The sequence below is a fragment of the Aulonocara sp. 'chitande type north' Nkhata Bay genome, linkage group LG19 (genome assembly GCF_057382095.1).
Source record: "Aulonocara sp. 'chitande type north' Nkhata Bay isolate Kocher_YH1m ecotype deep benthic linkage group LG19, A_spYH_male_GT1.1, whole genome shotgun sequence".
In the NCBI taxonomy this organism is placed as follows: domain Eukaryota; kingdom Metazoa; phylum Chordata; class Actinopteri; order Cichliformes; family Cichlidae; genus Aulonocara; species Aulonocara sp. 'chitande type north' Nkhata Bay.
Genome location: NC_141362.1, coordinates 14,675,350 through 14,747,012, shown reverse-complemented (window position 1 = coordinate 14,747,012; position 71,663 = coordinate 14,675,350). Strand labels below are relative to the sequence as shown.

Sequence of the window (71,663 nt, the reverse complement as noted above, 5' to 3'; positions counted from 1 at the left end):
ATAGCGGCCTTAAGCTCATCCAGAGTGTTGGGTCTTGCGTCTCTCAACTTTCTCTTCACAATATCCCACAGATTCTCTATGGGGTTCAGGTCAGGAGAGTTGGCAGGCCAATTGAGCACAGTAATACCATGGTCAGTAAACCATTTACCAGTGGTTTTGGCTCTGTGAGCAGGTGCCAGGTCGTGCTGAAAAATGAAATCTTCATCTCCATAAAGCTTTTCAGCAGATGGAAACATGAAGTGCTCCAAAATCTCCTGATAGCTAGCTGCATTGACCCTGCCCTTGATAAAACACAGTGGACCAACACCAGCAGCTGACATGGCACCCCAGACCATCACTGACTGTGGGTGCTTGACACTGGACTTCAGGCATTTTGGCATTTCCCTCTCCTCAGTCTTCCTCCAGACTCTGGCACCTTGATTTCCGAATGACATGCAAAAGTTGCTTTCATCCAAAAAAAAGTACTTTGGACCACTGAGCAAGTTTTTAAAAGCCTCAGGAATCTTTTGCAGGTGTTTAGAGTTAATTCGTTGATTCAGATGATTAGGTTAATAGCTCGTTTAGAGAATCTTTTCATGATATGCTAATTTTTTGAGATAGGAATTTTGGGTTTTCATGAGCTGTATGCCAAAATCATCAATATTAAAACAATGAAAGGCTTGAACTACTTCAGTTGTGTGTAATGAATCTAAAATATATGAAAGTCTAATGTCTGTGAAGGTTCTCAGTCATCCAGGTCATCGTAGTCAAAGGAGCTTGCAAAGAAAAGCGTCTGGACTTCTTGAAGTTGCTTGAAGACGTTTCACCTCTCATCCGAGAAGCTTCTTCAGTTCTAAGGTCAAATGGTGGAGAGTCCCAGATATAAACCTAGTGGGAGTGACCCCCCACAGAGGGACAAAAGGACCCCCTGATGATCGTCTAATCGCCTGAGCCAAGGTGTGAAATTGGGCGTGGGTCCCAATCAGCCAGAGTTTCGGGTGTGTTCATTGTGAAACCTGGCCCCACCTTATCATGCGAATTCCTGAGGTCAGATGGCCCAGGATGTGAGTGGGCGTTAAGGCGTCTGGGAAGGGATCTCAAAACTGGATTATAGATGGCAGAGAGTTGGTGTCGTAAACCCCCGCCTCTGTTCAAAGATGGTCGCTCACAGTGGACATAGATGGCTTCTTTCACTCCTCTTTCAAACCATCTGTCCTCTCTGTCCAAAATGTGAACATTGGCATCCTCGAAAGAGTGTCCTTTATCCTTAAGATGCAGATGGACTGCTGAGTCTTGTCCTGTGGAGGTGGCTCTTCTGTGTTGTGCCATGCGCTTGTGAAGTGGCTGTTTGGTCTCTCCAATGTAGAGGTCTGAGCATTCCTCGCTGCACTGTACAGCATACACCATATTGTTAAGTTTGTGTTTTGGCGTTTTGTCTTTCGGGTGAACCAGTTTCTGTCTGAGTGTGTTGCTGGGTCTGAAATACACTGGGATGTCATGCTTGGAGAAAACTCTCCTGAGTTTTTCTGATACACCGGCTACATAGGGGATGACAATGTTGTTGCGTCTGTCCTTCTTATCCTCCTTCGCTGGTGTCTGGTCTTCTTTTCTGTGCCTCTTTGCTGACTTTAAGAACGCCCATTTAGGATAGCCGCACGTTTTGAGTGCTTCATTTACATGTCTGTGTTCCTTCTTTTTTCCTTCAGGCTTAGAGGGAACATGTTCTGCCCGGTGGTGTAGGGTCCTAATTACTCCAAGTTTGTGTTCCAGAGGGTGATGGAAGTCAAAAAGGAGGTACTGGTCCGTGTGTGTGGGCTTCCGGTAAACTTCGATGTTGAGTTTGCTGTTCTCTTCAATGTGCACAGTGCAGTCCAGGAAAGGCAAACAGTTGTCCTTTGTGTCTTCCCTGGTGAACTTGATATTTTTATCCACAGCGTTAATGTGCGCAGTGAAGGATTCCACTTCTTGTGTCTTGATTTTGACCCAGGTGTCGTCCACATATCTGTACCAGTGGCTGGGTACTCGTCCTTTGAAAGAGCCAAGAGCCTTCCTTTCCACTTCCTCCATGTAAAGGTTGGCTACAATAGGTGACACGGGGGAGCCCATGGCACAGCCATGTTTTTGTCTGTAAAAGCCTTCGTTGTACTTGAAATATGTAGTGGTGAGGCAGAGGTCTAACAGTGTGCAGATCTGATCGGGTGTGAAGTTGGTCCTGTCCTCCAAGGAGCTGTCTTCTTGTAGTCGTTTTCTGACAGTCTCCACGGCCTCCGTGGTGGGTATGCCATTTGACCTTAGAACTGAAGAAGCTTCTCGGATGAGAGGTGAAACGTCTTCAAGCAACTTAAAGAAGTCCAGACGCTTTTCTTTGCAAGCTCCTTTGACTATGAAAGTCTAATGTTTATCAGTACATTACAGGAAATAATGAACTTTATCACAATATGCTAATTTTTTGAGAAGGACCTGTATTTTAGAATTTCTCTTTGAGCAATGATTTCAGTTCAACTTGGAGACCACAACCACATTTACTTTCTCTAGTGTTGCCAAAGGATGACCTGATGTCTTCTCATCTTGTGAGGTGGTTGATGTTTACAAGTGTGAATTCTGGCAAATGTATTTTGTCTTTTGCTCTCCACATTTACTGTACCTGTATTCAACATCAGCCCAGATTGGTCAAATGAACCAGATTATGTATTTTCATACGTTATAACACTGGTATGATTTTTATTTTATCCCCCCCCCCCCCATTTTTTTTTAAATAAATGAAGTTGTAATTAAAAAAATTTAAAAATGTGAATTTTTTTGTCTAGTAATTCTCAGAAATCCAGAAATGTTTTCACTTATCAAAGTTATCTCAGATAAGAAAATTCCTTTACAAAAGTGAAACTATGTTTAATTACTTCTGTACAGGAATGTGAACAGACTCAAACTTTAATTACACATTGTAAGAATAAGAAGAGGATGAAAACAGACTGACTGCTACTGGGAACAAATAGATGAGCAAATAAAGATGAACACAATTATTATTTTGAGGCGGGGGGGGGTCTGTCATAACCCTGGGGCTACAGACTACAACATTTTTTATCCTCTTAAACAGAATTTTTTCTCATCTGAACAATTCTTGTTTCTTCTTGCTTGCTTCTCTTTTGACCTCCACCATGTATCACCTTCTGTCTCTTTATCTTGGTAATAACACCAATTCCAAATATTTGCTGACCAGTGTGATTCTAATTGAATGCAACTCCTGGAGCTATAACCTCTCACGATTCTATCAATCTAATCAAGTGGACTTTAATCTCATTCTCTATTTCTTTTCTTTGCGCGTTGTTATAGCCAATAAGGGCAAGGACGTGACAGCTGCATAGGAAGGCTAATTTGAGTCGCCTTTTAATGAAACGATTTAAAGTTGAGTGTGAGTGGTGCTGCTTGGACTGAATGACGGATTTCAAGTGAAATGCAATCTTTATAATGCTGCCAAATTGCACATCACAGATATTTTTTTTTCGGTGTAATGTGCCTCATTTTAATCACAGAGGACAAAAATAAAACCCATTGTGTTACAGAGGTGTACAGCATCAAATATAACTATCAGTGTAGTGTTATGTCTTAATCCAAACCTAGTGCAACATTTCTTTCACTGCACAATCAATGCGCTCCTGAAAGATGTTTCTTCACTTTCTTCTGTTCATGTTGTGAGATTTATTGTAATTTGTAATTGTAATTAAATATTTGTTGGAAATATGGGAAAAGAGATTCTTTAACAACCTGACATGCCACGTTGATGTCTAAAAATGTTTCGTTTTGAACCGGCTGGAGTCACAGGGAGCGGATTCCTCTGTGAATGAGTCACTTGATTTCTCTTTACGCCACACAGGTGCCCGTTAATGGACAGTCAAGATTTGTTGGAATGGAATGAGGGTGGCTAGATTGGATTTCCAGGGGATTCTCATTTCAGTCAACTCTAATCTGAGAGAGAGAGAGTAAGGAGGGGGAGGAGTACTGTCATTATGTGTGATGGAGCAGTCCAGGATAAAACATCCCACTGTGAAGCTTTTAAATTCTGCCACTTGGAGAAACCACTTCTGACTGTGTGTGCGCGTTTGTGTGGAAAAAGTGTGACCCCCCTGGTTTTTTAATTAAATATGTAAATTGCCCCCAAACCCCCAACCTACAAATCAGGAATTATGTAAACTGCAAACTCACAGACAAATATTAAAAAATAATCTTACAGTGTGTAAAATCTCACCACTAGAAGTCAGTAAATTGCAGATTGAGTTCTGTTTTCTTACAAGCGCATAATTTTCGCGATGGTGGCTGCTATAGCAACCATGTTTTAGTCAGTCGGAATAGATCAAAAAGAATTTAGTCGGTTGCTGCTGTTAGCCTCTGTTAGCTGCTGTTAGCCATCCATCCATCCATCCATCTTCATCCGCTTTATCCGGGGCCGGGTCGCGGGGACAGCAGCCTAAGCAAAGAGGCCCAGACCTCCCTCTCCCCAGCCACCTCCTCCAGCTTATCCGGGGGAATACCAAGGCGTTCCCAGGCCAGCCGAGAGATATAATCTCTCCAGCGTGTCCTGGGTCTGCCCCGGGGCCTCCTCCCAGTGGGACATGCCTGGAACACCTCACCCAGGAGGCGCCCAGGGGGCATCCTTGTCAGATGCCCGAACCACCTCAGCTGGCTCCTTTCGATGTGGAGCAGCAGCTGCTCTACTCTGAGCCCCTCCCGGATGGCCGAACTTCTCACCCTATCTCTAAGGGAGAGGCCAGCCACCCTTCGGAGGAAGCTCATTTCTGCCGCTTGTATCCGCGATCTCGTTCTTTCGGTCACTACCCACAGCTCGTGGCCATAGGTGAGGGTAGGGACGTAGATCGACCGGTAAATTGAGAGCTTCGCTTTTATGCTCAGCTCCCTCTTCACCACGACGGACCGGTGCAGCGTCCGCATTACTGCAGCTGCAGCCCCACTCCGTCTGTCGATCTCCGGCTCCCTTCTCCCGTCACTCGCGAACAAGACCCCGAGATACTTGAACTCCTCCACTTGGGGCAGGAACTCATCCCCGACCCGGAGTGGGCACTCACCCTTTTCCGGCTGAGAACCATGGCCTCAGATTTGGAGGTGCTGATCCTCATTCCCGCTGCTTCACACTCGGCTGCGAACCGTTCCAGTGCGAGCTGGAGGCCCTCACCCGATGAAGCCAACAGAACCACATCATCTGCAAAAATCAGAGATGAGATTCTGAGGCCACCAAAGCGAAAGCCCTCCGCCACTTGGCTGCGCCTAGAAATCCTGTCCATAAAAATTATGAACAGAACCGGAGACAAAGGGCAGCCCTGGCGGAGCCCATCACCCACCGGGAACGAGTCCGACTTATTGCCGGCAATGCGAACCAAGCTCTTGCAACGGTTGTATAGGGATCGAATGGCCCGTAGCAATGGGCCAGACACCCCATATTCCCGCAACACCTCCCACAGGACACCCCGAGGGACACGGTCGAATGCCTTCTCCAAGTCCACAAAACACATGTAGACTGGTTGGGCATACTCCCATGCACCCTCAAGTATCCTGGAGAGGATAAAGAGCTGGTCCAGTGTTCCGCGACCAGGATGAAAACCGCATTGTTCCTCCTGTATCCGAGGTTTCAACTAGCGGACGAACTCTCCTTTCCAGCACCCTGGCATAGACTTTCCCAGGGAGGCTGAGGAGTGTGATCCCCCTGTAGTTGGAACACACCCTCCGGTCCCCCTTCTTAAAGATGGGGACCACCACCCCGGTCTGCCAGTCCACAGGTACTGCCCCTGATCTCCACGCAACATTGCAGAGGCGTGTCAACCAGGACAGCCCTACAACGTCCAGAGCCTTCAGGAACTCGGGGCAGACCTCATCAACACCAGGGGCTCTGCCACCAAGGAGTTGTTTAACTGCCTCAGTGACCTCGCCCCCGGAAATTGGCGGGTCATTCCCCTCATCCCCAGACTCTGCTTCCTCCTCGGAAGACGTGTCAGTGGGATTAAGGAGGTCCTCGAAGTATTCCTTCCACCGCCTGACAATTTTCTCAGTCGACGTCAGCAGCGCTCCGCCAGCACTATACACAGTGCAGGTAGAGCACCGCTTTCCCCTCCTGAGACGTCTGACGGTTTGCCAGAATCTCTTCGAGGCAGTCCCAAAGTCTTTTTCCATGGCCTCTCTGAACTCCTCCCACACCCGAGTTTTTGCTTCAGCCACTGCCCGAGCCGCATTCCGCTTGGCCTGTCGATACCTGTCGGCTGCCTCCGGAGTCCCACAGGCTAACCAAGCCCGATAGGACTCCTTCTTCAGCTTGGTGGCTCCCTTCACCTCTGGTGTCCACCATTTGGTTCGGGGATTACCACCACGGCAGGCACCAACCACCTTGTGGCCGCAGCTCAATGCAGCAGCTTCGGCAATGGAGACGCTGAACATGGTCCATTCGGACTCAATGTCCCCAGTCTCCCTCGGAATGCTGTTGAAGCTCTGCCGGAGGTGTGCGTTGAAGATCTCGCGGACTGGGGCCTCTGCTAGACGTTCCCAGCACACCCTCACTACGCGTTTAGGTGCACCAGGTCTGTCCAGCGTCCTCCCCCGCCACCTGATCCAACTCACCACCAGGTGGTGATCAGTTGACAGCTCAGCCCCTCTCTTTACCCGAGTGTCCAGAACATATGGTCGCAGGTCTGCTGATACGATTACAAAATCGATCATCGACCTACGGCCTAGAGCGTCCTGGTGCCACGTGCACTTATGGACACTCTTATGTTCGAACAGGGTGTTCGTTATGGCCAAACTGTGATTAGCACAGAAGTCCAATAACAAAGCACCGCTCGGGTTCAGATCAGGGAGGCCGTTCCTCCCAATCACGCCCCTCCAGGTCTCGCTGTCGTTACCCACGTGAGCATTGAAGTCTCCCAGCAGGACAACAGAGTCTCCAGGTGGAGCACCCTCCAGCACCCCCTATTTGTCATAGCTGGGAAGGCATCACTTGGATGAGTGATGAAATGCATTTCCCACTGAAAATGCTGCGTCCTGAGATGTTAACCAGCTGTTATTGTTTAACCATCTCGTTGTCAGCTGAGTGGAGAAGGGATGTCTAACCTGCTGACAACAAGTAATTGTGACAATATCGGAACTATATAAGCAAGTTTATGAGTGGTTTTGTGTGTGTGTGTGCGCGTGTGTGTGTTAGAGCACCGACTTCACCGCAGGAGATGATGCTTGAGGTTAGGAAAATGCGATTAGGCAAATGGAAAATTCCATCAATTCTAAGTTTATGTGAATGCATCATTACTTGAGTAAAATATTATTTTTCTTCCTATCAAATAATCTCAAAAATGATGGAGTGTACCTTTTAAATAGCTTATCAAGGACCATGAAGTCTGGGCTGATGACACAAACAAAGAATTCAAAAGTGATTAGAGCACTTGACACTTTTTCAACAACAAGCAAACAACTATGCAGTCACTCTGTTGTGTTTACTGTTGGGAATCTGATGTTTGCGCTGATGTTACGAGTGGTTGCAAATGAGATACAGAGATGGAGAGTGATCAAAAATTCCATAGTGCCTTACTGCATCAATCTGCTGAGTGTTTGATGGTTAGATTACCCCTACTCCAGAATATAACCATGATTAAACTATCACCAGAAAGAGCCTCCTCTCATTTCAGCTTGCTCTATCGTCAGTCACTTCAAATGGTTCACACAATAGGACGGTTTCTCTCTCTTATTGTTTTGGGTATTTAAAATTTAAAGGTTTTAAAGTAGCATCACCTCAGTGGACAATAGATGCACATGAATTACACGTATATGCTAGTAATGACACATAGAAAACAATGTCATAAACATCGTTACGCTGCATTATTGTATGCTCCGTACATTAAGCATCTTCTGTGTAGTGCCTATCGATGTTAAAGGTTATTCAGTCAGCAAACACGAAATGCTCCATTTCTTTTTAATGTTTTGTATAAAGTTAAGATCTTTTACTCACTTATGTCTGAAGTGATTAGCTTTGTTCTACGAGCTTAATTGGAAAAAAGAAATTGTGCTTTCTGCGTTCACAAGCAGCACAACATCAAGATCGCAGACACCACACAAACATAAAACCAAAGCCAACAAGCAAAGAGATTAAACTGTTGCCTTTATTGCCAAATGTGGCCCTTGATCTTAGCAGATTGGATCTCAGAAGCAAAGAAACAGAAATATGGAGGTTGAGAGAGAAAAAGTGGGAGAAATCACTTTACTTTTTTTCTTTTTTTGCAGCGGTACAAAAATGAGCTCACATCTTTATAGCTGCTGGATGAACAGAGAATAAAAAATCTGAGTACAGAAGAGGAGGAAAAAGGGAAACAAGCGGAAGGCAGGGAGGGAGAGTGATTGCACAACAGAAAGCTATAAAAGTCCCATTAAGCTCTCAGCCTTGATTGGTCTACAATTAAATGTCCATTTTCTTTGCCTGCATAGACAAGGTTGGCAACTTCACTTCGGCAGTTGGTTTACTGTGTGTGTGTGGGGGGGGTAAAAGCCAGCTATTTATTGTTGAGTCTAAGTGGTGCTGCTACACAACCACACTTACCTGTCCAAGATCCAGGAGCCTGCCAAATTGATTTCAAAAATCAGTTAATTGAATAAAGACGCAAACAGTATCAGAGTCCAAAGCCGTGCCTCTGTAATCATGGTTTGTTTGTCCTGGAAGTTCACATGAGAGGGCCGTTAAACAATGTTTCTGTTTGACAGGGTGGGAAAAAAATAGGAAAGCCTTCATATAATATTACATCAAGAAAATCTGCTGTACTGGAGTGTAAATGGATGATATTTAGCCAAGCATGTACTGGAAAGCACTTGGAAAGCTGTAAGCAGTGGTTATGTTTACACCCATGCTCTGGATCGGCTTCTTTTCCATCTGCACCTTTCAACATTTCCACAGCATCAGGCACCTGCCTGCACTCCTGATCTATACATTGCGTTTTATATATTAAGTTTCCCTTTAAAAATGTGTTGCATCAATATATATTGCATTTTTTCAGTTTAAAAAAGTCAGAGGTTGAAGATTTGCATAAATGTACTCAGAGTTAGCCGTTTGTGGATCTAACTGCCTAAAGCAATTAAAATCTTTGCAGCCTTGGCTTCAAATACATTTCTCTCATGAGGCTGCACTGATACTGATCAGTATCAGTGAATCAGATCCAGTGCTATGCTCATGTACACGGACTCCTTAATCATAAAATTCATCTGCTCTACAGCAATCACATTAACCTCACCTCAAGCAATGACACAAGTCTTTTCGGTCTTTAGAGACCAGTGGCAAAAAAAACATGCGCGCTGGCTTCATTAAAAATGTAGCAGGCACTACTGCTACAGCAATGCACTCTTAAAGGAAAGAAATTTCTCCCCAAGTCCCTTTTGCTTTTTTTTTTTTTTCTGAGACGCTTTATTTCAGCATGTTTTAGTCTGTGCCTCTGTCCTGCAATATACCTGCTGGGGGGAAGGAGACACGGAAACAAGTGCAACAGGACACTCCAAAGGGGCGATTAATTCACCCAATATGTGTCAAGACCTACTCAAGTTAAGTATGTCTCCTAAAGCAGAACACCTCTCACAGCTCATCAACATCAGGGGCACTGCAGAAAATGGGACCCAGCAGTCTGATAGTCAGGAGAAGTGCACCAAAAATCCATCAGCCACAGCGAAGCCCTGGGTTTATTATGGCTTATTGGTGGTTACAAAAGTTTCCAGACTAAGAGGGGCGCAAGATCCTTCATCTATCAGCCTTTCTTTTGAATCAACTTCAACATATTTTTTTCCTTTGATATGGTGCCTGTAAACCCAACTTCTACTGGCCAACAAAAAAGCAGCTGAATAGAGGTTACTATACAAATGCAGGCCATTTACCATTTACCATACACATTATCTGGACTTCTCTTTTTTCTTGTTTGTGAAGCAAAATGATCATCATTTCTTTAGAGGAATTTAAGAATTAACTAAAGCTCAGCCAAGACTCATAAATGTATTTAGTTAAGTGGAGCTATGACAAAACATATTTCAGCTGGAACTCGAACCAGCACAAAGAAGTTCATTTTGTTTGGCTGTGCAGTTTAATTACTGAGGTTCGGGTAAAAATAAGCCACAAAAGAAATGTAAAGTGTACATTTTGCTAATTGCACAAAATGTGCATGTAATTTTACCTTTAGTACCAGATTGCACAACTATGGATGCAGACCAAAGTCGAGTCTTGTTCTCTCAGAAACTTTGTGAACAGCTTGCTGCAGTGATGGTGAGTCTCCTTTCTCGTTTGCATAATGAAACCAGACAGCAGCACTAATGGCAGCACGACAGTTACTGCAGTTACATTAAAGCAGAGCTCTAAGAGGTTCTTAAATGTTTGAGTGAGTTAAATCCAATACAGCTACTGATTTCAGTGTGTGTGTGCATCAGTTTGAGTCAGTCTCAATATATTGTTGTAATCACAAGGATCTATAACACCAAAAAGCTCATCAAGCATGTCATTTCTTGACTTTTCTATGGAAAGTATTAACATTTATATGCTAATGCTCAATGTAAACGTGCTATTATTGTTGGTAGAAAGTGTCCTGTTATTGTTTGGGGTGGTTGTTGAGTGGCTGGAACAGCTCTCTGTCATATCCCTGTAACATGTTCCCTGGAAGATCCACTTTATGAAGTGCTACTGAGTAAAATAGGTACTATGATTCATTATAATAACTTCAGTGTTATACAAGGATTACCATGCAAAAAGTATTAATTTTTTCATTATCCATTGAATCTACATTCTAAATTATTATCCTACTAAGCTATACTTTCTTTTTGCTATCTAATTTCAGCATGTTACCTTCCTGAACAAATACCGTGAACAAATTAAACATTACACCCACCTAAAATCAGCATGATGGCATTGTCAGTGTAGTCATACAAACAAAAACTCTTGCAACAGAAATTATGCACAAGTACCCTCCTGCAGGGCCACAGGCATGGCTGTGGACTCCAAGAGGATGATTATTAATCCTGAAGTTTTTTGAGTTTTTTTACTGTTGTGGAGGAAAAAAACCTTTCCATAGAAAATCATTTCAACATAGTTGACCAAGAAAACATTCTCTGAAAAAGAATCTGCAGATTTACTTCAACAGCAGCACAAGGAAAATTTGCTTTTTCTATCATTTATTTAACAAAAATATCAAGTGAAGCAATGTCTTTTCATGGAAACAGCCTCAGAAACTACTGTTGCTTCTTACTTCTTGTGGGTGTTTTGCATAATTGTCCATCAGTCTCTGGCACTGATTTGCTGTAATTTTTGTGACTAATCTCCCCTGCAAAACTCCTTCAGTGTCGAGATGTTTTCTTGCATAAGACTGCCTGTTTCTAATGTTCCACAAGCTCGTACGTATTCTTTTTGAGTCATTCCATGATGGATTTACTAGTGCACGTGATCATTACAATGTTGAAAGGTCAACTTCAGACAGATGGCCTCTCATTATCTTCAAGCACTCTTTGATATTATGCGGCATTTGTAGATGAATCAAAGAATGAAGGCTGTGGATTCCCTGAGAATTGCAAGCTCTCGCTGTCTTTAGTCTGCATGTCTACTATTATTGCCAAACAGTTCTAACTTTGATTTGATTGTGCAAATGTTTGGCTGTATTTCACTAGCAGACTGTAGTTTAGCTCTAATTTTCTCTGTGAACAGCAAAAGCTTTATTTCAGCACAGCTGCTATGCAGATCCAGCGGTTTTAAGCGTTACCTGGGTTTAAGTGTTTTTTTTCCCTTTGCAGTGAAATTGTTTAAAATGTTTTAAAAATAATCTGTAAATCATTTTCAGAAAGCCTGCAAAACTTACAGGAATCCTCTTTAGAGGGTGTTGGCATGATGATCACACACACTTCAACACATTCCAACAGCAGACACCAGACCCTAGATGCCAGATGGTAAAGATGACAGGCTTGAAGAATAGCACCCTACGAAGGATTTAGGGTTGTACTTACTTGTGAAGATGACTACCAAATTTTAATTTTGCATGATTAACACCTTTATTGTTAGGTTCTTCAAAGAGAATCAACTGTTTGCTTGTTCAACTTAGTTTTCACATGACAGCTCCCTGTGTGCGTACCAGTCTGTTTAACATTTAAAAAATAACCTGCTTTAATGATGAAGAGGACTCCTGGAAAGTAACAAAATATATTCAAGTGTTTGATTCCTTTATCTATGTTTTGTTTGTTTTTGTTTTCTTTTGCTGCTGAGCTCATTTACTGGTTCAAGAGAAGATAAGTTGGACCTGAAACTGTGTATTAATCCCACAGGAGTAAGCTGTGCGATAAAATGCTGTCAGCGCAACAAGAAAATCTGTGACTAAATGAGTAAGTGGGCAAAATTGGTGCTTTTGACTAAAGGAGTGTTTATTTCTGTAAACAGATACTATGGCCCATTCACTAGTCATTACTGGTTATCTTAGCACACAAAACTAGACTTGCTATAATGAAAGGTCAGAAAAAACACGCAGAGAAAGGAAATAAAGGATGAAACATATCTGTTATACATTTTATTGTATTATTACTCAAGTTAATTTACTGTATTGTGCTTTTGAGATTTCATTAAAGGTTTTTTTCTTCATTTTTTGTACTTGTAATGGTGGATGCTCATATAAACTATGACCAAAGATTCAAATACTGAGGTCAGTCTATGCTTAAATAATAACTGCAAGTAAAAAAAACTGCAGTTATTTTTTACTCTTGGCTCTGTGTCACTGCATGAAAACATCTTTGTAAAACTTTTGGTCTATCTCACTCTTATACCTAAATTATGCTGATTTGCAGATACAGACATGGACAACTGAAAAAAGGCAAATGCCCAACTGGACATTCGAAGCTGAGCTTTAAGTGTGTTTTTAAAAGAGACATAAGGAGCACTGATATACACACTTACTGTTGGGAGGAAATTTCCTATTTACACTGATGTAAATACTGTTGTCCGTGAGGAAGTCCACAGGCCTGCCTTTCTTTTCTGACCACGTGGACTACAGATAATTTCAATTACAGTGCACCAATTATGCAAGCTCCCCAGGCAGCAGACTTTAAGTGGCTGTCAAAGTATAACATGAATGACTACTTTGCCTGTCCAGTTAGGTACTTGCCTTTTTTCAGATCTCAATAGTAAAGGTCTTTTAGGATCCATTAATTGAGTACGTGGATGTTAGTGGATGTTCTGGCAAGTGTCTCCATGTTGGTGACCTTGTGTTTGTCTTTCTAACAGGAAAACACAAAGTGTTTAACTTGTTGTCCAAGAGTGCTTAAAGGTTGTCCAAGATTGGCTGCCATAGTGTGTCACACACACGGTATATAGTAAAAGTAAGTTTTTATTGCAGCAACCAACAGGCACAATGTACTTTCACCTCTGCAGGATGAGCAGTTGACAAGTGTTTGTATGTCAACATCTTCCTCGCAAACTACAGGTGAGCACAACAATCTGCTGAAACCACAATCACTAGAAGACTTTTGGTGCAAAAACCTCTTTGGAGCCTCCACCATTGACTCACCATGTATTCAGGGAATGCTCATTTCCCTAGTGAGCGGGGATTGTCAGGGAGCTGGCAACAAGTCTCTGGGTCTGTGTGACTGAGTCCTAAGATAAAGATTATACTGTTCTGTGAATCATCCAAAGCTACTCTAGTAGCTCTATAAAAATACAGATTTGGGAGTTTGCATAACAGGTACCCTTTAATAATGAGTTTTAGGAGCAAAAAAAACCAAAAACATGAAAAGCAAAGATTTGAGAGATCATGATTAAGCTCATTTGTTTTTGTTTGTTTATTTTACCATAGGTTTCTCCTGAATACAAAAAAGAGAGGCCTCAAAAGTTTTTTTTAAAGCCAGTTTTATTTACTCAAGGATATTAAAAAGCAAGTAGGTATACATAACAAATGCATAAGAAAACGTTTATACTATTGCTTAGTAAGGTAAATATGCAAACCTGTCACAATTGCCCCCAAAGGTCCATTTTGAGCATCTGGTAGGGTCTAGTACAAAGTCTAGTTGGTTTAGATACAATGAGTGTCACAAGTTACCATTTAAGTTTTCTCTAAAGAGACTGAATGACTCATTAAGCAGATTGCCGCCATTTGTTTAAGACACATTCACTGTTCTTCATTTACAATATCCTGCTCAGTCATGACCATTTCATTCCTGTTTTAAACTGATCAGTTCAACTTCACATACGTACACATTCATACAGCAAACAGAAAATCTCTGTTTTAGAAGAACATATTTTGTCTTTCTTCATCATGTTATTGCTGTATTTTACAGTGCTGGAACAACCACACGCAACCAAAGCTATAATCACATTAAAGGACAACAGTTTTATGGTCATAGTAAACATATGTTGTCGTGATTTGATTTAAATCTCCCTTCATCCCCATTTCCCCTACCCCTCTTGTCTCCTCCTGTTTCTTTGCTTCTCTCTGTCTTTCTCCCTCATGAATACTGAGCAGCACATCAAATATTCATAGCACACAACACACAATCAGCCATGCACTGGGGCGCGCACACACACACACACACACACAGGCTTCCATATGGACTTTTAACAAACGAACTTCACGCACGCTCACCCTCGCCCACTCTATCTTATGCACTTCAACGCACACGTTCACACATATACGTACAGTGGTTCCTGTAATTTACATGCTGCAAGAGAAAGAACCAGCTCAAACCAAGCGGCCATGAAAGTTTAATACATACAGTGTCCAATGGATTCACAAACAGACACACACAGAGTCATGAGTGTGTGCTAGTATAGACTCACCACATCTCTTTCTATACTCACACCTATTAAAGTTTAATCTCCAGGATGTCAAGTGGGTTCTTTTATTGAGCTGTTTGTACCACCTGTATTTTTAAGAGGTCTTAAATAGTTGAAACATTTTCACATTCTATGATACTACCAACATCATTTTCATCATCATCATCATCATATGCCTACTGTTAGTCTGGTGAAGCCAACAGGACCACCATATGGATTCATATTCATCATTAAGGGAAAAAGCAATGTGCTTTTTATCATAGTATTTCCTGAGCTGCGCCAGCTGTTAACGTCTTTTTGGCTCTATGTGCTGCACAAACTGTCAAATGATGTGAATAAATGTATTCATTTTCTATGAGAATGCATTATATTTCTAAAATTTGTATTATGTTATAGTTCATCAAAGAAAAACGTTGTTTATACATAAAAATCATCCCATCAAAATATTCTGGTCTACTGTGATTCTTGAGGTGGGCAGATCAATCCAGATATCAATAGCTTTTATTGGTATTGGATCGCTTAATAGTTGAGACTTTGTTTCAAGCCTCTAAGTTCAATATGCAGTCCACTGAATTGTGGTACTGTCTTTTTGGGGGAAATAAAAACTATACCTCAAAAATATCTATCTGAGCCTTTTTGTATTGACTGTCATAGCTCTTTTATTTATAGCCTGTGGCACATTTTAACAACAGAAGTAAGTAGACTCAAAGTCCTTTATAAACATGCACATTCCAGGTTTCCACAAAACATATCGATCGATACCAAGTAAATACTGGGACATGCACTTACTGGGTTGGCTGGTCGTTCTAAATTATCCATAGTTGTGCATGTAGGTCTAATTGGCTGTCTGTCTCTCTGTGTTAGCCTTGTGACAAATTAATGACCAGTCCAGGTGTACCCAGGCTCTCGCCCTATGGTGGCTGGGTTAGGGTCCACCCCCAAGACCCAGAATTGGATAGATGGAAAAGGATGGTTGTGTTCATGGGTAAGGACTGTTTGTCCCATGCTTGAGACAGACAACTCTATATTATAAACTACAACTATCTGCATGGCTTAATATCATTGGCTGTAATTTGGGTGTACTTGGCCCTATAATGGTACATCAGCTAGTGCATCTCATTCATGAAAAAAAAGTGCAACTACTAATAAGGGCTGCAATAAGCACTTTCAGTTACCATGCCCAAACCAAACACCATATTGTCTGTCCAAGTTTCCCTGTCCTGACATGCTCTTGACATAAAAACTTAGCCTTGACCGTTCTGGAGGATGTTTTTGTTGCAACTCTTGACCTACAGCCTCCTGTAGGAAGAAGGTGAGCACACATTCTTTGGGGAATTAAGAGTATCACTTAAGAAGGAAGCAGGTTTGAGAGAGCCCTTGATTAAAGTGAAAGAACATAAGGGCTGTAAATGCAGGATCAAAGTCATGGACGTGTCTCTTTCTGAAATGAAGAGGCAGAATGTTGCACAGTCAGAGAGAGCAGTGTAATCAAAGAAAGAAGACGAAGACTGAGGCAAGAAAGAGAAATGAAATGAAAGGGACAATATGTGAGACTGTAACAATGGTTTCAGTCTAGCCTGAGCAGTCACGCTTGTGTAATTTGAGTGCTTTCATAAATGGTCAGTAGATGGTCATAGTGTGCGGACAATTGGCCATTCTACAAACTAATTATTGTAGAACATCTAATCCTCAAACCAAAGACTTCAATCTGGTAACATTCTCCACTTCAGACTTTGTTCTGGTTATTTTCTAAGGGGTTTCCTTTAATTGCAACTAAGCACCCCAAAGTACAAGAAACCTCACCTTGTGCTACCACAACAGCCTTGAACCATGGAAGCATTGACTCCAGAAGGCCATGAATGGAGCCTATAGTGCAAAGGAAAGAAAGGAAGTGAATAACTACAATAAAATGTTTTTTAAACTGTCATTGTCATTTACTGGGAAGCTAATTCTACTGCCAAATAATTTACGGTTCGCCAAACTGGGTTCAGCACCTTGGACAGCGCTCATGCTTCACACAGGAGCAGCATCAGCACAACATGTGGCCCACAAAGAAAACTAGAGAAATACAGTAAATATAAATGTAAATGCAGCATATAAGACAAAAACAGAGTTTTTTTTCTATAAATCAGTGAGCTTGAAAGTCAATATTTGTTTTGGCCACCTTTATTCTCCAACACAGCCTGAACTCTCTTCGGCAAACTTTTTAATTTCCTACACTGCTAATGATCCCACACTGATTCAGTAATATTGAGGTCTGGGCTCTGGGGGACTAATCTATGATAGTGTTCAATTGTGTGTTTTTATTACACTGTCAGTGAGTTTGGGATCATTGTCACTGTGATGCTCAGCTATTTCTGAAGGACATTCCTTTCAGATATAGTTCATCTGCTGTAGATAGTTCTTTAGGCCTGACACTTCTTCATTTGTCCTCCACTTGTCCAGTTTATTTATTGTGTTTTCTGAGGACACAGTGGACACCACACTAAGATATGCCAAGTTTTCATCTAATAGCTCTTTGGGAAAATGTCATTTTATTCCTGTCAAACTGTGTTATCTCTTCAGCCTTTTTGTGGATTTGCTAAGTTGTCTGTTATGCGTAGACACAACACTGCTTCATATGCTCATATGGTCAATACTGCTGCACATGGTCATCCTATTTCATTTTTAAAACTATTTTTCAGTTTTCTCCTCATTTCAAGGAGACAAACAGTTCCCTATAGAGAAGAACGGGTAGATGTTTGATAGCATGCCTTCCTCTCTCTTATTTTTATCTCCCTTTCAGTCACATTTCTTCTTCTAGGTTTCAGACACCCTGCTCTTCTATTTTTCTCTCTATTACTGTCACTGCTACTTCCGTCATATTTCCTGTCCCTCACTTGGCAAAGTGAAGAAAGGCACCTCTGCTAGGATTACATTCCCAAAGGGGCACTCTTGAAAATTACAAGCTGATGGTGGCCTGATTGGGACTGTGTGTAAGAACATTTATTCTTAAAATGCAAATGTAGCTCCAGACCAGGGTCATATCTTGTACCCATAGCCTCTCATGTTTAAACATGGTTCAAGCCTGAGAGCAGTTTTCATCTTTTTGGCATTAAAAATAATGTATCAATGTTTTCCCATCATCTTTCAGTTTTGGTATTAAAAATAATTTTGTTTGTTTAGGTTTTTAACAGCTATGGCTTATAAAATGATAATAGTATCATTTTAGTTTTATATTTTCTGTTAAGTGTTGTCAATCATACCTCTCTTATTTTAATAGAAAGTGTTAATGTAACAGGACAACACAATTATTTGTATTTAAAAGGTGCTGTGTTTTTCTTAGAATCCCTGAAAGGAGCTGAGAAAAAGCAACTTGACAGAAACAATGGCAGCCTGTAGCTGAATACATTTGCATGAGGCAGTATTGTTTGAATCTCTATTTTTAAAAATGTATGCCCCTTCATTTTGTCATTTTTCCCCCCCTTGGTGTCAAAAAGGCATTATGTATTATTTTCCTGGCTATTGGTGTCCGGTTTGATATTCTAGTCTTGTGACAGCCATAATATGAACACAAAGTGACGATGAAGTTCAACCTCGCCTACGCCAGTGCTGCTAACACCACATCAAATCTTTCAAAGCAGCTGCAGAATATAAAGCAAAGAGCAGGAAATGCAGAATGAGGTGACAATAAGTGTATTTTGATCCCAGTCAAGCAGCCAAAGTTTAATTTTCAGCCCAGCCTGTTCCAAACAAGCCTCCATAGCAGTTTTTACAGCAGAATCACATTTCTGTGCTCTGTAATTGGCTGATTTTCACCACTTTTGCTCTTGGCTTTGTTAAAACACTTAAACACCAGAAGAAATCTTCTGTGTGTGTGTGTCCTCAGTATGATAGGGATTTGTGTCAGTGTGTGGGTATGTGGCCTAAGGTCGAAAGTGTTAATGGGTAATTATTTGACAAAGCATCTTAGGACTAAAGCAAAAGTAATATAAGGAGTAATCTGTGCAACAAATTACATTTAAAAGGAATAAATAAGTACTTTATATAGCCATGGGACATATTTTGCATTTGATTAATGTGCCATCCTGAGGGTAGCATTCAGATTAAAACATGGTCATTTAGGGCAAATTGAAATAAAATTCAAGGTCTGATACCTTTACTATAAGCAAAGAAAGTCTGGAATTGGAAACACCGGATGTCAGTTTGTTTAATATCCACAGTGATCATCCCAGGTTCCCAAAAACACACAAACTATTAATGCTATGGTCTGTAATCAGACGAGGGATGTCCTAGGCACAGTTTATAAGGGGTCATACAAAGGCCACCTACAGCACTGCTGGATAAAACTGTTTTAATGTCCAGAAGGGTCATTTTGAGGGAAGCCTGGGTTTATCATCCAGGGACAGGCCTAGGGTAATACCTATAGGAAGAGTCATTCTAGAGATTTTACTATCCAGAGGATGTGTTGAACTGCCTATGGGGCCCACCAGGTTCTAATTAATATTACATCTTTCATACAAGGCCCACTGTGGGCTAAAAATGAACTGGAAAAAGAAAGAGACAACTAGGCACAGTAAAGGTCTTTATACTTTGTATCTCTCCATTTTTCTCCATTCCTGGAGCTGAATGGGTGGTCTCGGGGGTGCTGACTATTAAAATTAATTTAAAGTTATCACTGTAATCTATCATTGATGGAAAACAGACATTATGGACCCACCTTAAATGCAAAGTTAAGGGTCTTCAGAGGGACATGCAGGATATGAGAGTAAAGGGGGGCCGGGCAGATGGTGAGAAAAAGCAGAAGAAAGCAGAAAGTCATCAAATGAACAGGAAGGATGAGAGGTAGTGTAGACTGTGTGAAAAGCATTTATTAGCTTTTTTCTGTGTGCTGAACTTGACTAACATTTTAAAGGCCTTGTTTCTTTGCTGACTCTTGTTTAGTTCAAATTATTTGCTGTATAAAGTATCATAAGAACACACATGTCAGCTGCAAAACAGTTTAAATTCTGCCTTTAATATTAACAAAGCAAACTAAAAACATTTTATCCACAACACTCGTACACTGTGACTCAAATCAGGTAAACCAGATAGAGCTGCTTTGGCTTATTTTGGCTTATTTTAGCTGAGGTAGATATCGGGTAAAATTGCCTTTTACAGCCTGCTGTGAAGGAATACTGAGCAAAAAAAAATCAGTGAAGCACAAATTTACAAATTCTTCTTATGCAAGAAAAGGGATGGGAATCGATAATAATTTAGAGATTCCGATTCTATTATTGATATCAGTCATTGATTCAACTAATAGCTCTTTGGGAAAATGTCATTTTATTCCTGTCAAACTGTGTTATCTTCAGCCTTTTTGTGGATTTGCTAAGTTGTCTGTTATGCGTAGACACAACACTGCTTCATATGCTCATATGGTCAATACTGCTGCACATGGTCATCCTATTTCATTTTTAAAACTATTTTTCAGTTTTTTTCAGCCTGCTGTGAAGGAATACTGAGCAAAAAAAATCAGTGAAGCACAAATTTACAAATTCTTCTTATGCAAGAAAAGGGATGGGAATCGATAATAATTTAGAGATTCCGATTCTATTATTGATTCTATTATTGATTCAACTCCCTATCAGTTCTGTTATCCATTCTCATTGGGTTCATTGTCTCTACTTTCCATGTACATATTGTCTTTGACAAATTAATTGCATGCTGTGTGGTCAATTGTTTTTGCACGTTGGAGGTATTTCCCCTCTTTGTTAGGATAAGTATTGGGGTTGTTCCTCAAAAAAGTAATAATTTAACATATAACACAGAACACTTTTCAAAAAAAGAATGCTGTATGTTACTTAATTACTCCAAGAAAAAAGTAATTCACTGTACTACTCATTACAGTACTTTCACGTTACTCTGTAAAATAGCTGAAACACACTGTCTCATAACTACCATTTAACGATACTAATCTGAAGCTGCAGCCCCACACACCAACACAAATCCCTATCTTGAGCATGATCTTTCTCTTGGTATTTAGGTATGATCACAAAGGCAAAAACACAAAGCATCAGTTTGTTACCTGTTGAAGTTCAGGCTGCTGGGCTGGGGTTGGCATTCACCTTGCTTTCAGCCTGGGTTTTTGGCTAGCTGAGCATTAGCACGCTGTTTGTGCAGGTGCTTGCAAAGAGGCGAAGTTGTGTTAGCAGTGTAATGCAGCTGTTTCAACTTTACTATACTTTATGCAGTTTCTCATTCTTTTGTGCAATAAAAATATAAGACATCTCCGTATCCACGCTATAGACTGCACTGCTCCACAAATTGGAACCAATACACAGAACTGTTAGCACGCTAACAAGTCTCTCTTGACTCCTGTCCCTACACAGAAACCAGAAACAACTGAAAATTTTAAAATAACAGTAACTGGAAAATCTCTCTGACATGTGGAAATACATGGATTTAGTCATCTGCTTCAGTTTTAAAAATGTTTGGAAGAAAGCCAACAGCAGCAGTGTGAACTGCTGGAGTGAACAATGTGTATCAGAACAGGTTGTTTCATGTGTTTGCTCACTTACTGTCATCTTTAAGGTTACACGAAATAAAAGGTCCCGAGTTGTGAGGAAAACACAAAGTGAATACAGACAGGGATTTTGTCAGTCTCACTTATTCTGCTAAAATTGTGGGTGTTCTTTTTATTATTCAAGACTTTACTAGAAGATATTTCAAATAATAAGAAAAATAAGCAAGAATATGAGGATACATGATTGCTTTAATGAATTATAGTTAACGGCTAAAGGTAAAAGCAGCAGAATCACTGTTTCAAGTTCCAACAAAGGCAGTGGGTGACATAAAGCAGTTGTGCTTAAATAGAATATATTGTTTCTCACATAGTAGCCTATCCCTCTCCGTTTGGTGATTTTAAACTAAAAATGCAAAGAGTGGGCTATTATCTCATTATGTTATCAGTGAACATAGTATGTCACCCACTGGTTTGTGGATAACCCTTCTGAATCCTCAGCTTGACCATTCTGACCACTGCCATCGGTGTTGAGTCGTAATCAGTGTTGGGTAAGTTACTTTAAATTAGTAACTTAGTTACATTACTAGTTACTTCTATCAAAAGTAACTCAGTTACTTCAAGTTACTCGTTACTTTCAGAGTAACTCGTTACTAGGGAAAGTAACTTTGGTTTTACTCAGAATTCTCTTGTTAATGTGTTGCTTCCGTAACTGGATACCCAGCAAGATTGCCAGTCTTCTAGCTTGCTTACTTGCCACAAGTGCACTGTGCCACCTACCAATAGAAAGGAAAAAATAATGTGCACATTTCCACGAGAGAAATCCCACACCTGATTCTATCCTAGCCATTCTATCCTCACTTTTTACATCCAACACAAAAACTGCAGTCGTGGTGCTTTCGATTGTACTCAGAACTCGGAAATTCTGCCTTCTGAATATGAAGATGTAGGTAACACCAGACTGCAGATGAGCTGCATACAGAGCTGGACTGGGACAAAAAAAATCGTCCCGGGCATTTTGACTAGAGACCAGCCCACCATTATAAGAAAAATCATAAAGCCTTTGAATGAAAATAAACACTGTTGTGACAGTGATGTACACTGTTTTGATGGTATATATGCATCAATCTATCAATTGTTTGTTGCAAGACTCAGATAATTATTTTTTTAAAAGTGAGACATTTTAAATGAGAATAAGAAAGTATTTCCTTGTGCGCCCCTTTCCCTGTTAATGCCCTACATGGACCCCTGGCAACACTTTGCTAGATCCGCCCCTGCACAGTTACCAGCTGTCAGCTACCTAAAAAAGGATCCTGGTGTTATTTGTCTCTCAGAAACTGTTCATAACTTCCCTTCAACTCATTCATGTCACCTAAAAGGTAAACCTGTTTCTCCATCACAGCTCTGATGATTCAGTAAGGACATGTCCTGGTTTCATCCTCATGTTTCCCTCTCACCACATAACCAAACCGATATCATGACCAGCAGCTTTACAGCTGTGGCTCCAGCCAACATCAGCTGATACTAGAAATTAATATTAAATAAATTCTAACAACAGCTGATCAAGCTTAAATGTGCTGCTGTTGTTTACCGTGACATCCGCTGGTTTCCTTTTTCTGGCGCAAAGTGGGCGATAAATAAACAAGAGAGAAAATCCGATCAGCTGATCATTGATCAGTTTCATGATTGAAGTAGAAACAGGAGAGGGAGGGTGAGAGGATGAGAGAAGAAGAGGCAGCTGTGCAGCGTAAACACAGAATAACTCCAGCTTTGTGTCTTTTTCATTGTAGCTGAAACACAAACTGTGTTCCTTTTCACCTCAATACGAAACGCATGATATTTTCTCTGAATACGAGACGATTCCGTTTTTTACGGGACGGTTGGCAACTCTAATTAACCTTATGAACAAAATAAAGTTCAACATCATTAACTTCATAGCACCCACCCAGCTGTATAGAAACTCCGTCATGCTAGCTAGCACGCAGTACGAAAAAGTCAGCATAACGAAAATAAACTCCACCTAAACTTGGTTTATATCTGACCCAGATGGACTGCAGGTTATAACTTCTTACCTGAAGTTCAGTTCACCTGACACTCTCGGACCAGCGGCCGCTTCGGGTCTCTCCTCTTGCCTCCCTTTTCCTTCATCCACTGCTGGCTTCCACCACTTGCTAATGTTATTGAATCTGTGGAAGCTTCGCGATAGCCACCACACGAAGTAACGAATAACGAGCCTATCTAAATCCCAGTAACGAGTAACGCGTTCCCGGTTTTGGCATAATAACTAGTTACCGTGCTCGTTACCACAATAATAACGTAGTTACTGTAACGCGTTACTTAATAACGCGTTAGTCCCAACACTGGTCGTAATAGACATTTTTGTTTCTGTCCTGGACCCAGATTGCATTTTACCATCGCACTCTCATCCTGTCATACAATAAAAGTGAAGTAATGTCCATGTGTCCACCCCTTATAACTTTTAGACCAACCTCCTCCATACAAAGTGAAATTAGATGGAAGAAAAACATATATATTTTTTCTGTCCACCTGGTATGCAGACAACTAAAGAATCTTTGGAATCCAAGTAATGATGAAATTGTAACTGCAATATAAGTTACTGAATTTAGTTCAGTAACTTATATTCTCAATATAAGTGATAATAGTAATGTGTTATTGTGGAATACATTACACCCAACACTTGCCTCCATGTTGGACTTTGAAACCTGATGTCATGAATGAGGGTATGCATGATCATGTGGTAGTGCCCTGTCACGCCCCGAAACATATTAGTGATGATTTCTTAGGCTATACAATGTGTTCACATCAAAGTTTATGCATGGCATGCTCATGTGCAAAGTCCCTACAAACTGAAGTAAACTTGAACAGTGCTGCAAATAGAGCTCTTGATTGCACATCTGAAGGTTTGAAAGCATTTGTACTTTAGTTTAACTCCTTTGACCAATGTTTTTACAATCTTCTATTGTCCAGTTTAGGTGCTAGCATTAGCTCAGTTTCCTGTTCTTACCTGAAAGGAATGGCACACTGTGTGGTCTTCTGCTGCTCATCTCTATCAAGGTTCACCAGGTTCTGTGTTCAGAGGTGCTCTTCTGTGGAGCTCAGTTACAAGTGGTTATTCAGGTTATGTTTGCCTTCCTATCAGCTTCAAGTAGTGCAGCCAGTCCCTAACAAAGTAACCCCTTTGTTTGGCACATCAACAGCAGCTGGATTTGGATCCACCTTTTAAACAGCAAATCTGTGGATGGGCTGAAGAACAACATCCAATCTGACCAAGAAGCAGCTGGGACCTCAGTGGTCCGGCATCAAAAAAAGGGATCGACCATTAAAGCTGAAGACTCAAACCACAATGGGAACACAAGTGAGCTGAGGATGAAGACTGCAGCCAGACTAAACACACAAACACCCGCCAGCTCAGTGACAAAGTTCCAACACAATGCTTACATACATTATCACAGCCCTGCACACCATCCCCACGACCAGCATCACAGAAACCAGTGAAATGGCATGTGCCACTACAACAGCAATCCTCAAGATCAAGAATGCTACATGCAGAGAGAGCCCCCCCATGGAGAAGAAGGTTGGAAACCAAGATCCAAAGAGGTGTGTTCCTCAACTAACAGAGGTGCAGATCTTTCTACTGTGTGGAAAAGAAGTATAACAAGATGTCACACAGAGAACAGAGAGCTGTTCATAGTGTTTTGTATTATTTTATTTTTAAGGCAGTAGCTGTGATCTCAGAGCAGTTTTCAAAACTATTCAAACGTTAGCGCACTCAGTAAACTAAAAGACTCCCATATTTCCTTGGCAGACAACTGAACCTCTTAGATAACATAGTCTGGAGTTGACCAACTACACACCTTTTAAAAAAAAAAAGTAGTTGGCAGATTTCAATACTATACTTACTTAACTGGACATTATAGTTATGCATGACTGCCATCTTGTGGCAGCAAATGATACTAACACATGATAGTGATATGTGCAGTATACCAAGAATGTTAAGTGGGGTTATCATTTCTTCATTTTGTGTGTTGAAATAACTATTTGAGGAAATCAGAGTGGGACTGTGGTTTACAGGCCAATGTTTCTGACTGTGGAAATGGTATCGTCTGAACTTCTACTGATCTATGCAGTGCTTATCTGCTTTCACTTGTGAATAATCAATGCAAGGCTGGTGGCCAACAGGAAACCTTTCATCTTCAGTGATGTTTTTCAAGGCATAAACACTGGACACACTTACAGATACAGTTATACAGATGAGTATTAGCAGCAGGTTCTCTCTTAAAACTTGTGAAGTTATCTGATTACAACAGCTGTATAATTGAATCCTAAATCGCACACTCCCAGATGCAGTCCCTAAATGTGTCTTTCATGTATGTGCTTGCAATGGCATTTCATTATCTTTCCTTTTATAAATCCGGTTTAGTCACTTCAGTCTAATTACAGACAACAATCAATGTTTTCCGGTTTATGTTTCCTCTCATCTCCAAATTTCAACATATTTCTATTTACTTATTCACATATGTGAGTTAACTTTTCACAAAATGCTTCCAAAGGAAAAAGTAACTATTCCAGTCACATTTCTGCCTTCGAGTTGAGGGGAGAAAGTCTACAAGAGGCACGGGAAAAGCGATGACGAAGGAATAGAAAAAGCACTGGGTATAGACGTGGAGGAGAGAATGACTGAGGCACATGGGAAAGAGAGTAAAAAGACAGACAGAAAAGGGAGAACCAGCCGACATTTAGAGAGCAGTTTTCATTCCCCTGAGAACTAATTACACCATCACCACAGAGCTCAGTTCAAGGCCACTTTAAAAAAACTAATGTTGTTTCTTTTTTCCTCCCCCTTTTTCCTCAGCGGCTGCAGATAAAAAACACACAGCTTCTCCAAATACATCCCATGCTGCCATCTAGTGAGAAGCATGGATTTGAACAGCTTACAGAAGGATTAATGAAGCAAAGTGAGTCTGGCACATGTCCTCAAGTGCTTTCTGTTATCTAAACCCAGAAGGTTGTTTTCACATTGATCTACTGGGGTGGGTGGACTCACCTTTACACTCATTTTAAAGGATACTGATGATGCAAGGACAAATATTTTGGCAGCCAGTCCTTGTAATTACAAAGCCCCTTAAAGAGGACCTATAGTGCTTTTTCCCAGCTCCAACATCTCAATTCCTCTCTGCTTGTGACAGGAAGATGTAAACAAGCAACATAGAGGGCAGCCATGTGGATCAGCATTGCTGGTGGTACTGCACTATACTGATGTAGAAAATGAATACCCGTATAGTGGCTGTAGTCCAATCCAGTCGCTGATGGAGTGATGCTTAACCCCGTTCCAGACAGGCATGTGGTGCCAACATGCAAGGAAATAAATAATTCTGCTGCTACTAGCACTTGTAATGTTAGGCGCCCTTGGCAGATCAATGAGCTGACATGATGATTATACAAGATAAAAATCCAGGATAAAAAAAGAGTGTTTAAAGCAGTGTGAAGCCTGAGCTTTTTGGCTCATGTACAAATGTTGAGCTCATTATTTGAAACTTTAGCCATGTTTCATATGAACAGCTACTATTATAGCCGTATACATACATGTCAGAAAGTTTAAAAAAAATGAATAGTTGACCTTTAGGAATCACGAATGGCAATATTCATCTAGACTTTTACTGTGATCCTGATCCACATGAACAGCTTATGTGTTACAAGTTATGTGGTAAGATAATGTGGCATTTATTTCTCATTGTAAAAGCTGCTGCATGAGAGCACAGCAGTTCTTCCTGGCTGTTGTTTCTTGTAGCTCTATGGTGTAATCTATGCTGTTGTATGCATGCCTACCCGTACTGCTATCCGAACCTACAGCGCTTCTGTGACAGGTGTGTTAGCAATGCACAGCATAAGAGCGCACACACAGCTCTTTCAATCTAACACTCACCCAACCCAACCACCACTGCATATGCACACACCCATTAACTCCTGTGTCAAAGCCAAAGTTGTAACAGCCAAAGCACAGCAATGACTGGAGCCATAATCACAGTGACAGCTATATGTCATCCAATAGCTGCAGTAATAATCACTGCAGACAGTGAGAAGCTGGATGGACTAGCTGCCATTATTTCTGAATGCTGTGCTACAGGCTGAGCACACAAAGCTGAGGGTGCCCTGAATTATGCTGTGCTAGCAACCAGTGCAGCCTACTCCTTTATACATGATGCCATCAAACAGCTCAGCCAATCATTGCAGGTGAGAGGAAATGTAAAATGTACTTAAAGCTTTCCTCATCATCCTTAATTGAGTATTTAAAAAGAAATGTGATACGGTAGCAGCTTCCAACATGCATACTGTATGATTAGAATGGACTTTGTGGTGATACAAGAGGCCTGCACGCTGGTTAAAGTCAAATATTCAAAGATACAAAATCATAGAAACATGTGCTTTATTTTTATTTTTGAAGGTTTTTAATTGAAAAAAACATTTTAATGTCTCTTATCTACAGCGGAGTCCTTAAATATCATAAGGCAGAGATGTCAAACTCATTTGACATTGTGGGCCACATAAGACCCACTTTGATGTCAAGTTGGACCAATTAGATTCAATTTTATTTATATAGCATCATATCTCAGCTGTTGCATCAATGCTCAACCAGTGAAACTCCTCTTTCTGTCAGTGTAAAGCTTAAGTATAAATTTAATTCTGACATATCTTCAAATAAGAAAGCGAAGTGAACTTTCAGCCACAGGTCTTAGTTTTTCTACATTATAAACAAATGCTGCTGTATTAAATGAAAAAAAATATGTCAACATGACTCTTTGGGCTTAAACTGTGATAAGCAAAATTGCAGGAAAATTTTCACGTAGGTCATTATGCAGACTTGTTTTTCTTACTGGAAAAAAGCAAAAACAAGAGTTTTTCTGTAATTTAATTGTTTTTCTATTATTTAATTACTTTGGTTTAGTATAAATGTAGCAAAAGCTGTGAAATAAAAAAAAAACAGATAAAAGTCAAGATAAATTACATAACATTGTGCCTAATAGATAAAATACACAAACTCCAAAATCCATAGGTCGACACTGGCACTGTTTGGCTCACAAATATGACAATAAAATATAATGTCCAATCATTTTATTGAATCACTGTATTTTGGAAGAGGTAACAATTTCAGTGGGTGTAATGATGCTGAGTTTGGAATTCCATGACTGTTTTCATATGGTCTGTTTTTTATTTCCTTTTTTTGCATTAAATGTAACAAAGGTAGAGGAGTAGAAGAAGAGCACCAGTCTGAGATCTCACAAACACTGATGCTATTGCCGGTGTCCTTTTGTGCTAGCATCCTTCCCACTTTGAAGCGGGCCTTCCTCCATGCATCTTTAACGTGCTTGGTTCCTAATAATTACAAGGCCTCATTTGATGGTTATTGCAGTTCTTGTTGCCACGTCGAATGTTTCCTTTTTTTGACTTTAGGTATCCAATCACCATAAACACAGCTTTGGAAAATGAGACCAAGGAAACAACAGCAGCCATTATGCAAACAGCAGCCCTCAGGTTCGTCATAATGGCATCAGTGTCGTGAACCTTAACAAGGTACTGAGCAATGGTTTTTCTGTGGACTCTGCCCTTCACTGCTTCTACTGTCTCACATCTGTACAGTCCAGCATCAGAATAGGAAGGTCTGATGATGAGACCCAGACTCAATACAGTGAATTGTGGACCAAAATGAAGGACGTTGTGAGAAAAGTACCAGATGATTGGTAGGTTGGTGTCAGGGGAACATGGGAGGAGCTGAGATATGTTGACGTTGAAGTAGACAGTGACAGGTTTCTTTTTTGCTGAGGGACAGATCAAACAAAACAAAAGCTCTTTATATCTCCATGTTGTTGTAAATGGTAAAAATTAGTGATCTGTTTTTGTCAGCCTGCACTTGCTTGCACTGCAAGAGAATGAATGCTGCACTTACACTCAGAGGGTGGGCACATCGTGATGTCTCCATTACTGAGACTCTGAATCCTAGAAGGAGGGAAAAACCTTCATTTAGTCCAAAGCTTAGCACTCTCGCTCTTTAGCATGGTCAGTAATTTGGCTTACATTGATGAGTTTGATGCACCAAAAACCGATGCACACTGGCTTCTGATCTGGTCCCAGCCACAGTATGGATCTCTGGCAAGAAGGCAGTCATCACATGATGTGTAGCGGCTACAGTCTCTAAGATTAATCTGAACAACTGCATTACTGGTGCCACTGTACAGATGGCCCTACAGGGAAAAAACAAACAAACAAAACGAGTTTACAGCCATCTCTTTACAAGCATATTTAAATTACTACTGCTCAGAGCTGAGTAAGACAGCCATTAAACTCAAGTTAAAGATTTCCCAGCTTAGTTTTGCATTTGGACAAAATTAGTGAACCTTACAGTCTTGGAGGAAAGCTGCAGGAAATCCACAGGCTGAGGCTCTTTAAACAGCTGCAGCTCCTCAATGATACGCCCGTCCTCACCTTCAAACTTCACCGCCTTCTGCAGCCAACCAGTATCTGTGGGAAAGAGAAATGAATCCATCATGGAGCTTCATCTGTCAGTGTGATTCATCTGTCTTGTGTGATTTTGTTACTGGCATGGATGAATGTGCACCTGTGCCGACGAACATAATCAGGTGCTGTTGTCCATCCAGTGACGTGACTTGGTCCACTACAATGTTCGAAAAATGCGTCATTGGCTTGAAAAGCAGAGGCTTGCCAGTCATTGGTGAAACCACACCCTCCATCAGAGGGTGGTTCTTTACAAACAACAGCGTTGTGTCTGAGAGGTTCAAAGAGCTCGTCAGGCCGCTGGCACGCATTTCATCATCAATGCACTGAGTATATGACAGAAAGCAAGTCAGATTATGTTGTTTTTTATTTAAAAGGAAAAAGTCAGTTAATATATAAAGTTTGGCTTAATGCTCACTGAACCAGGGTAGGGGGATGGCTCCTCTCCTGTGTATATATCCCAGTTCCCAGTATCCAACTCAGTCAGAAACCTCCCACTAAACACCTGGCTGATGTCTGACAGCTTGTATGCACAGACAGCAGAGTGACTGCAATCACAGGAGGGCTCCCTGCAACAGATACAAAAAAATCCCTACAGCATATATATGACTGCTGATACACTGCTTATACCTGTACTTGGTATTTGTTTGCAACTTAACACAAAATGTTTTATCTCAGAAAATAATTCTAATATTTCACTTGAAAAAGCTGAATTAAATTTATTTTGGTATGTCTCATTTTGTCATGTAATGACAGCAGCTGTTTTAGCCCATATTAACCACATTTTCCCTGCAGACTTGGAAAATGTTCCAAACAGACTCTTGTAATGTCAGGAATGCTTGGCCGCCTTAATTTAGTGCTACAGAAATGTTCTTTGAAGCTGTTAGGTGTGGTTGGGCCAATTATCCCTCTTCAGTAGTTCCACTGTGGTGTCACTCTCTCTCTTCTTCATCTCTTTACATGCACCCTTTTCTTAAATCTCTAACCCTGATTCATCAGTAAGTAGGGGTTTTCTATGATCCGCTGTGAATGGAGATACATCTTCACCCACTGGACTTGTTTCCTTTTCTGATAGCTAGTTTTGAGATACTAGACCTCTGAGATCATTATCAGCCAGCTTGTGGTATCTGTTGTTGTTTATTGTCTCTTGTGTTTGTTCACTTTTACTCTGCCTTGTGATTTAATCCTGAGATTATTTACTAGGTGGCTTTGTGACAAACTACAGAAAGTTCTAAGAGAAACATGGTGCACCACCATATTTCTAGCAGTGAACAATTGCTGCAAGCTATGATGAGATGACCTGAGCTGTCGTGCAAGATTTTGATTAAATTAATTCACTTTGACCTAAAAATGGCACCTTTTATATATTTATCTGGACATCCATCACCCAGTCGCAAAAATCATTTAATCAAACTACACTGGAACATTGAACTCATGAAGTCATTACAGTATACTGTTGCTTTGGTTTTATCAGTACTGTACATGCAAAATAATGATGCTATAATACAAATTAACACAGCTTACGAGTTGGAGATGAATGTGGCGTAGAAGACGCTGTTCCTCCAGTCATTCTCGTCTGAGAGGAGAAAAACATCCTGGACCAAAGATGGTGAGCCAACATCTCCAAATGGACAGTTCAGTCTGGCTTTCAGGAAAGAAGTCCACTTTTGCTGTAGTGTCCTTTTGCCCCCCAAGTCGCTCTAAAACCAAACCCATAAACAATTGTAACATTTGTGCCACGTTACAAAGACATTTATTGCACACGAACATGGCCTTGATATTTTCTTTATCAGATGAGTTTACAGTAGCTACCTTACACACACGAGCAATCCTGGACACTGGGATGCTGCCGTGAAGTTCCTCCACAGCATTTTCATAGAAGAACAGAAACACGTTGCCATCTTCACCCTTGCTGCTATTTTTGCTTGCTTCAATGAGGCTTATGGAAATCATGGTGGGATCTGGGTCAAACCATTTACAATATGAGATCAAATAGTTAAGAGTTTTACAAGGTGGAGCTATTAAGGTCTGTCTCAGGTATCTGACACCTTATAATGAGGTACATAATTGGGTTACATGTCCAGAAAGATGAAATTACCATTTAACCAGGAGCGTTTTAATTCAGTCTTGACAGGGTTTAGTCCGAATCTCTGGAACACCGATTCTGTACCCAGAAAGTTTGTCGAAGCAGCAGAGTACAAAGTATCACCTTTTGAGTGGAGAGGAAAAAGCTTTAGCTTTCTGGAATCTCATCTTATGCCAGACTATTATTCATCAAAGGAAGAAGAATACATACAGCTACTCACCATCCATAAAGGTCGCAAAGCGTTGGTAGGGGTCAAAAGGAATTTTCCCCCGACCTGTTTGTGTTTTTCTTTCCAAGGAGAGAGTTCCGTTTGTTAAAGTCTGTTAAAAGATTAAATCATGTTTAAGGGTCTCACGTTATTAATCAGTGTGGACAGTGTTTTCACTACATGCTAAACTTTACAAAGTACTATAAGCTGTTACAGTAATGGCAGGGTTTGGTGTAGTATTGCATTTTCTTGTCATATTTTTGACTTTTGTTTCTTGTTTTCATTTTTATTTTTTCAAGCTGAGTTTTTGTGTTGTTGTTCAGGTGCACACATTTGTTCTAGTCTCCCGTGTGTATAGTATTTGTCCTGCTGGTTTCCTCATGTGTCCTGCACTTTCTCTGTGTGTGATTGTAAGTAACAAAAGTAATTAATTTCATGCCAAGTGAACTAGCATGCCTTATTCATTTTCATGCCAAAGGGTAAATAAAAAAATCGAAACAATATCTCTGACTCTCTATTACTAAAATACCTAATTATGAACTGTAATAAGGTTAAATAACCTTGTTCTGCCAAACCTTTTTTAATAGCCTCCGATTTCATCTAAAGATCACCAACTAGCACTTCATTTTATATTTCCTTAATAAATAAATCAATAAATATAATGCTGCAAACAATATGAATTTACAATGATGGTACAAACAGTTAGGCTAAGATTATCTATAAAGCTATTTAGCAACCATAGATGACAGGTCAGTCCCTGAAGTTTAATATTTTACTGTTGAATATGTAAAGTAATAAAATAAATCCCACACTATATAAAACGGTGTCTGTTTGAATATTATGCATTATTTCCACTAAATTGTTAATTTTATATATTTTTGCTCTGTTGCTCCAGCTGCAAATTGAAACACAAGCCGATGCTTGTCTTTGGAAATATATTCATCATCTCTTTTCCCATTTCGGATATTTTATTTTCCTGATTTAGTGGCATATCCATGTCTTTACGTTTGGTCCTGTGTATTCTAAGTTTGCTTTTACAAAGATACTTACCATATAGTCACACACAGGGTTGAAAGCGTTTGTCCCACACACAAGCATTTTACTGTCCCCCATTGTGTGCAGGGTCCTGATAAAGTTATCACATTCCTGTTGGAAGACCATACAAAAATAAAAGAATAAAGTCCCAAACTGTAAGTTGTGTTTGGGAGTGAAAACCTAATATTTGCTAACTTTTTACTATACCTCAGCACTCTTGCCCTTCATCTGACAGAGGTCTTTATCTGCAGAGCTCACAGCCCATTTATTCTGGAAGAAAAAACTACTGATAATGACCAAGACTCTTTTATGTTTGACAAGCTTCTTATGGTTCTCTATTTGAGTATTTTGAAACCTGCAGATTAATTCTTTCACATTAAAAAGGGGTCGCCATTCTGAAGTAGAGCACAGCGGTCTACTCAGACAAACAAAGGTCATACCTCGCTGGTCTGTTTGGTGATGTCATCCAAGCTAAGGGTGAGCACTTTCCCTCTGGCACCAAGGACAAGCTGACCAATGTCTTCTCTTACCATCAAAGAGCTCAAACTGTCAAAGCCAGACTCTTTGAACTGTTTCAAGTTTATGTCTAGGGCAGACAGGTGGACAAGGAGCTTGAGGTTATCATTCAAACCCATGCATTTTAATAATGTCCGCTTTGATGTGTTATGTTGCGTAGTCTATCAAGTTTTCAACAAAAATGCATAAATGCCTGTTTTATTATAACTGTGTGCTTTGATTTAGAATATTCTTAATCATATATATTGTAATATATATGTATATCAATGCTTTGTCGAAGGTGACCCTACAAATATTTGCCTAGGTTAGGTCAAAAAGCTGAATTTTAGCTGCATAATAATGGTTATTATAATAATAATAATAATAATAATAATAATAATAGTGACATTGCTCCAGAAACCAATTAGCATGACTGTTAAAGCATGATGGTGTATGCAATGGATTTGAAGGAGAAACAAGAACCCTTGACACCTAAAGTGAGGGGATCCAGTGGCTCTGATATGCTCTGGCATGATGTGGGTGCACTGTTACCAAAAATAAAAGGTCACTGCATAACAATAGAGGATTATTCTGTGATAACCTTTCATCATGTGATGAAATATTACAATCGTGATAGAACTGGTGTCTAGCAAGATGACAGCCAGTCTATAGAGACAGCGCTTCAGATTATAAAGTGCTGCAGAAAAAGTGTTCGCCCCCTTCCTGATTTCCTGTTATTTTGTATGTTTGTCACACTTAAATGTTTTAGATCATCAAACAAATGTAAATATTAGACAAAGATAACACAAGCAAGTTTTTTAATGAAGGTGTTTATAACAACATCCAAGGAACTGCAGGTCCCACTTGCCTCAGTTAAAGTCAGTCAAGACAAAAACCACTGCTAAGCAAAAGGAACATACGGGTAAAGGCTCATCTCAGTTTTGCAAGAAAACATCTTGATGATCCCCAAGACTTGGAAAAATACTCTGTGGACTGACCAGACAAAAGTTGAACTTTTAAAAGGTGTGTCTCCAATAACATCTGGAGTAGAATATATTTGTCTAATATATGCTATGTTATGTTATATTTGTCTAATATTTACATTTTTAAATTAATTTTTAAATGTATTTAAATCTGTGTGACAAACATACAATAAAAGGAAATCAGGAATGGGAATAACACATTTTTCATACCTACCTATCCGATCACCAAATCTAGACCTGGACTGAAATGTTAGGCAGTGATCTCTGACACCAACTTTAAAACACCAACATCTTCTGTTAATATTTTCCATCTCTCCAGCAGAGCTCCTTTAGTGTTATATATATATATATATATATATATCACACTGCATAGTATATAAAATAATTTGCTCTTCATTAGTCACTGTGTACTGCTGTTAGGCTCTCTTTCAAACTATCATGTAAATAAGATGTCTTACCTTGGAAGGGAACGCTCCTGCGGGGTGTGTTGCTTGATGCAAGCCCTTCACTCATGACAAGGAAGCAGTAAAAGAATGTGATAGGATGCGTCATCGTAACCTATCAGACAGGGAGAATAGCAAAATGGCCATCAAGTTGAAATGACACAGATTAGGTCAAACGTTCAGTGTAATGCATGCTGCTTATTTCCCACTGGCACGGGAGCTCATTTCGGAGAAGAAAATAGTGAGGAAATCACAGTTTCTGTTGTAATACATAGCCATCACAGGCTCACTGCAGTTGCTGGTGTGTGGCAGCCGAACCAGAGGAATCACAAATGCTCCACTACCATAGAGGAATCATTGTAATCACGTATTTGGAACTTATTTTGATTATTTTTTGCAGGTACATGCAGTTACTGACATCAATAGTGCAATGCAGAGTGATAGTCTAAATGGTATACCATGTCAGGGCCTTGGCACCATGTTTGTCCAAATGAAATCATTGGGGAGAGACAAATGACTGACAGAGAACATTAGGTCATTAGTGGCAATAATCAGCATTTAATTAAAGCCATGTGTTGTTTCCTTGTAACCATCACTCAGGTGCAATGCACGGTCCGAACACTTATAATTAGAGACTGGGCACATTTCAAAGTAAATGAAAGATATCAAATTATTATTATTATTATTAATAATATCATTAATATCATTATATTGTCTGGCTCTTCAATTAGCAGCACCCAAACTCTATCAACATTTTCATTGACATTTGTTTTCCTGACCCTTTACTATGTGTTCCTGAGGCCATCAGTCTCAGGTCTTCAGTCTTTATTTTTACACAGCAATTTTCACTTGTTGCCATTCCAACCTTGCGCCACAAGAGGGGGTAGCTAGACTGTATTTTCAGCAGAAATGATCGCAGTCACAAGGACAGTGAGTCAGAAAGCTGGTTTGATGCTTAACTCGTGATCTTGTAGAATGTGTTCTGAAAGCCTTTAACAGGGCAGTGCAAAGACATGAATCCACAAAGAAATCTGAGAGAACTTGCACCACCTTTTATCTCATATTAAGTGGATGATTTTTTTAAGACTTGTGAGCATGTTCGTGTTTCTATTTGCACACATATGACAAGCCACAGTTCCATAATTAGTTAAAAATCTGATACGACACATAAGAAGATTGCTCCATATCATTTATCAAGCTCATTAAAGATTTCTTTGCGATTTGTAATTGTGTTTATTAAATCTGGGGCTGCAGTGGAATAATAAGCAGCTTACTTAATGGGAATTTTTGCTCCTGTGCCAACAAACAGAATACGTGCCTGAAGATATGCTGTTCAACCTGAACTCAGACGACTGGGAAGTGTTTTCAGCTTTTTCTGTTTGTCACTGTGTGTGATGGACTACAGACAGATGTGACACGTGAAGGAAGGATAAACACGGCCAAGATTCAAATTAAAGTCTAGTGTTTTGTTCTTTTTTCCGTCAAACACAGAGTTTTTTATTGTTTAAAGAATGTGGTGCCATTTGATATCAAACCATCTTGCACTTGTGACGCCATAATAAGTACCTCCACTAAGGGGGGGATGTATTTTTCTGATAGCATTTGCGTACGTGCATGGGTGCAGGCATGTCATTCTGTATGTAAATACAACAGCGGGAGAGGTTTTGAATGAATTCTGATAAAACTTGGTAGGAGTGTAAAGTAGAGTCATGTTAACAAACCACTGAAATCTGGCTTACATCCACCAGGGTCTTTAAGGTCAAATCTATGATTTATTGGAAGAAAATTGATCCCAAAAAAATGTCTTATAACTATAAACTGTGATTTTTACAAGTGCACCGTATAAAGGTTTAAAATATTAGGTCACATTTGACCTCTGACCTCTCCTTCAAAGTCAATAGATTGATTTCAATGTCAAATTGATATTAAACATATATATATATATATATATATACAACTATTTAAAACTATGTTTCTTGCATATAGGTATACAGGGAATAATTTGTGGGGATTCTAGTGAAGCTTTCATAAAATGTCTTTTTTATCTTCGAGACTATGCTCACAATTCTACGGCCTTTAAATATCATCTCACATTTGACCTTTGAGTTAATATTTACATTTCACCTTGCTTTTCTGTCAAGTTGACCTGGAAAGTATATATCTATATCTTTAAAGATAACACATACGATAAGATAACACTATAGAATAGTAGTATATCATTATATCATAACCTCAAGTTATTCATTTACAGTTATTTGCAAATCAATACCTATTATCTACATAATGTTTATATTCAAAGTGCAGTACTATTTCCAGAAAATAAGGTGCCTTCACATGTGTGGACTTTATATTAGAATTTTGAGAATAGTTTTAAGGGTAGGGTTAGGGGGTTAAAATCACCCTTGATTAGCTTCTTAACTGCTGTTAGTGTTTTAAAGCTGCTTTGAAGTTTTCAGTTTTTCTTTCCCTGTTTGGAAGTACTGTTTGGAAGTACTGACGAAACGTGATGAAACTATGGCGATTTTACCCCCTCATGCTAATCATTTCAAATTTATTGTGAAATATTATAAATATTAACACTTTAAGTTTAGTTTTTAATTGTATATAATTTCTGTTAATCCTCCTGAACCTCATGTACTTATGACTAATTTGTAATATTTTATTTATTTATTTATTTATTTATTTTAAATGACATCAAAAACATCTGTAATGAGTTGTAATCAAATGTACATAATTTAAGCCACGCCTCTCTGTAGACATTATGGCCCCGCCCCCACCAGGACAGGCTTCGGTTTACGTTGGTTTACGGGGCGTTGTTTTCCGGTATTGAGTATCTAGATTTTCAGGTTACACAGGGAGTGGGCTGTGCGTGTGATTGCTGTTCGTGGATGTGAGCGTGTCAGGGAGTTTGTAGTGCGTGTGCTTGTAAACGTTCACTGCTCGGATACTGTCACCGCTTTGCACCGCGGGCAGGCTCCGTGTTCCTACATGCAAGTTACTGTGGCAGCTCCACCATTCCTGCCCAGCAATGACCGAAAGCCCCGAGACCAAAGCAGCCGACGACGAAGTGTGTCGGCGGGTGAAGAACGGGCTGAAGCCGGAGAGAAACGGTTTGGCAAAGAGCCTCTACCCCCGCCCCTGCCATGAGCGGCCGCCCAAGAACCGCTGCCACACCGCCGAGGAGGAGGTGAGGCCCGGGATGGGACGGGTCGGATGGGTTGGTGAAGCCGGGGAAAGCATCCACTCTGTGGACTCGTGACACCGAAGGATGCTGTTAAATTCCCGTTATTATGATAAAGTCCTGTGGTGTTCGGGTAGGACAGCTGACCGAGTCCTGCTGCTGACAGCAGTCTCACAGCATGCTGTCATCGAGTTCTGATGTTTCCCGGCTCCTGTACAAAGTAAACGCCGAGCTCCATTTTTTTTAAAAGTCCACTTTAAAAAGTTTCAGCTTATTTGTCAGGTTAGATACCTCGTTTTTTCTCAATGACTTACAGCAGCGTTTTAATTCCCCATTATAATATTTTTATTTTTTAAATCAAAGTCTAAACTTTGAATGGCTCCTTGATGCTCTCCAACCCATTTTAAGAGGAGTCCAGGTTTGTGACTTTGATCAGAGGCTCAAACTGGGAATGGAATAACTCCAGACAATTTTGAAACAAATCTAAAACTCATCCACTCAGTTGATTGTTCTTTAGGGAGATTGTTGTGTTTATTTCGTGCAATATGTCAGCTTTTTCTTTCTGTTTTAGTTTTAAATCTCGTTCTTTGGCTCTGTTCATCTTGGCTGTACTTTTCTCTCACTTGTTTGGCAGTAAAAGTCTGGAAACATTTCTCTTTCATGAGGCGGTTGGCTTCCATTTGCAATCCACACTGAAACTGTGATGAGTTAGTGATTAGGGAGACACTGAACCAGTGCACCTGTTCACTTCAAGCTGTCCGCTGAGACTTGAGTGCATGCTGCAAAACAGCTCTTCCCAAATAGGCTAATGAAATTTCCACCCTTGGGTGCATCTTCTGTAGCTGGCCCAATTAATGGGCCTCCTCTGACTGATTAGGTGCTGCTACACACACTGGCATTGAAAATACAGAGAATTTTTTCCCCTGTTGTTTGAGTCAGATTAATATTTCTTGAGAGGAAAGTAATCCCAGTTTTCTCCAGCGTGTGGTTCTTAAGTAAAATAACGTGAAGCACGTTGCTGTTTATTATCTGATTATTCTAGTCACTAAAGAATTTGGTACAAATTGCACAGAGGGTTTCTGCCACACTTGCTTTTCAGGCTAAGAAACTGAGTGCCTGCTGACTAAACCTCAGCTGATTAGGGTTCATGCAGATGTCAGCATTGCTATTCTGTAAGGAATTTGAGGGAAAGGCATGACCGGTCACATGCAATGCCCTAATAGCCATGAGCGCGATAGTGAAGTGAACTGCACAGTGCCCATTAGGTTTCATTGTCTATCCAATTACTTATCAAGATGTAGAAGAAAAAACATTAGAAAGTGAATTCTATCTGTTCAAGTTTATCAACACAACCTTCTCCTCCCTTATTTGGCAGTCAAATCATCGCTCTCCCTGTTTACTTCCCCGAGTACAGAGCTGAACCAGAACGTAATAGTTTGGTCTTATCTTCCTTTTTCATACAGTCTGGCTTTAAATAAGTACCTCTAAGTGAACCATCTAAATGTCAGCCAATAAAAACAAAAGTTAAACCACTTTTTCGTAAATAAGACAAAGGAAGAGGCGAAGTATATTGTATGCACAATGACATGGAAGTTTATTCCTTTTAAAGTCTTAGTTAGGAAATGTTGTGAATCTCTTTTTAGGCTAGGTTTGCATAAATACAGGTAGCAGCGGTTGGGTATCACTGTAACATAATCCTGCGTAGTATGGCTTCAGCTACTGACTTTTTTTATTTTTAAGTAATCAAAGGATATTTTTCCACTCAAAGGTTTCATATAAATTGGAAAATGGTGAAGAAATTGAATAAAATGTAGTTTAGCACCAGATATGACAAAGACGACTATATTTGAAGAGCAGCAAATCAAGTTTGTGTATTTTTTTTTTGTTTGTTTTAATTTTCAGCTCTTTGATGTTACACAGCACAAAATATCAGCCACTGCCATTATTAAGATACTAGCGAGCTAATTTCAGTCAAGAAGGTGGATAAATCGGTACATCTCTACTCAAAATATGTTTCAATTATCAGAGCACTCCCAGGTTAATTTCAGCTAGATCAGCAGATTTGTCAAACATATTGTTGCAGTTTGATTTCCTCATTTCTTTTCACTTTGTTTTTTACTGGCACTTTGGCTTTCAGAGTATCATCAGGTAGACACCCTGCAAGCTAGCAACGCTGGTCTCGTATACTAACTGTCAAAAATATAAGTCTGTTTACCAGCATCTATACAAACACCATTCACAATGAACAACACTGTGCAGAGCTGAGTTAAAGACTTTCAAAGGTAAAATTACAGTGACATGGCAGGGAAAGATGAGCCAATATGACAGGCAAACCTAACTCTGAAATAATTCAGTGGTAATTCTCCATATTAATGCAGACTGATATCTTATCTGTGAGAAGCTCTTCCACCATGGTAGCTTAGAGAAGCAGGGCTTATTGCAGAAATAACCAATCAAACTGAAATAGGGACTCACTGCTGTCAGAGCTGCTCAGAGTTTTTTTTGATTTTACGACCTTGAAACACATGGCGGAGGCTTCAAGCTCAGATCACAGCACATCACAGTGAACAAAAAGAGATGATATCTCAACACATTATAAACATGCAATGAGAGCAACCTGCTACGTGAGTGACAGAAAAGGCTGCATTCAATATTATGGAGTGTTAAAAGTGAAGCGACCTTTCTTTGTACTATAATTACAAAGTGTAGTGTATACGGTACCTGCGCTTTGCTTGTATGAACTCCTCTTGAAAACTGAAGCGTTTTAAGCTCTTTTTCCTGCTTGACTCTACTCTGAGCACATGCTCCCACTTACATTTAAAGTTGTTATTTTTTAAATGTGCTGTTTGAATGTGACAGATTCAAGTATAAACACAATTCTTCACAGCTTCTTAAGCACCCATACACATTGAAAGATGCCTTTTGCCACAAGATTATTATAACAGATTAAATTGGTTATTTTTATTCAGCAAAGTTTTGAATCAGTTGTCACGTTTCATTGCATAACTTGTATGACCAAATGTAAACCATGGAAGCCGTGGATGCACTGTGGGCTGCAGTGTGAGCCTTGTTCTATAGCTTGGACTTAAGAAACGTCCTGTAACATTTACTGACAATAAACTACTTTATTGTTTGTTTGTTTTTTGCATTGGCTCCAATTACACACAAATAGTAACACAGCGTGATGTGAAACATGCTAGTACTACATATTGATAAGTCACATTGCTGCCACTTGCAACACAATCATCATTATGCCAAACTTGTATATATTTTATTTAAAAAGGGAATAATTTAACCAAAATTTCAGCATTTTTTTTGTACTTCTTTACCACTTTTCTCTGTTCAGCAATGCAGATGATAATGTTTCATGAGTCTTGAAGTTCATTTAGTGTTGTAAAATTGTTGTGATTGTATTGTTTGGATTGTTTTAAGTTATTTTGTGATTCCTAGTTTGCATGGCAGATATTATTTCATGTCTTTCATTAAAATAATTAAACCACTTGCTTCTGTACATTTTCTGATTTACATAGGTCTATGCAGCGTCATACAACAGCAGGCTGTACAGCCGGCCCTTCATCGAGTACTTTGAAGAGACCCCCATGATGGTGGCAGTGCTCACATACATGGGCTACGGCATCCTGACCATCTTTGGCTACCTCCGTGACTTCCTTCGTCACTGGAAGATTGAAAGGTGCCACATCGCCAGAGAGAAAGAGGAGCAAAAGGTAGGATGAAAAACAAATGCAACAGTAAATTTGCAGGAACACAAAATCAATTGATCTAAAAGGTGGTAATCAAAGTTAGGGCTCATGCTAAGAAATTCCAGATAAAGGCAGCAGTTGAGAAACTTGGCTGCCCTTTACCTAAACGCAGTAGCTGTAGCGTTATGATTGCTTCTGGCAGGGATTCATCTCGCATTTCAGGTGTTGAATGGTTCTTATCTGGGAGACTGAGCTCTAATTACATGTTGCCTGGTGACCAAATTGTTGCAGTGTTTGTGCGGGAACAGTAGTGATAACAAAAAGGGGGGGGGAACCTTTTGTAGTTTCATTAATCAAAGTAAGCCAATGTGATATTTGCACACTACAAAGCAAGCATCCATCCCAATCACTAGAATCTGCAATGTAGGTTGTCATATTGCAAACATTTTAATCAGCATTGCTTGAAGCTTGGTGTTTTTTAAAGAAAGCAAGCATCAGTTGTTTGAAATGAACCTGTCAGCTGTAATTATGTCCAGCTATGGGGAACTTTACATAGAAATATTCTTTGTTGCCTTTAATCCAAAGTGTGCATGCTTAAGATTGCATTTTTGTTAGAGGTGGAACATTTTTAGTGAGTGACACTCACTTTTGTTTCCAACATCTTATGTAATGTGTGAAAGTAAAGCCCATTGTTCTCAGAATTTAGTTATGTCAAGGAAAGGAAGCCTTTCGTGGGGAAATCATTAAATGGGCCCGACGATATCGGACGGATGTTTTCCTCCATGAAACAAGGAATATCAGCTCCCTTGATCATGTGTGTTCTTTTAAATGTTGTTGTAATGCTTAAACTGGATGAGATTAAATTCTTTCCTTGTGAGCTTTTGAAGAAACTTGAAACTGTGAAGATCTAGATATCGTTACAGGAAATACCAGTGATGTAGGAGAAAATTCCTATATGTTGTGCTGCTTTTTACTTTCCTTTATTATCTACCTTTTCATCCATGTGTAGGATTTTGTACCGCTCTACCAGGATTTCGAGAACTTTTACACCAGAAACCTCTATATGCGGATAAGAGACAACTGGAACAGGCCTATATGCAGCGTCCCGGGAGCCAAGATGGATCTGATGGAACGAGCCACCTACGACTACAACTGGACTTTTGAGTGAGATTAATGTAGCTTTCATTCAAGAGCGCAAATATTGTTATCATTAAGCTAACCTTAAGGATTTCAGGCACACAATAGCAATGGGAAGTATGCTTTATAACTGCTATGTTACCAACATCACACAAAGTTGGCCAGGTTCCAGACGTCTCTCACTGGACACGGCTTTTTAAAAGCTCCGGCAGGCCTTTCCATTACCCCTGATTAAATAAAACACGAAAACTAATGTACAGTACAATAGCACTAGACTGATAAATCAGCCAGATATCAGGTGACATTTGCTTAATGTGTTTGCATAATAGACACAAAACTACCTTAATTGAGTTGTGGAATTCAAAAGATGCTGGAAACCTGCCTTTGAGATTGACGTGGTTTTCATAGAAATTTTTCACCTGGACATTAATATTAATACACATCCCCAATATCCCCTGATATGATACGACTGTATGACTGTAATAGGAGTTTTGGTTTGTGACTTGGTGCATTAATTTGGAACAGAATTCAAGATTTATAAGACCAGGTTGCTTTTCCTTTTGAATTGTCCTCTTTTGACAGAGTCTGTGCCCACTCCAGCCTTAGCTTTCTGTTGAATTTCTCTTTTTTTGAGCACAAAGTAATAAAAGAAGCTGTTCACTGGAGGTTTGTTACTTTTGTTTCACACTAAAGGCTGTTGTGGTGAAAATCCTGTTTTAGCTGATTGGATAAGTGACTCAGAAGGTGTAGAGTTGTTCCTAATAAAGTTTATTTCTCTAGATCCTAATAAAAGTAGAGAAATCTTGAACACATTTATTACAGCATTATATTGCATAGAGCAGGTAGGATTCTCACCTTGTTTACCTCTGTGTATAGTATGTAAATTCTATGAACAGACAGAACATGTGTACTCAGACAATATAAACATAAGACAAGATAAGACCAGAAGCTTGTTGTTTAGAGTCCATTGATCACTAATCCTTAAGCAGGGTTTGGTTTCATGCACATGAACAGTTAAGGTGGACAGGGAAGGTTGGATTGCGTTTTTAATTTGTCTCGTGGTGTGCTTTGGAAATCATCCTGTTGATGCAAAAAGAAATAAAAATGCTTTTTTTTTTTTTTGCTTGTCAGACTGTGTTACCTTTGACCTTTTTGTAGATTTAACTAAAGAAATGTGAACAAATTCTGTGGTTTTGCAGCACAGTGCTAATAACAAAGCTACAGTTTAATAGTTTAAAGTTGGCTCTTTGCCAAGTTGTCTGTTTGTGGAGACACAACACTGGCTCATCCAGCGAGTTAGGTGCCTTTTTTTAATGCTTAAGTGTTTATATTTCAGTGTTAAGTGGCTTAACAAAGAAGGCATGTGTCTGAAAATGTTCAGGTACAAAGACTGGACTGGAAATAAAAACCATTGAAAGACTTTCAGGAAGCCTGGACAATTGTTCCTCAAGACAACTTTAAAAATTGCACGTCATTCTGGTTCTTGGCTGCAAAATATAAAAACATGTTGAATGGCTCTAAGACTTTAGTACAGAATTGTATATGTAGCAGTTTTGTACAATATATATATATATATATATATATATATATATATATATATATATATATTCGCACTCTTTATATTATGAAGGTGATAACCCCAGAATGAACAGCCATGTAGCGTTCATCTCATATTAAAATCGGTCCAACTTAAGATCTATAATGTTCGTGAAGTCAAACAAAACACACAAGTGAGAAGATGTGGGAGAGACAGACACCAGAAAGATTGGAAAAACAAAAAAGAGCACGCTGATGCTATCAAACCTCTCAGTCTAGTTTTTAATTACTTCTACCAATCATTACTATTAATTATACCAATCTGTTTCCCAAATCATTAGTTTCTTCTCATTGATTGTTTCCTGTGTCTGTTTATCTTCTCCTCTCGCCCTCTCTTGCAGATACACGGGTCGGGTAGTGCAGGATGTGATTAACCTGGGCTCGTATAATTACCTCGGCTTCGCTGAGAATACAGGTCCATGTGCTGACTCCGCAGCTGAAGTCGCTATGAAGTACGGTGTTGGAGTTGCGAGCACGAGGCAGGAGATTGGTACAAACACATGGCAAAACACAGACACACCCGCTACCTTTGCTATCACTGCTGGGTCTTAAATGGCAAGACTGAGCACAGCTGAATTCACCTCGGTAAACAAAATGTCATAAACCAGTTAGTTTAGTAAAGCTGTGGGAACTAGTATGATGATCATCTGTGCGCGGTGTTTGAGCCAATTGCAAATTACCGTGACTTTTCTGTCTTTACAAATGCTTTCAAATAAGTCTCACTGACCACTTTGTAAAGTACATTTTAGGCATTAGTCTGGTGTTGGAGCACCTTTAACCTTAAGAAAGGTTTTAATTCTTCTTGGCAGAGATTCAGCAACATGCTGGAAACATCCAAACACATCTATGATGCAAATCTCTCCCTTGGTTGTAACGAGTAGTTATTTGAGTTACTGTTGCCTTCTTATCAGCTTGAACCAGTGAACTGCTGCTCTCACTGGATCTTTTCTCTTGTGTGGGAAAATCCCAGTAGATTAGCAGGTTCTGAAATGCATCAGGCACCATGCCACATTAAAAGTCACTGAACTCACCTTTCTTCCCCTTTCTAATGCTCATTTTATCTTGACTATGTTTACAGGCCTAAATGTGTTATCGTTGCCATTTAAATAACTGATTTAATATAGTTGAACACGTCCCTAATAAAGTGGCTGGTGAGTGTAGATGGCTGTAATGCTTATGTACACTATAGGAGTTTATGTCCAACATATTATGTTGTTTGTTGAAAAATATTTAGTCATAATTGACCACTTAAGTAGAGCTTGGATCTTGGATTTGTACGAATACTGGAAATGGAGCGAAACACAAAATATAACAGTTACTGGTTAATGTTGCAAACATGTTGTATCCTGATTGTTTAATTCATACAAAAGCAAAGAGACAATATTTAAAGTTTTGATAACCTCACAGGATGCGAAGAAGTCTGTGCCTCTATGTGGGAAATACTACATGTATCATAATGAAATCCACAACTTGATGTCTTTACACTTGGATGTTATATGATCTGGACAAGCAAGATATATCATGTGAACTTTAAGTATCTGAGTATCGACAGGTTCCTTTTTTAACTCCCCAGACAGAAGCGCAAATTTATTGGAGCAGAATGCGATCAGTGCAGTTTGTCAGTCAGCACGATTATGCAAGAAATCTCAAGGTGAAAGTGATTAAACTTGGTGGAGAGGAGAAGCATGGGCAAAGGAGGAAGCTGTTCTACTTGGTGAATACAGTGGGGCAAAAAAGTATTTAGTCAGCCACCGATTGTGCAAGTTCCCCCACTTAAAATGATGACAGAGGTCAGTAATTTGCACCAGAGGTACACTTCAACTATGAGAGACAGAATGTGAAAAAAAAAATCCATGAATTCACATGGTAGGATTTGTAAAGAATTTATTCGTAAATTAGGGTGGAAAATAAGTATTTGGTCACCTCAAACAAGGAAAATCTCTGGCTCTCACAGACCTGTAACGTCTTCTGTAAGAAGCTTTTCTGTCCCCCACTCGTTACCTGTATGAATGGCACCTGTTTGAACTCATCATCTGTATAAAAGACACCTGTCCACAGCCTCAAACAGTCAGACTCCAAACTCCGCCATGGCCAAGACCAAAGAGCTTTCGAAGGACACCAGGAAAAGTATTGTAGACCTGCACCAGACTGGGAAGAGTGAATCTACAATAGGCAAGCAGCTTGGTGTGAAAAAATCAACTGTGGGAGCAATCATCAGAAAATGGAAGACATACAAGACCACTGATAATCTCCCTCGATCTGGGGCTCCACGCAAGATCTCATCCCGTGGGGTCAAAATGATCATGAGAACGGTGAGCAAAGATCCCAGAACCACACGGGGGGACCTGGTGAATGACCTGCAGAGAGCTGGGACCAAAGTAACAAAGGTCACCATCAGTAACACGCTACAACGGCAGGGAATCAAATCCCGCAGTGCCAGACGTGTTCCGCTGCTGAAGCCAGCGCATGTCCAGGCCCGTCTGAAGTTTGCCAGAGAGCACATGGATGATACAGCAGAGGATTGGGAGAATGTCATGTGGTCAGATGAAACCAAAGTAGAACTTTTTGGTATAAACTCAACTCGTCGTGTTTGGAGGAAGAAGAATACTGAGTTGCATCCCAAGAACACCATACCTACTGTGAAGCATGGGGGTGGAAACATCATGCTACAGGGCTGTTTTTTCTGCCAAGGGGACAGGACGACTGATCCGTGTTAAGGACAGAATGAATGGGGCCATGTATCGTGAGATTTTGAGCCAAAACCTCCTTCCATCAGTGAGAACTTTGAAGATGAAACGAGGCTGGGTCTTCCAACATGACAATGATCCAAAACACACCGCCCGGGCAACAAAGGAGTGGCTCCGTAAGAAGCATTTGAAAGTCCTGGAGTGGCCTAGCCAGTCTCCAGACCTCAACCCCATAGAAAATCTGTGGCGGGAGTTGAAAGTCCGTGTTGCTCGGCGACAGCCCCAAAACATCACTGCTCTCGAGAAGATCTGCATGGAGGAATGGGCCAAAATACCAGCTACTGTGTGTGCAAACCTGGTGAAGACCTATAGTAAACGTTTGACCTCTGTTATTGCCAACAAAGGTTATGTTACAAAGTATTGAGTTGTATTTTTGTTATTGACCAAATACTTATTTTCCACCCTGATTTACGAATAAATTCTTTACAAATCCTACCATGTGGATTCATGGATTTTTTTTTCACATTCTGTCTCTCACAGTTGAAGTGTACCTCTGGTGCAAATTACTGACCTCTGTCATCATTTTAAGTGGGGGAACTTGCACAATCGGTGGCTGACTAAATACTTTTTTGCCTCACTGTATCTGTCTCACCATCTTAACCGTGAAATAGGGAATTGGCTTTGGCAGTGGATCCTTGAGTTCTGTTTTATTTAACCTGAACAAAGCTGGGGTAGCTGTTTCCCTCCATTTCCAGTCTTTATGCTTATTTTATTGATCTTCTGTGGTATCATCTCCCAGGAGAAGCAAGTAAATGAATAATACTAAAAAAATCGATGTCAGTTTTAGAACTTCAAGGTGTTCAGTGGTATCCGTTTATTTTAAGCTCCCATGTTTTTTGTGGGTTTTTTTCTTTTAATTCATGTATTTATTTATTTTTTGTTCCTCAGGTAACCTGGACAGACACGAGGAGATGGAGAAACAGGTGGCTAGGTTCCTGGGTGTGGAATCAGCCATGGCGTTCGGCATGGGATTTGCAACTAACTCAATGAACATACCAGCACTCGTTGGCAAGGTAAGACCCCAAGTGACACAGGGGACAAGGATGAGCTTATTTTTAGCAAGATATCCTGGATGTTCATGGGTCTTTTCTAAGTATGTTTACTTAATAGTACGCTATTGTAGGTCACCAGTTACACCAAGCACCTTATCTTATATCAGGAAGAAACACTTGCTGGTGACTGGCTGGTTGTGTGTGTTAAAGTGAAAAAGGAGCAAACTAAGGAAGTGAAAGCCAACAGTGGTGAGACTGCTAAAGACTTCTGCTCTAATAAAATGATTCAGACCTGCTGGTATAAAGGTGTAGGGTTAGACTCAGAGCAGTGAGGTATGAAACAATGCAGTTCTACAAAGCAAGCTGCATTCTCAGTGTAATTCTCTCAGCAGAGGTTGTTCTATATAATTGTAAAAAAAAAGGATTCTCCAGCCTCTCACCAGCCAATAAAAACAATGTTGACTAAAAAAACGTAGCAGTCCATCTGCTATTGTGTGCAACAAATCCTATATGTGTGAAATATTAATGCTAATTAATCTTCTGCAGGGTTGTCTAATCCTGAGTGATGAGCTGAACCATGCCTCTCTGGTCCTGGGAGCCAGACTATCTGGGTCCACCATCAGAGTCTTTAAACACAACAGTGAGTCTCCTATTTGTTCTTATCCATCTGCTTCCTATTTGCATTTATTCCCATGCATTAGCCATGTCGTAAAACTTCCATTGCTTCTCAAGGTCTGTAATTATAGCGCTTTTTATTAGTTTGATTGTCTGATCTAATGTTTGCCAGCTTTAAAACAACGTCAGTGGAAAAGAGAAAGCATTTTGATGTAGAATACAAAGGAAAGACCACTGCTAAAACCACAGCTTTCATTTTGAATGTTAACACTTCAAATTTTTGTTTTTTCCTGTCAGATATGCAGAGCCTTGAAAAACTGTTGAGAGAAGCCATCGTTCATGGCCAACCCAGGACTCGCAGACCATGGAAGAAGATCCTAATAGTGGTTGAAGGCATTTACAGGTACTGCTTTGATTTCCTGTATATGTCATACATGACTTCATGGGGAAAATAAATATTTAGAACGTTTAAGTCTGTTAGATGTGCTTATTTAATCTATTGGGAGTACATTTAAATCTTGTCTTTGGTAGGAGAAAGTCTCAGCGCTGAATTTATACAATTTTTGCAACTGTGCTGAAATTGTCTTTGGCCTTATGCAGTAGAAAAAAAGGAGTTGCCCACTTTTAAAATTCCCTTTATTTTCCTTCCTAGTTTCAGGTTGAGCAAGACCTAAAAACTTTATTGCATAAGCAGCAATTCCATCTGTGGCCAAAGCCCCTGGGCGGATTATTAAGAATGATTGTTGATGCATGTGCTTAATGCATGTATGTCTTTGCACCAGAAATACAAGAGCAGGTTCAGCTTCCTCTGATGGTTTATTCACGTTCAGCACTTTAAACTGTACTGAGAATGTGTCATTGCTTAGTTAGCTAACCTGATTCTGTCTGATGGGGTGCTACAAAAAGCATTTGCAACGTGCAGTTTCTGCTGTCTTTTTTGTTTTTTAATAAGTTTAACTTTTTTTTATTTGAGTCAAAAGTCATTTCAGCTGTTTATTCTATGTTGACAGCTGTTGGGTGGATAGTTTCTGGTGCAAAAGCTGAATTTGTTGGGAAAAACAAAGCTGTAACACCTCAGGAGATGTAATGCACCTTCCACTCTGCCGGTTTCCTCCCTGCAGCATGGAGGGCAGCATAGTGCGCCTGCCAGAAGTGATTGCCTTAAAGAAGCGCTACCGGGCCTACCTTTACTTAGATGAAGCCCACAGTATAGGGGCCCTGGGTCCAAGAGGAAGAGGTGTGGTGGATTACTTTGGCCTCGACCCATGTGACGTGGACGTCATGATGGGCACTTTTACCAAAAGCTTTGGTGCTGCAGGTGGATACATCGCAGGGAAAAGGGTGAGCTTTATCTCTTTGTTTATTTTTTGATTTTTTGAAGAAAAAAAGGGGGGGGGGGGGGGGGGGAAGAGTGCATTTTCTAGCATAACATCAGTTTAAACTCATAGTTTTTCAAGAGTGCACTGATGCATGGACTCTCTAAGCGTCACTTGTTGCAGACACGAGTGCTAGTCATTGCAACAGTGCATGTTGCATTCTTGACAACAAAGCTTGCTTATCGAGATGGTTATCAAGATAAGACACTTTGTCTAAATCATCATGTAGTGGCGTCTTAGAACTGCCGAAGCCCTCAAGCAGAACAAAGGAGTCGGAGAAAATTGGTCATGAATCACTTAGGAATGTGTTAACAGGTTACAGGATGTAGCTCACATTATGCTTTTAATGACTTTCATATCCTTCTAAAAATGTAACGGGCAGATTGACAGGTTTGAGAGCGCAAAGCGAAATTCAGTTCTCACTTTGTGCTTATCAGACTGAGGTTTTTAATGTAAATCTGGTGCTTCTAAAAATAAAATAAAAACATTTTCACATATTCGTGAAAGAGGGAAGCAACAAGCAACGTTGTGAGGGACTGAGAGACTGCAGCTGTTCATGCGTATCTACTTATGTCTTCTGTGTGTCTCCTGGGTTTAGGAGCTCATCGAATACCTGCGCTCCCATTCCCACAGTGCGGTCTACGCCACCTCCATGTCTCCTCCTGTGGTGGAGCAAATCATCACTTCTATGAAGTGCATTATGGGAGAGGATGGCACAACAATAGGTAAGCCTCAGTCCAGATTGTTCACTTTTTTATATGTGAGAAAACTGCATTTCAAGATAAAGTTTAAAAATGTTTTGCTTTTAAGGAGTCATTATGTTGGATGTTGAGACAAATCTCACTTTCCACTTGCATATAGTGCACTCCACATGCACTGCAGTCCATGACCACATCTGAATCTGATTGGTATATAGGCACACAAAGATGTTATGTTGAGGTCAGAAAACTTGCTCTATAGATTGATCAAAGAGTGATAAACAACTAAACTCTGCAGCAACGTCAAACTGCAAAACAGTTTCGGATTAAAAATGTAAAAGTTAAACTGCCAGTTTCAGCAAACTTCAGGCTGTTCTTGCATATTTACTATAGTGCATAATGGTGCAGGTCCTTGGTTATTTGTTTTGTTGCATTATGTTTATAATTTGGTGACGTCTCCACTTCTGATGATTTTATGTCAGCAGTAATTGTTATGATGGGCCACCAGGTGTCACTGCAAAGTTAAGAATTGTAGGACTGGAGCCAGCCTCTGGTCTTTTTCACCAGATGTTATATAAAGAAAAGGAGTAGAAGGGGGGGGGAAGAAGGATGTCCAGTTATAAATATGTATGTATTTTTTTTTTTTTTTTATAATGGTTACTTGATTTAATTAAAGAGGTTAAGGAATATTTTATGATGATCTGTGTTTATAGACGAGGCAATTCTATCTCCTCTACATGGATTGTTTAATCTAACTTCAACCCTTTTGCTAGAACAGTTCAAGATGTCGCTAAGCAAAATCTAAAGTCCACAGTACACAGTTTGATTCCAATGTAGACGTGCAGAACGTTTCTTTTTCATCTTTGGAAAGCATCATTAAGAGCTCATTTTTATTTTTTGCACTTCAGGAAAGTCAAATTTAGTAAAGAGTAAACAGCCCTCGGTAAGAGAATCACCTCTAAAATTGAGTTGCAATCAGTTGCAACCAGTGACTGACAAAATGTGGATGTAAAGAAAAATTATTAAAAACCCACAAGAAAAAATAAATCCAGACGAAACTAAATATGGGTAGATAAAAGATGAATGATACAAGCATGACACAATTTAAATCATGCAAATGCAGATTTACACCAAACAAACTCGTTATTATAAACAAATAATAAACTTGTTTGTTAACAAACCCAGACCAACAATAAAAACAAAAACATTTAACTGATAAAGCAGTAAATGCAGCCAGGCTTCATTAATGAGTTTGCTATATCCAGTGAGTGTGAGTAACAAGTTACACTAAGCAGAGATGAGTGGATATCACAGCGCTCTGTGAATATTCACATATTGTCCATTAACACATCAGGATGTGATGACTTGTGTGTCTAACACGTTAAAGTTGCAAAGCAAACGGCTGTCATCACACTGCAAAAAACAAAACCTAGATGATTAGATATAGATGATCTTAGAACGCAGGACATCCGTGTGATTAACTTCCATCGTGCTTCCTATCAACTCTGTCTCCAAATTTCTTCATCATCCTTAGGCAGTGAGCGTGTGCAGCAGCTGGCAGAGAACACGGTCTATTTCCGCAAGAGGCTTCGAGAAATGGGCTTCATCATCTACGGCAACAACGACTCTCCCGTCGTACCCTTGATGCTCTACATGCCCGCCAAGATAGGGTGAGCCTCCATCTTTGCTGTTTACTACTGCTCTGATTGCTGGAACTCTTAATTGGAGCCTTAGAGCAATACAGTGTGATCAATTATATCATTTGTTGATGAGTATTGGGTTTTTCGTTTTTCCCCTGAAATATTATTAAGGTAACAAGTTTAAAAACTCTGTTATAGCAGTGGACAGTAGACAGTGTCCCAACGTCACATCACAAGAGCTCAAGGTGTTAAACTGACTGCAGAAACTGAGTCTAGGTGCACACATGCTTTAGTATCAGTACAAGGACTGTACCTCTGCAGCTTTAATTAATCCTGCTGTAAATATCAAGCAAAACACTGGGACCAAAGCAGGTTTGGGACCATTCCTTTTTTCTTCTAATGAAGAATTTGTCTGTCTTCGTAAAGCTTCTGCAGACATGTTTTCACAGAAGACTTTACCCATCTTTTTTTGTCTGTCATACTCTTTATTAAACCTCTGCGGTTATTTTTGCTATTCAGTTTTTTTTAATTCAATTCAGTTTTATTTATACTGCACCAAATCACAACAGTTGCCTCAAGGCGCTTTATGTTATATGGTAGACCCTACAATAATACGTACAGAGGAAAAACCCAGCAATCATATGACCCCCTATGAGCAAGCACTTTGGCGATGGTGAGAAGGAAAAACTCCCTTTTAACAGAAAGAAACCTCCGGCAGAACCAGGCTCAGGGAGGGGCGGGGCCATCTGCTGCTACCGGTTGGGGTGAGAGAAGGAAGACAGGATAAAAGACATGCTGTGGAAGAGAGATAGAGATTAATAACAAGTACGATTCGATGCAGAGAGGTCTATTAACACAGAGAGTGAGAAAGGTGACTGAAGAAGAAACACTCAATGCTGGGAATGCCCCAGCAGCATAACTAAGGGAGGATTCAGGGTCACCTGATCTAGCCAGCTTTGTCTCTCCCACCAGAGCGTTTGGCAGGGAGATGCTGAAGAGGAACATTGGCGTGGTTGTCGTGGGCTTCCCTGCTACACCCATCATCGAATCGCGAGCACGCTTCTGCATCTCTGCCGGCCATTCGAAAAACATGCTCGACCAGGTAAACACACACTTAAAAATATCTTCAAGTTCAAGTTCAAGTTCAACTTTATTGTCACTTCAACCATATACAGTTTAAAAATACACAGTGAGGCGAAACAACGTTCCTCCAGGAACCAAGGTGCTACAAGACAAGTTAGTGCAAAAAAAATATATATATATAATATATCTAGTAATAATATTGTGCAAAAGAGCATTTACAGGTTGGTGTGTGCGATGGTTTGGTGGTGTAGGTCAGTGTGTTTGCGCTTTGTGTTGGTTAGTCAGTCCAGTCTCAATGTTTTGAGGTATTTGAGTTAAGCTGAGTGATAATGTTTGTGTGTGTGTGTGTGTGCGTGTTTATCAGTCAGTCCCTTTTTGCTGAGGAGACGGATGGCTTGTGGAAAAAAGCTGTTGCACAGTCTGGATGTGCGTGCCCGAATGCTTTGGTACCTTTTTCCAGATGGCAGGAGTGTAAAGAGTGTGTGAGAGGGGTGTGTCCGATCAGCCACAATGCTGGTGGCTTTGCGAATGCAGCGTGTGGTGTAGATGTCCTCAATAGAGGGTAGAGAGACCCCGATGATCTTCTCTGCTGTTCCCACTATCCGCTGTAGGGTCTTGCGGTCTGATATGGCACAGCTCCCAAACCAGACAGTGATGCAGCCGCTCAGGATGCTCTCGATAGTTCCTCTATAGAAGGTGGTCAGGATCGGTGGTGGAAGCCGGGCCTTTCTCAGTCTTCTCAGAAAGAAGAGACGCTGTTGGGCTTTCTTGTGCAGGGAGCTGGTGTTGAGGGACCAGCCGAGGTCCTTCTCCAGGTGTACACCCAGGAATTTGGTGCTGTCAACGATCTCCACAGAGGAGCCGTTGATGCTCAGCGGTGAGTGGTCGCCTCGTGTCCTCCTAAAGTCAACAACCATCTCTTTTGTCTTGTCAACATTCAGAGACAGGTTGTTGTCCTTACACCAGTCCGTTAGTCTCTGCACTTCCTCTCTGTACGCTGACTCGTCGTTCTTGCTAATGAGACCCACCACGGTCGTGTCATCAGCGAATTTAATGATGTGATTTGAACTGTGTGTTGCTACACAGTCATGAGTCAGCAGTGTGAACAGCAGAGGACTGAGCACACAGCCTTGTGGGGCCCCAGTGCTCAGTGTGGTGGTGCTGGAGGTGCAGTTCCCGATCCGTACTGACTGAGGCCTTCCGGTCAGAAAGTCCAGGATCCAGTTGCAGAGGGAGGTGTTCAGGCCTAACAGGCTCAGCTTTCCGATCAGTTGTTGGGGGATGATCGTGTTAAATGCTGAGCTGAAATCTATGTACAGCATTCGGACGTGTGAGTCCTTCTTGTCCAAGTGTGTCAGGGCAAGATGGAGTGCAGTGGAGATGGCGTCGTCCGTTGAGCGGTTATGGCGGTATGCAAATTGCATTGGGTCCAGTGAGGGGGGCAGCAGGGTCTTGATGTGTCTCATGACGAGCCGTTCGAAGCACTTCATGATGGTGGGTGTAAGTGCGATAGGGCGGTAGTCATTGAGACAGGACACAGAAGACTTCTTGGGCACGGGGACGCCTTAACACGTGTTTAGTATTCAGCATGTCTCATTTAACACATTCTAGATATGATATTCTTTTATGGTAATACTCATAGGTAAAGGTCAACAATGATTTCTCAAAATGGGACAATTTCTTTCTTTTTTTTTTTTTTTTTTTTGGTCTTTAAGACCAAGAAGAAGCTGTTACACACCACTGTGTGACATTAAATCCTGCTAAATAATGACCACTAAAAATACTGTTCTGCTCTGTTCTGATGTCTGATGATGGCAGTTAATTGGATGTAATATTCTGCAGCTTGTACTTAGTATGCAAAAGCTGTCAGGTTTTTTTTTTCTTTAAAGAAAGACTGCAGCACCTACAGCTGCAGATGTATTGATGCTGACTAGTCTTGCGTATCCACTTCTCGCTGTCCACATAGGCGAACGGTCAGGCTGAAGCCATTACATTTCAGTGAAAACATTCCCCGAATTCCTCTAATTATTCAGAATTGTTAGACCCGAGCCTCTATGAACTAAGCTCACTGGTGTTTTGCTAAGTGTACTTTCATAGGGGTTATGGCTAATTACTGGGCCTGCACACAGATCAGGTTTTTGTCAAAGTTTTTCCAGCATGTAGCTTGTTAGCTAGATTTGCCGGCAGGAGTTCACAAGGAGGAGAGGGGTGCAATTACTAATAGTCTACCAGTGGCAGGCTTATTTGAGTGGTGCTGGCTGCTACTAGCCAGGCCTGATTTGTTTAGTTATACTCTCTAAAGTTTGTTCATTCCTGTTTCACAGCAGTGTAATGACCTTTGAGCTGTTTGAAACTAAGTGGAGAAATCTAGTTGGCATTAAATAAAGTGGAGCAGTCTAACAGGGGCAAACACTGTCTGCAATTTGAGGGACGCTGATATGATCTCTTTTGACCTCAAATGTCTACCTATGCCTTGAGTAACTTAGAGCATGCCGAGTCCCTTGCAGCTTAATGTCTGACATCCCATTGCCAGAAATCCATCAAAGGACAAGAATGCCTCACTTGGATTTAGAGAGTGTCAGGAAAAGTCTCCCAGAAGAGGCTCCATATAAAAATAAAGTGTCAGCTGTATCACTCTGCAGGTTAACGTACTGTTTGTTCCCTGTGTTTTGAGTGTAGACCTCAACATTGCTCTTTGTGTTGGCCTGTGTAAGTGCAGACAGTTCAGCTTTGATTACAACACATCTAAATCCGCCCACTCTTCACAGCGAGGGCTCTTCTGCGTTGCTGAAATGAGCTCACTGCAGACCTGTTTGCTCTTCACTACGGGCCACCGTCTTAGATCCTCCACGGTTCTTTTCTTATTTTGACACTAATGTAAATCCTCTCACACAGAGGTTGAGCTTTCTCCTGTGCTTCCTGTCTAATGTGTGTAGCTCAGTTGGCGCAGATACAAACTGTGTCTCCAGGAAGTTTTGTATATCCAGGGTTATGGTATCTTCCTATTATTCTCGGTGCACTTCAAAAAATTGAACAAAATAAGCTGAAGACGAGGAGTGGGAGTACTGTACCGTAGTGCTTTTATCTGTCATGGTGTAAAATCTGTCTCCGTTAGTCTTCCTCTCTGTATTATTCTCATGCACTTTGAAGTGTCATCTTGGTTTGTGTGTTTCTTTTATCCGCTGGCGAGCTTTCAGAGTATTATCTTTTCACTCTCTCACACCCACACTTACATCCCGACCTAAATCCTTTTATTGCCATCGTTATTTCATTCTACTGACCGCAATAATCTGTCAACCTTAAATGTCAGGTTATAACTAATGTATCTGAAAATGTGGAGACGGTTACAAAATTGTCCACCTAGTGTTGATTTGGAGGAGCTACTTCGACATCTGATGGCTCAAAATGTTAAAAGCATCAGAGGTAGAATAGTGATTGATTCTTCCATGAAATATATATTTTTTTATTTCATTTTATTTTTTTTTCTAGTCTACCTGAAAAGCCTTACTTGATTAAGGAGAGGAACCAACTTAATATTTGGCCGAAACGACACAGAAAGATACTCATGATTTGACTGCAATAAAGCATTTCAGTTCCTTTTATACTTTAAGATGTGATACAAAGCCCATCTGTCATCCTCACAAAGCTTTACCATAAACAGAAGGTATATATTGCTTTACTGGCAACCTACACACATTGAAACACTGAAAAACTCCTCAAGCCCCATAAATAGTCACTTATCCAAAGTTGCATAAGTCCAGGAATTGGTGAATAAACATCTGGTGTAATGGGAACAATGTACTCCACGCATGCATGTTACTCCACAGCTCTAATTTCAGAACAAAAACGCGTTGTATAAGGTTTTGACGCACTGGGAGAAATCTAACTTTACTCTGAATTTTTGGAAATTCTCCACTTTTTTTTTTTTTTTTTTTTTTTTTGTTTCCTCTTGTATTTCTTTTCCAGCCTGTTACTTTATTATTCCTGGTTAATGTCACCAGTGTGAGATGTGCGACAATAAATCTCGTTTCCTATTTCAGAAAAGCAGCTGTGTGCTGCAGGACTGAGGGATTTAACAAATAGCTGGTGAACAAAATGTAGCATTTGCAATCTTGAGAGAGAAATATTAATTTTAAAAAGGAAACTGTAGATTCATAAAAACGGGAGTCCAGATTTATGCCAATTAATCCATTAATGTGCTTTTGAGCTGACAGTATTGAATCTTAAAACTTTTTAAAAGGTTGTTTGTTCTGCAGCTTGTTGCTCTGACCTCAAGTGAGCAGAAATCTACTGATGAAGCTTAAAGTTAAAACTGATGAAACAAACATGCATGATGCAACAAAGCAAAACCACATTAAAATTTCAGCAATATATATACTCATCCCTACATTGTGTAATTATTGTCGACCTTATGCTATAACAGCTTGAACTGTAGCACTTCAGTTGCATTAACCAGAGCTCATGCGCTCAGAGTGAATATGTCCCCCTTAGTTGTAGGGCTTTAGATAGAATGACGATTTGCTGCTGTTTGGAAGACGTGTCTGTATGAACTCATCACTTTGCTCTAACACCCAGGTAATAGAAGTGAAAAATGTAAAAGTTCAAACCAGAGATCTTTCCTGCTTCGGCCCCAGTTTACAATTTGGTTTTACGAGGCTGGTGTCTCTGCATCTGTAAACGTCCTCGCTCTTCATGTTGGCCTTCAGACTGACAGCATTTTTTTTTTCTTCTTCATTGTATAAATGTCTCCACAGGCGCTGAACGTCATCAGTGAGGTTGGAGACCTCCTTCAGCTCAAGTACTCCCGTCACAGACTGCAGCTGTCTTCTGCGCGGCCTTTTGATGATGATGTGTATGAGGACATTGACGACTGATGAATCACTCTGCTGCTTAAGTGGCGTGAACCAGAACAACCCCGGAAAATACAGAGCGGGTCGGTCAAGATGGATCACAAGTCTTCCTTAAGGAGAAACTTGTGCGTACGTGCCCCCTGCCATCATGTTGCCAACTCGTAACCTCCCCAGACGAAAGCAAAACGCTTAAAAATACCCTCAGATTTTATTTTGCCTTACTACACATGCAGAGATTGTGAACAGTGAAAATGGCACCTCTGCTTCCTGTGTCTTTTATCACTTTTTTTTTTTAAGATTTTTTTGTTTGTTTGGTTGTGTCTTTAGTATTTGTGGTTTTGGCCTTTGTTAAGCTTGTAATTACAGATCCAGTGTGCACGTCATCTTTTTGTTTTTTCTTCACTTATGACATGAATCTGACTTAAATCGAAAATGTAAGGAGACTAATAAGGAGAACATCGTTACCATCTATCAATGAACGGTCCTTTCTTCCACTCCTTTGAAAGGAGCCGTTATTGTCATAAGTAGAAATCACTAGATGCATTTCCACAAGACCTAATTCTTCACCACCAGGAGCCTGTTGGCGTGCAAACATGACATGACTTACAGCCAGTTCCTTCCGTTTTTTTCGAGTAATGTAACAGGGAATCTGTCAGTTTAGAGCTAATTACCTGACAGCTTTCCATTTAAAAAAAAAAAAAAGAACATTTTGACATTTATTGCTATTATTTAGAAGTTTGGATGGACAAAGTCAGCCTCAAGTCTTAAAGCTAAGCTCACCGTTTGCTAACTTTCACTTCATATTTTTCCTGCTGCATAGCATAGACCTGAATTTAAGCAACAAAGCAGATGAGCGCATTTCCCCAAATCCCAAATACTGTCTTTTATGTATCTCCAGTAAAGTGAAATATCTGTCTTCAGCAGTAAGATGAAGGTATTGCCATAATTTTGCGTTTGAGAATTTTATTTGCCTCCACTGAGATCAGCTCTGGGTCAGTAGAACAGTGCCAAAGTGAACAGAACAGATTATCTGTGATGTTTGTATGTGTGAGGAAATGTTCCTGAATGGGCCGCATGGCTCAAAAGAATAAATGTTTAATATCCTGTTCAAGGCTTCAGTAAAAATCACAAGTTGAAATAGAAATCAAAAACTAATTGCTCTTTCAAACATTTGATTTTATCTTTTTTTTCAGTAATGAAATGATTGCAATGATATTACATGTTTTGTTTGTTTTTTTTCATTTTACTTAAGGAGGACCTGCTCTCTGTATTGTTACTGTTAAACTCTTATAGAGTAGCTTTGCATTATTCACAGTTCAAAATAATCTTTATTTATGTGATACTGAGCCTTGGAGCCGCCTCTCAGTTCATCTCAATTTGTTAGAAAATGACCCATTTTTAGCACCCTTTCATTGGAACTGACTTTCTTCTGATTGGTCACACCTCCCTAAGTGTTTGCTGATAACAAGTGGGCGTGGTTTCTTCACTCAGAGCGACACTCGTGATGATTATAACAAAGACATCTTCTCTAAATGAGACGAGCCCCAGGAGTAGAAAATCCTTTTGATAACTGAACATTCAGAGCAGTCTAACGCTGAGGTTTTGGCTCACAGAGATGACGTTTGCATTCGCTGACATTTTTATTTGAAACTTTGGGTAGAATTATTATAAATATCCACTGCTGTAGCGATTTTATATATACAAAAAAAAAGGAAAAGCTTAAACGCGCCGCTTTAAGTGAATAACACTTTTATAATAATCAGTTTTATGTTGCAAAACTATAAACATGATTTCTTTCATTGACAGAACTACCACTTTCCATTTCAGAAAAAAACATTTTAAAAAGCCATGTTGAGATTTAAACGCACTTGAGTGCTGCTACTGGAGAAAAAAAAATGGGGAATTTAACCCTAAAACATAATACACATTATACAGTCAGCGTCTTTTCCCCCCACCAGGACCAGAATTACTGGGACTGTGTTTGTCTTCCCGTTTGTTACGGGGGGGTTCCTCTTAAGTCATGTGACGAGGTTCAAACTGAAGAATATCTATTAGCGCAGGTAAACTAGTGTGGACAGGATCCAGCTCTTTGCTGCTTTGTGCCTGATAATTGTTTTGCCTTGAAAAACAAAATGCTTTCTTTGTGCTGAGACTAATGAGTCAATAATGATGTTAACAGTCTTCTTAGGATAGGCGAGTGTGTTTTGCCTTTACGTTCTTCCACATAAACAGCAGCTGTATTTGGAAATGTGGGCATTTACATTGTACTACTGAGCTTTGGGACAGCAGCACTCCTTAGTGAAGGGAACTCATGTCCCACGTGTATATGCTACCGCTTGCATGTGTGCACACTGACGAGTGCTGTGCAAGCGCTCGTCCTTCATACTAATGCACACACAGGAAGAATTCCTCCCAGAAGCTGCTCTGCACCAGAGCTGGTGGTGCTCAAAGTGACACATTGTTGCTGTTTTTTTTTTGTAACCTACTACATTCTGTCTTCATGTCTTTCTGGGGTTGCTGAGTTGTTTTATTTTTTTATTTTTTGGTCCATCTTTGCGGATCTTCTGATGTGTAATGTGGGATACTTGTGTAACACGTCTTATGTTATCCTTTTGGCTTCCTTTCTGCAGAGAATCGATCACAGATGGTCGTTCGTGAGCTGAAAGTTTGGTTGCAATGTTGTTCATACAAATACAGAATGTATCTATGTATTTTTAATTATGAACCGAGAGAAGCTGTACCGTTATACTCACAGCAAATATTTAAACATATGTTTACGTTATGTAAAGATTTTATGTCCTGACATTTTACTAAGGAGTTTCTGAACATTAATTAGATCAGTTTCCCTTCAGTTCATTGGTACTTCTCAGTAGTCCTCTGCAAAGACTGCATCTGGTTTCAACCATAAAAGCAAAATAACCTCGTTGTTTTTATTCTTTGTTTTGGTAAAACGGCATGAAATGCTGTTATGGATGATGGCTCGCTACAAAGTTTATATATTGTTTCATTAAAAATTAGCTGTTGGGACGGATGTGTGAGTGTAAGTTACCACACATCAGAGATCGTTGTTCTCTGATATAAAGTAGTTCCTTTGAAGCAGACTTTCTTTCTAAGAATTCTGGTTCTACTCTCATAACTTCAGTTGTTCATCTTTGAACATCTTAATTGTTCTCTTCAACTACTTAGTCTTCAGCAGTACTCGACTGTATAATTAGCACTGTGTGATATCCATGTTAACTAATTTCTCTGCATTTCATCATAGAAAATGCACTATTTCAACATATCGGTAAAAAATTTAAAACGTAATGTTTCACCCTTGTCAGTTACACGAGTAGATGAATAAAAGAGTTTAAAATATTTGGAATTTTCTTCATTTTTTTTTTTTTTTAATACCCCAATGTAGTGTGTCATGATTGTGTGTTAATTTGGAGGGCAGACTTTCTATTTTTTTAATTTTTTTTTAAATGTTTTTGTCAATAGTTCTGCAGGTTTCCTGAAAAACTTTTTAAGTTGTTCTTTTGGACACTGGTGGCTTTTTCACTCATTTTCAGTCCTAGTGCTTGACCATTTTCAGAAGAGCATTTTGTTTAAGCCACTTGATCCATTCCAGTTTTTCTTTTTGTCAGATCAGCAAAAACAATGCCAAAGACAACTGTTTGACTGCATAACAATAGTATTCTTTGCCGTAACAAAGTGATTACCAATGTGTTTTAGTCCAAATCCTGGTGTATTTCAGCATGATTTGCAGTGCAAATTTGAAGAAGTTGGTAGTGGCAGGGTTAAAAATTACCTCCAGTCAATGGAGTGTATCTGGAAGTCTGAAAGCAAAGACTGCATACAGGAGCTGATGCATCTGATCTTTCAGTTGATCAATCTGTTATTGACTGAAGCCTTATCAGAAATCGTCTCAGTGTAAGGTTGGCTGTCAAGATGCTAGTCTTAAGGAAGGGAGACAAGTTTACTTAAAAGAGAGTTTATTAAACTACCCCATCAGGAGACAAACATCACTGATGAGTTGGTGGCCAGTGAAGTGAAACAGAGATGGAGCAGTTAATCTGGGGCAGCCTTTACTGCCTAGAAGTAAGAGGTAAGCTGCATCAAGTGCTGATCTTCCTTTGGCAGCAAATCAATAACAGTAGGCTGCAACTAAGAAAGCAGCGCGTGCAAGTATTATCTGCGCCAAATAGCAAATCCATTCTTGCAAATGGGGTCAACAGGAAATCATTTGACCTTACAACATCAAGTAAAAATCAAAGTGTTGTTACTTAAATGTACACCCGACCTCATCACATGGCCTGCAGCAACAAACACACCACACTGCTTCGCAAAATCTTTAGTAGTCAGAAATCAAAAATCAAATTAAAGCATGAGAATCAGCCATAGTAGCAAAACAACCAAAACATCCAAGCTGCCACCAAAGAGGGAACCAACCAAATTCACGCCAATTCAAAGCTCAGTCAATGTTGTCTACACCAAAGCTGCCAGACCAAACTACTAAATTTAAAACATAACATTATTCAAGTCATACCAGTTACACTTGTGGCACAGTTATGCCACAACCAATTGTGAAAACTCAAGCCATGTGTTTCATAAGGCCACAAACCACAAGAAAATGACTTCAACCACATTTTCTGCCAGACTAAAGAGAAAGCATGCTCCTCTGTTGAGGTCAGCCACTTAAGCCTATTAAAGGGGATGCATGGCTCATGAAGCTAAACTCATCCCAAAATACAGGTGTTTAATGGCCAGGCAAAATGGTGACTATTGTTGTTCTCCTCCAGCATAAACCACAGAACAGCTCAACCTTAATGTAACCAATCCAAATCTTATCTTATGCGGAACTTATTAAGATATTGTATCGGGCTGTACTCAAAAAGCAGAACAGCTTTAAGCTATGTTAGCAAACAAGTTAGCACTGACCCAAACTTTAACCTTACCAATGGACTGAACATCTCCCATTTGTCACAACCTCACTCAAAGTGGGTGACAAAGGGCAATTTCCCATAGTTCACATAAAAACCTATCATAATATAACCAAGTGGCAATTTGGGTGCTTCCAGGTAGGGTAGAGTAGAGACTGGATAGTACATCTAGACCAGCTTTTATAGCCTGGAAGACCCATGTGAGCTGCATTAGCTGACTATGCTCTCATGCCGGCCAATCACCAATAAAAGCAGGTCAGGACTTTCTTGATAGTGGGAAGGTCATCACAAGTCACACATTAGAAATAACGAAATGACGTTAGCTCAGAGTAATGTGTTTGTTGTTTGATTCCTAATGACCAGATTTGTTTCTTCATTCCCCCAGGTGAACAGTTAGAGCCCATATTTACAAAAGGTCCTGTTCAGGTGCAAAAAGAAACTATTTGGAAAACTTTGTGCCAACCCCACAGTATGCTGTTGGTGTGAAATGCATTTTGCTTGCAGTTAAACTTGATCATAACTGTATCTTTTTAAGTTGCCAGCTGTTTGTGAGGTGATTGTTTCACAACCGTTGGAATACTCTTAAATAGTTGGGGGACATTTTAACAGGGAACAACAGTCCTGAACTTTTCTAGATATAATGTCCAATTTAGGGTTTGTTTGGGTTTTTTTGGATGACACCGGAGGCACGCAAAAAGCTAAAAGTATGGAATGCTGCTTTTAAGTCTAGTGATGAGGCTGTGTTCAAGACAGCTAGAGCCAGCCTGAACTGTGCATTTATGCTGGAAGGTTCAGTTTCTTCTGTGACCCTATAACACCAGGTGCATGTGGCAGGAGATTCAAGCAATAATAGCTTATAAGGCTACTCCTACACTGTATGACAACAACCCACACCTCCTCAACGACCTCAACGAATCTTTCTGTAGATTTGCAACAGACAACACCTCTGCAATAAAAGCCAGTCTTCACGCGGATGAGAAAGCGCTGAATCTCAATGCGGATGATGTCTGGGAAAACACTGGGAAAAGTGAATGTACGGAAAACATTCCAGGATGGGTACTGTTGGAATTTATTTTGATCTTTAAGGCTAATATCTCATAATTAGTATCACATATTTGTGTTTTGTCCTTTGTTGCACACAGTGTAATGTAGGAGTTTTGGAAGTAGACTTTTACTCTGATACTAACAGAGACAACACTTCCTCACAACCCCCTCACAGGAATGTGGCCTTGATCATAAATCTGCTGTTATGGTATGCACTTTACACCCCTTCTTCAACTCTACGGGGCTGACCGGAGAACAAAACGTGGTTTCATCGTAACGGGAGTGTTGCCTGCAAAAGGGCGTCCCCAAATAAGGAGAGGTCCAGAAAGCTGCAGAGCTGGTGATTGGCCGTGAGCTGGTATCAGACCTAAGGCCACTCTCAGCTCTTTCGACCAACCATGTCAACATTCAGTTTCTGTGACCAGCAGTAAAAAGTGTATACTGCCTGGGTGCGGCAGCCTTTGAGCCTGAGAGAGGCCTACAACGCCATGTAAAACTAATTTAAAATTTTAAATGTTTTATTAATTATCTGTGAAAACTTATAATTGGAGCATATTTGTCTTGTCTCTCATAATAAAAACCCCAACAGTACTCGGGGAGTGCGGTGACCAGCTAGCAAACGTCCTTAGAGATATCTTTAACAACTCCTTGGAGCAGACTGTGGTTCCATCATGTTTCAAGTCTGCCACCATCATCCCTGTGCCCATCACGTGTTTTAATGACTACAACCCTGCTGCACGAACTCCCATAATGATGAAGAACTTCGAGAAGTTGGTAAAGGACTACATATCTTTAATGCCTCCCATATTTGACCGATTCCAGTTTGCTTACCAGCCAAACCGCTCTCCAGAGGACGCCATTTCCTCTGTTCTTCACCTGAGCTTGGTACATCTGGAGTAGAAAACAGTCAGCACTCCCATGGTTAACTGGCTGCTGGACTTCCTCACCAACAGACCTCAGTCAGCGAATGGGAAACAGCATCTCCATCTCCATCGGCTCCACCGGCTCCACTCAGGTCTGTGTCCTGAGCCCACTGCTGTTCACGCTGTGACACATGACTCCAGTGCTGCATCTGCTTCTAGTCACATCATCAAGTATGCACATGACACAACAGTGGTGGGTCTCATTAGGGACAACAGCGACCTGTCCTATAGAGATAAGGTGAAGCCGTGGATCTGTGCAGTGCTAACAATCTGTTCCGAAACGTCAAGAAGACCAAGGAGATGATCATCGAATTCAGGACAAAACTCTCATCAATGACAACAGTGCTGTTGAGGTAGTCACCAGGGATTTTCTGGGGGTACAGATAACTGACAGCCTGGACTGGAATGAGCTTGAGAGTTTGTAGCAAGTTTTATTTCAAGGTCTTGAGAAGGGTAGTTGATAATTATAAAGTTTATGATGGGAGTTCTCTCAAAGACTTGTATATTGACCTTTATCTATATAAGACTAAAGGGCTGATGCAATATCTAGAACTGTTACTAAAGTCCAGTTACATTGTACACAAATCCAAAAGATAACATTTCTAATGTGCCAACTTACTGTTACGCACCTGTGATTGTACAGTTGACTAAGAAATCATCTGTCAAATTTCCAAACTGTGAATGTGAAGCCTGAGTGCCACCGAAATCTTTCACCTCCTTGACATACTATATAAAGTTTTCAAAATTATAGAACAATTCAGTGGATTTGTCATTGTGATGATTGTTGTTGAGTGTCATAAACTGTGTAATTATAAAGAAATGAATGTAAATTTTTATGCCATTCAGCATAAATGACTCACGATGGCCACTCAAACAAAATAACAGAAATACAGCGTCAGGTAGCTCTGTAAGTTGTCATAGTTTTTGATAAACGCAGTACAAAAGTGAGTTTTTCCATGATTTATTATCATCTGTGTTGACTGTGGGTTGTTTGTGCAAACATAGCAGCCTCCATATCTATTCTCCATATGAGTTTAAGCAAGGGAAGAAGAAAAAACGTTTTCAGTTTGCAATCATTGAAAAGTCCCTGCCCATCTGGTGGTTGCATAACTCCCTCTCCAGCTGTAGTATTTTAGCAGCAAGTCCAAGCAAGTTTCTCTGACTCCAGTCCTGCAGCTCCTGTTGCTTTCAACTTTTTTGTGACTCTGTCATAGTTGCAGAAATGTCCACCGCTGGTAAGGTAGGTACATAATTCCACATGGGAGGCCTCATTTACAGCTTTAATGTTTTAATGTGGGTTTGTTTGTTTGTTTGTTTGTTTGTTTTTGTTTTGTTGTTTCAAAAAATGTTGTTGCAAACCTCACATTAAAATATTGTACTTGGTTGAAATGTATTTTGCTGTACCTCTGTGTCTAAATGTGGGTGGGTGTGTCATGAACACTGTAATAGCCGAAAGTGTTACAGATAAGGGTTTCAGGGCAGTTGAGCAGTTGTTAACCTATATCCTTTTACACATGCATGTTTATTCCACTAAGCCCAGCCTAGAGTTACTACTTTGATTGCAATAAAACTGTGATGAAATACATCTGTGAAATATTGCGTTTCCTATTTGGAATGCACTTTCAAGCCATCGAGACAGTTTTGTGCAACTGCAAATTTTGGCAAGGATGCTGCTGTGGAAGGCCAAAAGAAAAGTATGGCGCATGCCCAAGAATTTAGTGCAGGGAATTCAAAAATAATGACCAAAAAAGCCCCTTTATTTATGTAATGTAACAACATGTGATTTAGTGAATGGTTTATTTTGTGTTATTCAATTTCCAGAGTCTACATTTACTACATTTGCTAAATGAGACATGGACTTTAGACTGTTCCTTGTCATATGATGTTTGCCCTTCTGCAGGAAAAGCCTTATCTGAACTATTAAAACCAATCTGCTGTTAAACAGTGGCTCTTTTGCACAAACTCTTGCTTGCACCAGTTGAATAGTATAATTTAAAGATGTTTGAAATTTCTCGAGTTGTGCCAGGCAGGCATTAATGCACTTCAAATTACAAATGCTACATGAGTAGGTGCTTGTCATAACTCTCCAGAAACCCATCTTGGTATAGTTCAGCAGCACCCCAAAAATGTGACATTTCACGCTGCCACTTTAGGTCATCAAGTGCAAGGCAGCAGTGGCCTGGGAGCCAAACAAGCCTATGGTGATTGAGGAGATTGAGGTAGCCCCACCTCAGGCCAATGAGGTCCGGATCAAGGTGAGAATCGACACACACACATTCACAGATATCTCTTAGTGCACTTGTGTTGGTGAATGAAAGGAATCATAATAGTGGGTTCTAATCTAAGCAAAAGTTGCAGGAAACTGTTTCTCATGGTGAAACACAAAAAATGGGTAATAAGGCAAAAGTGAAAAATCTGAAAGATAAAAACTCGGATAACTAAAGAGCAGAATCTCCACTTCTTAGCTAATATTCAAATATTCAAATCAGCTGTAACCTGACAAGGACAAAGTGCAGGTGACAAAAATAGACATAAAAAAATATACAGGGTGGGCCATTTATATGGATACACTGTAATAACATGGGAATGGTTGGTGATATTAAAGTCCTGTTTGTGGCACATTAGTATATGTGAGGGGGCAAACTCCTCAAGATGGGTGGTGACCATGGTGGCCGTTTAGAAGTCGGCCATCTTGGATACAACTTTTGTTTTTTCAATAGGAAGAGGGCCATGTGACACATCAAACTTATTGGTAATGTCACAAAAAAACCCAATGGTGTGCTTGGTTGCCCCACCCTGTAGATCAGACAAATAAGACAGTGTTTACTTGCGGACGTATGATGTCAGTCAGACCCAGTGAAATTACGTTCCTTTCAAAATGTTGCTCAACATTGTTTAGTGACATGTCAGCACATTTCAATGTGAAATGCAGTCAGAATACCATCAGATGCTCTGTAAAATAACTCTTAGCTCCTTTTTAGGATCTTAAAGTAATTCCAGGCTCATCTTCTCCAAGATTTCATGTCCAGTTGACTGACAAGAGGCACAGAGATGCAGAGATGAGACCTACAATGTCACACAGTAGATCTTGCCTTTAGCTCTAATAAAGTATACTAATGCAGCTTTTTATCAGCTATCATTAGCTAGCAAATGAGGCTATCATCTAAAAACTGAATCTCTGATGGGAGCAGATATGAAAAATATTGTCTTTCAGTAGTACTTGTTGGTTCTATACCATTTAATACTGTTCAAAATGATTCTAAGGCTAAAAGCTGTAGGTGACAGTGAGCAGTTTTTTTTTTAACTAGTCATTATGGAATTGCAGTACACTATCCACACAGTATGACAAAAGAAACTGTGGGACTTGGACACCTTTTACCACAAAGAATAACCATGTCTGACCAGGTTTGATGGGGTGTAGCCACTGTATTTAATCTCTAAAAGTCCATGAAAAATCAGGACAGAGATGTTAGCCACTGGACTCGGATAAAGACCTAATAACATCCGGGGGAAATTTTAACCCCAGAAATGTTCTTATTTAACAAAATGCTTCCTCATTTTGGGTGTATTTCTGGTATATAGCAAAAGACAGAGTTTTATCCATTCCCTTGCGTTTCCATTTCTTTCACATTCTTGCTATCTCAGGTAAAAAGCTTAGCAAACTGCACAGATAAAACCACAAGCCAAACTCTTCAAGTGTCCAAAAGAAACAATCATCTGTGTTCTCATGCAGATCGTTGCAACTGGAGTGTGCCACACTGACCTGTACCACCTTTTTGAGGGTATGCACAAAGATGGCTTCCCAGCAGTGCTTGGACACGAGGGAGCTGGCATAGTAGAGAGCGTTGGCCCCGGCGTTACTGAGTTTCAGCCAGGTCAGTTAAAGCTTTCATTTGTCTGTCTTGTCATGTTCACCAGGTGGTCTCTGTAAGATGCAGCATTCTCAGCCTTGTTTTTGAATTTTAGGAGACAAGGTGATCCCTCTGTTCATCTCCCAGTGTCGGGAATGTCGCTTCTGTAAGAATCCCAAGACCAATCAGTGTGAAAAAGGCTGGTGAGTTAATAGTTTTCTTAATTTCGCTTAATCGTAGAATTTGTTTTATATGTACCCTCTGCCACAAAGTACTATATTTTTTAACCAATGTTTTCTGTACAGGGCTGCTGATAGTCATGATGTGATGGCTTTAGCAGAATCCAGGTTCACCTGTAAGGGGAAGAAGGTGCTGCAGTTTATGGGGACCAGCACCTTCTCTGAGTACACTGTGATGAACCAGATGGCTGTGGCTAAGATCGACCCGGCTGCTCCTCTGGACAAAGTCTGCCTCCTTGGGTGTGGGGTCTGCACTGGATATGGGGCAGCTGTTAATACTGCTAAGGTGTGTATGTAGGTTTGACAGCAGGCGAAGATTGATGTTTGTTACTGTATGAAGTCTTAACAAGTCCAGAGTATCCAAACTGACTGTTTTTTTTTCCTCCAGGTTGAGCCGGGCTCCACCTGTGCCGTGTTTGGTCTGGGAGCTGTGGGTTTGGCTGCAGTCATGGGCTGCAAGGCTGCAGGAGCCAAAAGGATTATCGCTGTTGACATCAATCCAGACAAGTTTGAGAAGGCCAAAGTGTTTGGAGCCACTGAGTTTGTGAACCCAAAGGATCACAACAAACCCATCAATGAAGTTTTGGCTGAGATGACTGGTGGAGGTGTGGACTACTCCCTGGAATGTGTCGGGAACGTGGCAGTCATGGTGAGGCAGACTGACAAATTCGAATGAAGACTGGATCAGTTTGTAAATATGGTCAAGAACCCTATGTTTACAAGTCAGCTGACATTTGGCTGGTTTTATCATGTAGCGCAGTGCCTTGGAGTCTTGTATCAAAGGCTGGGGTGTCAGCGTGCTGGTTGGCTGGACTGATCTCCACGACTTTGCAGCCCGACCCATTCAGCTCATTGCTGGACGTACATGGAAGGGCTCTTTGTTTGGAGGTGAGGCACATGTGATCATCCACACTAACTAATGTAATTTAATGTAACCACCACCGCAGCATTACTGAGCACAGCTTCCAGTTTTGGGGAGGTGTTTCTGCATCCATATGCATCTAACTTTCTTCAGCTTTACATCAGCACATTGAGTGCAGAACTTTGAAAAGCACCAGGTTGTATTCAGCACATTCAAACATCTGCACATTTTCCATAATTGGTTTCACACACCAAATTACCAGGAACAGTACCTCCTGTGCTGTGACAGTGGCCAGAAGGCTTGAAGTGAGAAAAGACTAATTGATGTTATAATATGCTTTTTATATCTGGGGCTCAGGATTTAAAAGTAAGGATGGCGTCCCTGAGATGGTTAAAGCTTACCTGAACAAGAAGGTGAAGCTGGATGAGTTCATCACTCATAAAATGACTTTGGACCAGGTCAACGATGCCATTGAACTGATGAAGCACGGCAAATGGTACATACTTTCTCAATTATTACTAACTAGATGCAAAAATGAAAAACTAATAGGTGCAAGTCTTCTAATTTGTGCTTTGTATTTGTTTCCCAGCATCCGGACAGTTCTGAGTGTTTCTCCACAGTAAGACCACTTCATTCCTCAGTAATCTGAAGCCATGCTCTACAGTGAACACCATTCAACAGATTATGTGCAGATTGTGTTTGTAAGAATTATCATCAGTGTTCACATGATCAAAATCTGAGGAGTGATTGTGCAGCAAAATAAATGGTTTTAACAGATGACTGGTTTCCTCACTTCTGATCAGATTTGGTTGTGTTATTTTATAAGTCGGTGCAGAGGCTGTAATTCAGTTCACTATTTCACTGGTTGTAGTGTGGCACAAGCTTTCTAGTCAGTTTAGATTTACAGACTTGTCTAATCAACTATATGTACTTAGGTTGGCAAACAGTGTTGAAATTACACTACTAGTGATGAGATCATGGATTTATTACCACAGCTATTTCTGCCTGTTGCACTACTTTCCTGGTAACATCAAAAGGAGGCAATATTTCAGCTAAAAGAGTTAAAGCTATTAACTTTCTCCTATAAACCCCTTTAGAAAGCCTTTTATATTTTCTCACTCAGATTCTTGCTTCAAATATTGACAGGGGTTATACACG

The 71,663-nt window shown here is 40.2% G+C and overlaps 3 protein-coding genes across 5 annotated transcripts; 2 read left to right on the top strand and 1 right to left on the bottom strand.

Annotated features, from left to right (window-relative positions):
- Positions 1-28,385: 28,385 nt before the first annotated feature.
- On the bottom strand, positions 28,386-41,062 carry LOC147306707 (semaphorin-4E-like). Of its 3 annotated transcripts, XM_086273759.1 has the most exons (15): positions 40,951-41,062; positions 35,064-35,163; positions 33,568-33,713; positions 33,335-33,397; positions 33,143-33,238; positions 32,105-32,204; positions 31,897-32,007; positions 31,611-31,759; positions 31,323-31,498; positions 30,217-30,367; positions 29,902-30,124; positions 29,686-29,804; positions 29,361-29,527; positions 29,233-29,282; positions 28,386-29,104 (listed from the first exon to the last, which is right to left on the bottom strand). In XM_086273759.1, the coding sequence occupies exons 2-15, from the start codon at positions 35,155-35,157 to the stop codon at positions 28,662-28,664; spliced, it is 2,088 nt and encodes a 695-aa protein (XP_086129885.1). In that variant the 5' UTR covers positions 35,158-35,163; positions 40,951-41,062; the 3' UTR covers positions 28,386-28,661. The 3 variants fall into 3 exon arrangements, with proteins under 3 accessions (XP_086129885.1, XP_086129886.1, XP_086129887.1); XM_086273760.1 differs by lacking the exon at positions 31,897-32,007; XM_086273761.1 differs by lacking the exon at positions 33,568-33,713 and having other exon boundaries at positions 40,951-40,994.
- On the top strand, positions 37,831-62,291 carry LOC147306706 (serine palmitoyltransferase 2-like). Its single transcript, XM_086273762.1, has 12 exons — positions 37,831-38,235; positions 41,760-41,954; positions 42,940-43,094; positions 45,005-45,153; positions 48,299-48,423; positions 48,949-49,042; positions 49,315-49,420; positions 50,139-50,358; positions 50,992-51,118; positions 52,626-52,761; positions 53,704-53,833; positions 58,569-62,291. Exons 1-12 carry the CDS (start codon positions 38,077-38,079, stop codon positions 58,686-58,688), a joined length of 1,716 nt encoding a protein of 571 aa, XP_086129888.1. The 5' UTR covers positions 37,831-38,076; the 3' UTR covers positions 58,689-62,291.
- A 4,354-nt stretch (positions 62,292-66,645) lies between these two features.
- LOC147306705 (alcohol dehydrogenase 1) lies at positions 66,646-71,283 on the top strand. Its single transcript, XM_086273908.1, has 9 exons — positions 66,646-66,793; positions 67,707-67,808; positions 69,287-69,428; positions 69,520-69,607; positions 69,710-69,929; positions 70,032-70,292; positions 70,399-70,531; positions 70,863-71,001; positions 71,095-71,283. The coding sequence occupies exons 1-9, from the start codon at positions 66,776-66,778 to the stop codon at positions 71,126-71,128; spliced, it is 1,137 nt and encodes a 378-aa protein (XP_086130034.1). The 5' UTR covers positions 66,646-66,775; the 3' UTR covers positions 71,129-71,283.
- The last annotated feature ends 380 nt before the right edge of the window (positions 71,284-71,663 follow it).

Excerpts from the sequence above, each read along its gene's own strand:
- LOC147306707 (XM_086273759.1), bottom strand. The coding sequence starts at position 35,157 with ATGACGCATCCTATCACATTCTTTTACTGCTTCCTTGTCATGAGTGAA. Across the intron at positions 29,283-29,360 it reads GGTGCATCAAACTCATCAAT|GATTCAGAGTCTCAGTAATG; the intron begins GTAAGCCAAATT and ends CCCTCCTTCTAG. Across the intron at positions 29,105-29,232 it reads GATGTGCCCACCCTCTGAGT|CAAAAAAGAAACCTGTCACT; the intron begins GTAAGTGCAGCA and ends TCTGTCCCTCAG.
- LOC147306706 (XM_086273762.1), top strand. The coding sequence starts at position 38,077 with ATGACCGAAAGCCCCGAGACCAAAGCAGCCGACGACGAAGTGTGTCGG. Across the intron at positions 41,955-42,939 it reads GAGAGAAAGAGGAGCAAAAG|GATTTTGTACCGCTCTACCA; the intron begins GTAGGATGAAAA and ends ATCCATGTGTAG. Across the intron at positions 51,119-52,625 it reads AGAGGATGGCACAACAATAG|GCAGTGAGCGTGTGCAGCAG; the intron begins GTAAGCCTCAGT and ends CATCATCCTTAG.
- LOC147306705 (XM_086273908.1), top strand. Across the intron at positions 69,429-69,519 it reads CGTTACTGAGTTTCAGCCAG|GAGACAAGGTGATCCCTCTG; the intron begins GTCAGTTAAAGC and ends TTTGAATTTTAG. Across the intron at positions 70,532-70,862 it reads GAAGGGCTCTTTGTTTGGAG|GATTTAAAAGTAAGGATGGC; the intron begins GTGAGGCACATG and ends TCTGGGGCTCAG.